At 39.4% G+C, this 72,089-nt stretch overlaps 1 protein-coding gene across 1 annotated transcript; it reads right to left on the bottom strand.

The window, feature by feature from the left end:
* Positions 1-42,167: 42,167 nt before the first annotated feature.
* Positions 42,168-51,170, bottom strand: LOC124143963 (homeobox protein caupolican-like). Its single transcript, XM_046513528.2, has 6 exons — positions 50,897-51,170; positions 49,387-49,596; positions 47,059-47,165; positions 46,262-46,560; positions 43,267-43,932; positions 42,168-42,874 (listed from the first exon to the last, which is right to left on the bottom strand). Exons 1-6 carry the CDS (start codon positions 50,969-50,971, stop codon positions 42,858-42,860), a joined length of 1,374 nt encoding a protein of 457 aa, XP_046369484.2. The 5' UTR covers positions 50,972-51,170; the 3' UTR covers positions 42,168-42,857.
* Positions 51,171-72,089: the final 20,919 nt, after the last annotated feature.

The following is a 72,089-nucleotide window of genomic DNA, read 5'->3' as shown; positions in this document are numbered from 1 at the left end:
ATAAAATCTAGGCTGGTTATCTTCTTGCATTGATAATTTATATTTAGAAACGTTATCGCTGAACAGCAGTGAAAACAGTCGCTGAAAACAGTGTTCAAAACACAACAAGATACCCGTATCAAATACATCTAATAACCATTTCTGGGGCGGTCGGGTAGCCTGGTGGTTAAAGCGTTCGCTCGTCACGCCGAAGACCCGGGCTCGATTCCCGACATGGGTACAATGTGTGAAGCCCATCGTGATATTGCTGGAATATTGCTTAAAGCGGCGTAAAACCATACTCACTCACTAAGAGCCATTTCTAGTTTGTTTCATGTTTAGCCACCATTGAACACTTTTGCCAGCAGTTTATGTCTGTCTGTCAATGTGTCTGTTATTGATCAGTAGCTCACCTGTACAGATTCGATTATTTTCATATCGCGCTTATGTGGGTTGGACAAACACACGCAAAGACATCTACATCATATACTGAATACATCTGTGTTCAACATCTTAAAAACATGAACCATTATTGGTTTTATTCTTTCACAATTACAAGGGGGCTCGGGTGGCCCAGTCGTCTAAGGCGCCGCGATTCGCTGTGCAGTGTTGCGTCCCTTGGGCATCCTATCATCGTGGGTTCCAATCCCGGTTCGCCCCGATTTATGTTTCTAGGTTTGTCAGCACCATACCCGTGCTCGTGGGTTTCACCGAAGTGGTAAACGTCCAAGACCTGCATCACTTCGGGCTTTCCTCCAACACCAAGCTGACATGCCGTGATATAACTGGAACACTGTTAAAAGCGACGTTAAACCCAAATCACTCACTCACTCACAATTACAATAAGAGGATATTGAAAGTTCATCCACCGCTTCAGTACTACTGTGAGTCCTTAAACAATAAAAAGTTGCTAAAATGTTTTAAGACGCCCCCTCCTCGCCTCCCATCTTTGGTATCCGTCTCTCGTCTCCCTGCCGCGCCACTCCGCCCATACATCAGAGAGCTCCCCGACCCCCAGACCTCGTCACCCGACACCCGTAATTTGGGGTCCCCGCACCGTCTGGGGTAGCGGGGGTCCCAAGACCTGATGGGGGACGGGCGGCGAGCGACTGGCTACAGCGGGTAGACAATTCGGCGATATATTGGTTCCGACTTGTCAAGTCGAATTAGGGATGAAAGACCGTTAGTGTAAGAGATATCATGTTGAGGTCTGAAGTGTAAACAATTATCTGAAACATATGTGGCCCCCCATTATCAAGTGGTGATGTGTTTGTGATGACAAGAGGGATTAAATGCTCTTTGTAAATCGCCACCGCTATTGTTGAGTGGCAGTGTGAGATACGTATTGTAGATATAGCTGGGAAGTAGTTTTGGTAGTAGTAGTAGTGGTGGTGGCGGTGGTGGGAATAGAAGCAGTAGTGGTAGAAGTGGCTGTGGTCCAGTAGTAGTAGTAGTAGTAGTAGTAGTAGTAGTAGTAGTAGTAGTAGTGGTGGTGGTAGTGGTGGTTGTGGTAGGAGAAGCTGTAGTAATAGTGGTAGTTGGGTAGAAGTAGTAGTAGTAGTTGTTGTTATTGTAGTAGTGGTTGTGGTAGTAGAAGCTGTAGTAATAGTGGTAGTTGGGTAGCAGCAGTAGTAGTAGTAGTAGTGGTACAAGTAGTAACAGTTGTTGTTATTGTAGTAGTGGTAGTAGTAGTAGTTGTTGTTGTTGTTGTTGTTGTTATTGTAGTAGTAGTAGTAGTAGTCGTAGTAGTAGTCGTAGTAGTAGTAGTAGTAGTAGTAGTAGTAGTAGTAGTAGTAGTAGAAGGAGGAGGAGTAGTAGTAGTAGTAGTAGTAGTAGTTTTTGAATCTTCAGCAGAGGTTTAAACCCATTTCATCTCACCTCATCTTTCCGCTGAAAAAATATCGTACACTATTGCAAGCAGCCAGCAAGTGCAATGATCGTTAAACGCGACGTTAAACCCCATGTCACTTCACCGCAACAAATGAAGATGATTTTCAGCATCCATGCACAATGTCCATGTGAGGATCCGGGGTAGAATAGGTCGTCAGCAACCAATGCTTACCGTAAGAGGCGACTATGCTTGTCGTAGGAGGCGACTAACGGGATCGGGTGGTCAGGCTCACTGACTTGGTTGATGCATGTCATCGTATCCCAGTTGCATAAACCAATGCTCATGATATCAACCACTGGATTATTCGCCGTCACATAGCTGGAATATTGCAGAGTGCGGCGTTAAACAACAAACAAAACAAAGACAGTAGTGAAGGTTGTAGTAGTAGCAATAGTAGAGGCTGTTGTGGTAGTTGTGGTAATGGTGGTTGTAGTAGTTGTTTTGTGGTAGTAGTAACAGTAGCAGTAGTGGTGGTGGTGATAACGATAGTAGTAGTAGTAGTAATAGTAGCAGTAGTAGTAGTAGTAGTAGAAGAAGAAGTAGTAGCAGTAGTAGTAGTAGTAGCAGCAGCAGCAGTAGAAGTAGTAGTGGTAGTAGTAGTAGCAGTAGTAGTAGTAGTAGAAGAAGAAGTAGTAGCAGTAGTAGTAGTAGTAGTAGTAGAAGAAGAAGTAGTAGCAGTAGTAGTAGTAGTAGTTATTGTTGTTATTGTATTAGTTGTTGTTGCTGTTGTTATTGTAGTAGCGGTAGTGGTAGTAGTAGAAGCAGAAGTAGTAGCAGTAGTAGTAGTTGTTGTTGTTATTGTAGTAGTGATAGTAGTAGTAGTCGCAGTGGTAGTAGTAGTAGTAGTAGTTGTTCTTATTGTAGTGGTGTTAGTAGTAGGTGTATCTCTAGCAGAATTAGTACGGCTAGTTGTTCAATGAACAAAACATATACAGGAGAAATTCTAACTCTAATTGAGAAGTCGAATTAGGTTTAGTGTCAATGTGGTCTGTATTTAGCCATCAATGAAATAAAGTTGTAGAATCATACAAATCATCCCCACATGTCATTCTAACCACCACGTGGCAGGGTGTCTACATACATCACAAGCTAATGTCCGCGCACCCTTCCTCAGGAAGCTCCCCAATATCAAAGACAAGTCCACCCAAACAGATCAACGTGTCACGTCCCAAATAAGTCACTTCATAACGTCACACCGATATTGTCCAGTGGTCATCTCATCTGTGCCAATTAGGGACTTAGGGGCCAGGTAGGTCAACCTTCAAGGGACACTTATGACCCACAAGAAGCACAGAATAAGCAAATTAGGGGATACTCAATGGCAAATGGCTTAGTTTAATTTCAGTGAGCATTACCATTAGCAATGCATGGGTTGTTTGACAAGTCACGCTTCGGAATGGCTGGAGAGGTATCGGAATTCTTGCGCTGGCCAGACCTTGCCATAATCCGCTAATAGTCTCTGATTAGCGTTCATACCACGAAAGGAAATGGAAAATTAGTATTGGAGACAAGGTGTTCGTTTTATGACAGAAGGACAAAAGGTGAACAGCAATCATGATTAGAAGTTAGTCAAAGGTATGTGGGTCCATTGTCGACAGATGAGCATAAATCGTGCCGTTGACACCCTCGACCTCAGACAGTTGGCACTGTGGGAAGATTGGGAGATTATTATAGTTGTATCTTTAACTAAGATTTTCATTTGGAAAGTTTACAAGAATTTAACAGTTGTTCAATTTCAATCATTTACAAATCTGCTGTGTGAAGGAAATGGTTTCCGTATGTTTGAAACTGAAGTAATAACGCTAGATCCTTGTTGATGGGGTTCCATGCTAGACTACTCTATTAACTGTTCATCACAGTGTTTTTGTACATGGATAAAAACATTCATTTCAGGGGCGGTCGGGTAGCCTAGTGGTTAAAGCGTTCGCTCGTCACGCCGAAGACCCGGGTTCGATTCCCGACATGGGTACAATGTGTGAAGCCCATTTCTTGTGTCCCCCGCCGTGATATTGCTGGAATATTGCTAAAATCAAACTCACTCACTCCCTTTCATTTCACTCAAATACGTTGACGGAATGTTTCAGATGCTTATTACAATATATTTGCAGGTATACAATTGAAAGCGATTTTAGCATTATTTAATTCCTTAAATTGCTATGCTTTTCTTTCATGACTTTGGAAACTCTATATCACAACAAAAATATTATTTGATCTTAAGTTTGGCAAAACGTTACTAGTCCGAAAACAGTCGCGGAAACACTGCAAACTTAAGGTCCAAAAGCATAACTGTGATGCCCGCATCATATACATCACCATGGAATAACCATTTCCGGTTTGTTTCATTTTTAGCCACCATTAAACATGGGGGTCTACTTTCATTTGCCCGGAAGATTATTTGCTTGTATCCGACCTGGGGCATAGCATAGCCATTGCACTCTCTCTTTCCAGATACCTGCTCCGCGCTTGGGAGGTTGGCCTGTTACATCAATACCGCTGTAGGAGCATGTGACAAATGTACAAAAAATCATATTGCGCGAGCGTCGTTCATCCAAAAAATCAATGCTTGTCTCATGTGAGACTGTCATAAGAATATAATGTCTATTATTCACCATCTGCTCGATAATACATTATTGATCCAATATAGCGAGAACGGGTGGCAAATTCGTTTAAGGCGACAGTCAATTGCACCAGGATCCGCTAATCGTAGGTTGAAACGCAAATCCGTACTGATGATAATCCGTGGTTTGTCAGCTCGAAACCCGTGCCCGTGGATTTTATCAAATCCAGCGTCCTTCCACATTAAGCTGGCATGTCAAGATTTTATTTTTCAAAGTGGCTTAAAATTCAACTCACTCACTTATATACTTATTTTACCTCGTCAGGTGATACCCTGCCTTTCTTTTTCAGACAAAGACTGGCAGGAAATACCCATCAGGTGCCCATGAGACAAATTGTGTTTTCGATCTAAACAATGTTAGTTTTCGTTCTTTCGTAATTGTTCCACACCCCTATAGAAAGGAAGGAAACATATAAACTGTCAGTGAACAGAAAGTATATACACATGTGTGATAGTGGCTAAATGAAACAAGAAATGGTTATTCGATGGTGATGTATTTGATGCGGGTATCATAGTTGTGTTTTGGACCTTTAGTTTGAAGTGTTTCGGCGACTAATTTCAGCCAAGTAACATTTTGATAACGTTTGTAATTGTTTGGTTAAATCCAATTTTCTAGTGTTTTCTTTGTGTTTGTTTTAGTATACCGTGTTGCAATATAGAGTTACTGTACCAACATGCAGCTTGACCATGACACCACTACTTGCAAGGGAAAACAACATGTAATCATACGTTTTAACAAATGATACCTACGTGTTTGTTTAAAACATTCAAATCACATTGCAGTATATTGTCAAGTTTCAATTAAATTCACTCAGACCACCTGTTGCCAAGGTGAAGGTCAACGGGCCCATGTCACTATTATTCCCGAGTTAGTGTCCTCCCCGAGATCAGTGTTAAAGGATACATTTAATATCTCCGTGAGATATCCTCGTGTCATTAAAATGTTGGAGGTAGGTTTTATGCCTATGTAATGAGTGACTCCTTATATCGCTAAGAAAATAATTGGCGGCCATAATGGCTTTCGCTTTGGTTCCTTTGAACTCGGTGTCCGAGATAAGTCTGGTAGGATAAGGGGTCCGTTTAACTGCACGGAGAGTCAGCAGTGTGCGGGAAGCCTTTAAACGCATTTCATAAATCCGACATGTAAGATTAAACAAAGCAAAACCGTTAATCACAAATGGCCGTGGGTTAGCGTTGACGTCGATATAAACGTTGTTTCGTTACGTTAACGTCCCCAGATCGTAACATTCCGAGTGTCATACACACGCAGGAGTTCTCGGTTCTCGAAACAGGAAGTTATACACGGAGCTGGTGTGAATCAAACATGGTTATTTTATTTTACCTTTTAATTTTATGTAATCATTTCGTGGGTAGTCGATTTAATATTATGCTTTTTGTACATGTAGAAGAGGGGAGGAAGGAAAGAAGGAGTGGAGAGAAACGAGAAAAGAAGACGAAAAGATAACTAATTTCGGTGTCTGAGTGATCACACAATAATATTGCTGAATTAATATTTGAAATTTTGAGCTTTTTTCAATCAAAGATGTGGTTGAATATTGTTGTTCTAATGAATTAACCAAATCAATAGTTATTAACATATATATAATTATTTAGATTTTGCCTTTAGATATAATCATAGTGGTGGATCTGTAAAGGACAATTTAGTTTCTCTTATTCACAAACTGTTTATCCCATGATTGTGGGTTTTTTTGCGCCGATCTTTTCAAAAAAGGGAACCGCAATTGATCTATATGAAGATTCAAACCTGGACTGGCTACAACACGAGCGAGGACAGTATCTATTCACCCACCCTAACATTAAGTGTGTTATCCCAAGGCAATTCATGTAGGTTCTCATCGTTATCCTCATCTCTGTGTTCATCATCCCTATACTCATCATCCTCATCTCTGTGATCATCATCCCTATACTCCTCATCCTCATCTCTGTGCTCATCATCCCTATACTCATCATCCTCATCTCTGTGCTCATCATCCATATACTCATCACCAGAAGAATCAGATGGGCGGAACAAAAGTTAGAAATATAAAAAATATCAAACTTTTCCGTTTGTTGAGAACACAACTGGTAAATTATCTGTTACGCGCAAATGTGATTCCAAAGTCTTGACATCAATGGTTCTGAATTCGAAAGCACCAGTGCTTATACTGCATTTGCTTTCTGTTATTTTCGTAGCGCAACATTTTGAGTATTTTAAAGACGGAAATAGCGGAGAGCAATAAAAGCGATTGTAGAGTTACTTCCCTTTTGCGAATATCCCCACAATGAAATACAGCGCGGGTTCTCTTTAATGAAACAGAACATTATCATTCTTCTAGTGCCCAGTGATATGCCATTCAAGATGGGCAAAGATTGGTATAAAACTATGAAAAAATCTCTTATATATATGATAATCTGGGTCCAGCGAGAAAAATACATAACTAAAGACGGCCGATGAATGGGGGATAACTTTATCAGACACTGACACAAGTCTTGACTTATTCGGTTCTTTAACATAATAGTGTATACAATCGTGGAGGCAAATGTGTTCAACTATCACATTTGCGTTGTCCTCAAAATTATCCGTGTCCATACTTGACGAAATATGGGCTTTCATCTTCACACATGGCTTGCTGGGGGTATACAGCGAGAGTTACATGTTTGCACGTGAAAATCCAAACGTTTATGCGTGGCAATAAGGCCGTGATTTTCATTATCCATGACAGCGGAATAGCACAAACGTAACGAGCTTGAACTATTGATAAGATACATATTATAATTTAAATGTTAGGAAATCAAAATCTTAAAAATACATATCAGCGTTAGATCTCTTTAAGGCTGACGAATAATACCTGCAACCACGCCACGAATGATTGCGAGAGAAAAACGTTCTCAATAGAGGCTCCAGTCAAGACAAGGCGCGTGCGCATGGGGAGCGACGGAGCAGAAAATCCGCCATTTATAACACCTCCGATACACATCGCCCGTGGATGACGAGGACACTTCAGACTAGGTGTCGTATTTATCAGATACCAGAGACAATTTAGCCGTTGTTTTTAGTAAGACGAACAAAGCCAGAACATTGCCCGAGTCTCCACCTGCCGGGAAGGACAGAGGTCACGGTGATCCGATAGCCTAACATCGGCTCGTTCCGGTATAAATCATCCGTACGCATAAAGGACGGACGGTAGATGGTGGTTATGGCCCTTCCTTTCTAATCCCGTGCTTGGAATAGATTCTCACTTCCATATTGTCACGTGACGAAGCTTAACTTGTTCATGTAGGCACTTTTATTCGGGTGTCATTGGAAACAATGATGCAGCTTAAGATCTATATGTTCAATATGGCTGTGACGGGTACACAGTCCGCGATAGCTTCCAATGAAAGGACAGGGATAGGGGCGTGACTCGACGGGGATAAATATCGTGACATGAAATGAACACATGGCCTGTCCATCATGCTTGCAATGAACAAGCTGGTAATGCGCGTGTTAAGCATTTACATTGTGGCAATGTCAATCAAAACGTATGTTTATTTTCCGTGTTAAGTTCGTTTAAAGGAAGTTGTTTATGACGTTCATTGTACTCAAATAATGAGGCTTAAATAAATTATTTTATTTAATTGGGTGGGATTTTATCAAGTAACAATTTGTGCTCGTGTCCTATCTGCAAATCAATATGTGCCAAAGGAACATTCGTCTGGTAGCAGAGGACGGCACGTGGAACAATTTATGTTACGTTTACACTATATAGAGGAGCTGTCATTGTATACAAAAATTAGAAAAGCGTTTTCGTGCATAATTATAATTCATGTGCATGCCGTGTGCATAGAGATAATCCTCCCAGTCGCAATGCGTTTACTGATAAGATGGTTTAAATCAAACATGCGCACAACGGCTGAGGGACCAAGCTGTTAAAACATGCATTAATTATACGTTACATTCATCGTTTTTAAGTTTCTTGTTCACGACAACCATCATACCGACAAAGACGCTGAAACTCAAGAAATTCAAGAAATACACCCGCAATGGGGACTAAAACAGTTTGACGTCAAACCCCTTTTATTTAAACAGTAATTGAGTTCAGGTAGGTCGTGGTGTTATGCATATAATCATAGAGCGCTTAATACGTCGCGTCTTTGTGTCACTGTTGTACTTTTTTTCTCACATTTGATCAAGCAGTGGGACTGGTTTAATATTTCTGTTGAAATTCACTCTTTAAAAACACATTATGCTGTTCGGCGTCCTTACCACGGAGTGGAACAAATTACATTTTATGTTATTCTAAATGTTTATGATATCATTTACATCAACGTTAGGCTGCCGCTGCGCTGGCCTGTTCAAATACACGCAACCCGCCGCGTCTTTTAAAATTAATTCACCCTATGTAATATATGTTATCAATGTCAATGTATGTAAAAGATAGGGACCAAGTGAAAAGGAAAGTGCCATAAAACCCGAGATTCGCATAATAGACATAAATTTTCCTGTCGTGTCAAGAAAATTCAATTTGTGATATCATCTTATGTGGCTTGAAATGTTTTGAAAAATTGCATAGATACTACTTAACGATTCAAGTCTCGCGTCATAGCGTTCAGTATCGGTAGGAGCGAGACCTTAGTTCCTCGTATCAACCTCTGTCGCTCACACCCCTATAAAATGTCGCCTATATCATGTGAAAACATCTTGTCCATATCATTCTCGGACAAAGAGTTTATAGGGTTGAATGGCGGGGTGTAATTGATAACATTATAAAACACTTGTAATTGGATCCCGGTATCCATGGGCCGCCTCAACCGCAGATAATCACATGCGGAACACGGTAATCGGACCCGTCTGGGGCACAAGCGACACGGAAGTTGATTCCCACGCATGCGCTTAACTAGTTTTTGAGCACCTGATCGCACGCTTACCCAGCCTCGCACTGTGTCCGGTTGAGGTAAAACGGGTTATGTGACAACGATAAAACACGATCTCTTAGACTTTAGCCAATAAAACACAATGTATTCTCACCCTCTGTTTAATAGGACACTCTCCGGGATCTGAACTCAGTAGTTTGACTGTCTTAGGTGACAAAATTAGAGTGTTATCATTGTAACCGAGTCCGAGGTTGATGCTGTTGTAGCCATAATGTTACTCTTGACATCGGCGACGGAGACAGACGGCGCCGGGTAAGGACATAAAAGGGTGATAGGTTTTCGTGTTAGTTCTCAAACCGACGTCTCCGAGTGTGTGTTACTTACTAAAAGCGACACTTTATGGCATGGCCTACCCCCCATGTTCTGTGTCGTCAGACTAATGCGGCTTCTCACGTTCAAGCATCAACTTGGACAACTTGTGAAAAAATGTCCAATATATCTGTAACATTGCGGATAAAGCACAATACAAAAATGAAAATACATGCAGTGATGTTTTATTTGGTTTTGTTTGTTTGTTTGTTGTTTAACGCTGCACACAGCAATATTCCAGCTATATGACGGCGGTCTGTAAAAAATCGAGTCCGGACCAGACAGTCCAGTGATTGCCAACTTGCGCGTCGATCCACGCAATTGGGATAGCATGACATGCATCAACCAAGTCAACTAGCCTGACCACCGATCCCGTTAGTCGCCTCTTACGATAAGCATGGGTTGCTGAAGATGTAAAACAAATGCAAAACGATAGATTGTGGGACTGAATCCCAAATCCGTCCGTGTAATGATGACGTGTTTGTTTCACCATCCTCGTTGGTTTCAAATCACTGAGGTTTACAATTGGGTCTACATTCGTCCATCACGTCTAAAGGAACCAGGCTTGATCCCATTGGCACTTGTTGATCTCAAGACATTCAAAAGCCTGCTTGTTCGTTTCTAAGATTTGATTATTATTGCTTGCAATTAATAATCACCCTAATTACACAGATGTAATGTCTCATTTCACACAGGAGAATCATTACGTGTCGATGTGGAGACATGGTATCGGACAGTTCATCATGGCCTCCTTAAACTGACCGTCGTCTTGATAGGAACCTAGTTTTCCATTAAAGCGATGTTAAAGTTATGCCACTCACATTCAAGAAGAAAATCTACCAAACATAACCACTTTAGTAGACGCCACATCCGATCGGCAGAGTAGAGAGCTGCTGAAGAGCTCCCTTTGGTTGGGTGTGAGAAAGTCTGAGAGGGGGTCTTCGTTTACCCCTCCCGCCCACTACCAGCCATTACCAAAACGTTGAAATTAGTCCTATGTGTAAAGCGAACAAAACATTTCCATGCCCTGAGAACATTTATTTGTATATGTGTATAAAACAGATAATAATTTCAGGAGCAAGCTTTTTGTTTTAAATCCCAGATTCGTCTGAATCTTGTTGATGGTGTCCTTAGACAAGTAAACGTCAATGATTTGCCTTTTCTCCCACATTAAGTGGACACCCCATCATAAAATTGAAACATTGAAAAGCGTGAAGACCATCTCACTCAGTCACTTACAGTTTGTATATTTCGAACTGTCGAACTACCATAAAAATGTCATTTACATAAAAATGAAACTAGTTTGATCTTTTTGTATGGAAGTGGCATTCGGCAGAATTTCTGCGAAAACATTTTTAAGAATGCAAATCTATCACAAAGTTTGATGTACACTATGAGCACAGCAAGAGAAAGTAATGTGGGTAAAACGTCAAAGAAAGTGCTATGTTGGCGTAACAGGAGCCATGATGATATATTTGTATTTTGTGACTCGTACCGGGTAGCCGCACAAAAACAATGCACAACCCTTTTTCAATGACATGCAGAATGTACAAAGCAATCGGCGTTTTGTTTCAAAACATTGGGGTTTCCCAGTATTTTTTGGAACATATTATTTGTTTTAAATTATTTTATTATTATTAACATACAGTATAAAATATCTGAGCCTTGTGATTTTTTAGACGATTCTGAAACCAAATTTTACCGAATATTGGTTTCTTTATTATTTTAAAAAAAACACAAGAGAAATAAATAACAATGTTTGACTGTGTAAATTTCAGGTGTCAAACGTCCCAACTCAATTTCAAAAACAGTTGAAAATGTAACAATTTCGTAATCGATTACTTAAAACGGTCAAAGCAAAATACAAACATCTTGAAAATGAATGCTGGTGCCTTTAACACAGTTCAAGTCCATGCAATCTTAGAGAGGACAACGAAAATGCAAAGGCAAGCGGACGCAGCACCATGAAATAGGCGCTAATTGATTTTCTGTCCAGGTGAGCTGAAACATGCAGTGACAACTTTGGAACATGATGTATCTAGTGATCTTTACAGCAGCTTATTTAGTAGTCCAGGTAAGTGTTCCTAAAGCCCAAAGGTCAGACAAGATCGCGATATGTCAAGGGTCAGACATTCCTGCCTTGTGGTCAGACAGAGGCCCAGAAACAATGTAGGAGTTGGTTGTCCGAACAACCCAACCCCCTACGGCCCTCAGCCCTACACGGAGTTCCTTATCGCCAATTTTAATCGTTTGTCAAACTTGTAGATCTCAGTTGGGCAAACATGGACCAAAACAAGTCAAAAAGTTACACCAATTTATCACGGACAAGTGCGATCGCATACGCCGAGTGTCGCAAAGGAAGTTTTTAAGTAGTGCATGTAAACAACATTGTTGGTCGAGCAAACGGGCCAGATGGTTGCCCACTGCAGCATGTTAGAAACATGTTGTTCCTTTACATAGTTCGGGCTGAAGGCTGAAAGTTTCAGCCCAGAGTGTGGATTTGTTACACGTTTGTGACGTAAATAGTAAATTAGAATATTTGGTTGAGACTTGGGCTTCACACGATTTCTTGAGAATATCTGTGAAATTAATTCCAGGTCTGTGAAAAGTGATTAGTGCGTTACGTTGTTTGGTCAGTCTGACAAATGTGTTTACGTCCCCTGTGTACGGATATTGTAATTGATTGTATTGTTTGGGAGTTAACGGTATTCTCGTTGTTTTTTGTGAGACTTTGAACATAAATCTAAACGTCATTCATCCAACGCCTTATTGTGTCCGCCTCCACAACCCAACCCCCCCCCCCCCCCTTCACCAACACACAAGCACACAGACGTATACACACGCACGCACACACAGCCACACGCACACACAAACACAGAGACGTTCACACACGCACGCACGCACGCACACTCAGACACACGCACACACAAACACCATGTCCACCTAAAAATGCCCTCTATCTACTTTGAGCTTTCTATTTCTCTATCTAACGAGAGCTTTCTAATGCTCTATCTACATTGCGATCTTTATCTATATCTACCTAGCGCTTTCTAGTGCTCTATCTTCATTGCGTTCTTTATCTCTTTATACCTAGAGCTTTCTAGTGCTTCATCTTCATTGCGTTCTTTATCTCTTTATACCTAGAGCTTTCTAGTGCTTCATCTTCATTGCGTTCTTTATCTCTTTATACCTAGAGCTTTCTAGTGCTTCATCTTCATTGCGTTCTTTATCTCTATCTACCTAGAGCTTTCTAGTGCTTCATCTTCATTGCGTTCTTTATCTCTATCTACCTAGAGCTTTCTAGTGCTCTATCTTCATTGCGTTCTTTATCTCTATCTACCTAGAGCTTTCTAGTGCTCTATCTTCATTGCGTTCTTTATCTCTATCTACCTAGAGCTTTCTAGTGCTCTATCTTCATTGCTTTCTTTATCTCTATCTACCTTGAGCTTTCTAATGCTCTATCTTCATTGCGTTCTTTATCTCTATCTACCTAGAGCTTTCTAGTGCTCTATCTTCATTGCGTTCTTTATCTCTATCTACCTAGAGCTTTCTAATTATCTTCAGCGACCTCTCTCTCTCTCTCTCTCTGTCTCTCTCTGTCTCTCTCTCTCTCTCTCTCTCTCTCTCTCTCTCTCTCTCCTGCTCTATCTATGCCTACTTTTCAAACCGTGGGGTTATCGTTATATATACAAGTCGGTTGTGGGGTTGACTGGAGGTCGTCACGCCAAGTCACGTCAAGTCCCATTTTCGGCTCCCCGCACTTGGGCAAGAAGGCTTCTCCATGGGCACTAATTGTGCTCCCCTTCTTGTTGATCTGTTTTTCTATGCATATCAACCGCAATTACTGCTCGGATTGGCAGGCGAAAAAAAAGGTTATTTGGCAAAGAAGTTTAACTTCTGGTTTATCGATGATCTGATATCGTTCGATAACCATCAAATAACCAATTCTTTTCCAATGATTTACCAACTTGAACTAGAAATAAAGGCAACCAGAGAGGCCGCTTCATCTGTTTAATATGTAGATCTATGCACAAGGATTCAGAGTGACAGGACACTCTCAACAAGACTGTTTCCTTGACATTGACTTGAAACGTTTTGAAAAATTGGATAGATACTACTTAACGATTCAAGTCTCGCGTCATAGCGTTTAGTGTCGGTAGGAGCGAGACCATAACATGTTCCCGTGTTGTTGTTTTTAGGTGAACAATTGCCTTGCCTTTGTATGTGCTTGTGAGGGTGCCATTGGTGGGGTAGGATGCCCTCACCTTTTCGCGAACACGAACGTACCTCAACTTTTTTGAAAAAAAACACTGTTCTTGTATCCTGACCAAGGTGAAAATTCTACCTCTGCAAACTATAACAAAAACACTTTCCTCACACTCATCTCTTTTCTCTCTTTCCCACTGAACCTTGGTCAAAAAATCGCCTACTTACTTACTTAATTAACTGAAGACGGTGTAAAACAACACTTTCACTCACTGTCTCAATCATTCTCCTCTCGCTGCCTCAGTCGCCTTTTTTACCATCGCTTTACCCTCTATCTCTCTGGTATATTACCATCTCTTTAATACCCTTTCTATTGCATCCTCTCTCACCTTCTTCTCAAAATACAGCTTCTTCTTTTTACTTTGGCCTTGAAATATATATCTTTTCTTCTCGGTCGCTAGGGTACGTTGATATTTTTAAAAATTGAAAGTAAATTATCGTGTTTTCACTTAGCATACGCTTGCGAACACAGGCGTCACGTTGATATCATCTGTCTGGAATTGGGTGCTTATTTTTTTTATCTAAATTAAAGGCATAAAATTAATTGACTATTCAGGTTTCAGATTTAAATATGAAAGAAATTTAAATATTTTTAGCTTGTCACTTCTGTGCGGTCCCATAACATGGTAGCGATGATCGGCAAACCCCGTAATTATCCGTCAACACTCGGAGTATCCGGGTCACGTATAACGCCATATTATGTGTGGTCTTGAACAGCTCAAGCCTCGTTGTGACGATAGGAAATTTTTGTTCTCATCGTATCATATGTCAAGCAATTTGAACAGTGAATCCCTCTTTTCTAGAGATGTCTGTCCCGCCTCCACCCCCTCCCCTGTGATGTCTGCAGATAACCGCGATTTGGCAGAGCGGCCATATTTGAACAGGTGATAATTGCTAAAATCGTTACCGGAGATAAAAACGAAACGAAATATTCCTATCTAATAATCATTGCAGTGTGTGTTAAGTTTCAGAAACACTGGGATCTCCGGTTGCCTTCAGCGCCATCTACTGCTCCCTGTCTCGAACTGAGCTGAAAAACATGGGGATTAACCAATGAACGGCCTTTACGCGTAACTCGATATAAGTCCTCCCCGTCAACATCTGGTATTCTGTTTAAGTTAAAAAAGGACTCTAAATTTTATGACTGCAATCTGGTCTTGTGGGAGCCATTGGCGTGCCTCCAAAGGAATTTCACTTGGATACAATTTCTCTCTTTGGGATTATATTTTCGTTTTAACACGAGAAGGGAAATAGGTGTTAGACAACACGGTATCATTGCTGCGATAATCCTCGACATCTCACGACTAATCCAGGCCTATAATAGAGCATCGTAATGCACTGGATTCACGCTACTCCGATACCACCACCTTAATGGTGTATGCTTCCTGGGTTCGTATCTCGTTAAACGCGATTGTAAAGATGCGGACGTAGTATAACAAATTTGAAACACCTTGTAACGATATTCTCACCGACACATTTTCTTTCATTGTCCCGACAAATGAACAAAGTGCCGTTTTCTTTATAGTGGGTTGCTGATGTGGAACTCTCTCATTATGCCAGTTTTGTATTCTAACTGCTTGAATCATAAAGAAGAGTAAAGGTAATAAATTGTATATCTGGGTCGTTTCATGTACATGTAGTTGCTGAATGTGCGATGTCCATAGCTTTTTCTAAAATGTTGACATATATTTACTAAACATGACTGAATCTACTTCACCAAACCCAGTAAACCGAGGAGCAAATGATACCATACCTCTAATATGTTTGATTTTCAATTGATAATATCTTAAGTTCGCGCTATTATATCTAAAACATGAACTGTACTGGCGCTAAGTCAGCAATCAAAGAATACTTCTACGTGGTTTTCCGTTCAAAAATATAATTTGATTTTAAATCTTTTAAAACTTTTAAAAGTAAAAAATAATGCTGGTGGGTATCATAGTAATTTTATCTTTGAAAATCAATCAGTTTGGGTTTTGTCGGCACACATTTAAAAGATTTCATATATGGTAAGGTCATGTGGTTTCAAATTCGTGTCTTACCCAGTCTTCATTGAGCCTGTTTGTCTTACACAAAGTTACCCATCCACAGCTTACCTTTTACAAATGGTTGCAGGAATAAGTTATGGTTAAATATACATTATCAAATTAAACAAAACTTCTTTCAAGTTTTATTTACAATGTACACTGAAACAAACTCGGTATGCTTTCTTTTGCTCCACAGTTTATTTGTGTCGTAACCTGTAATCGCTGAATGTGATTTTCAAAGCCTTTTCTAGAAAGATTACATGTATTCCCTAACCATTGTATTGAATGTACTTTCCAAAGAAGAGTATTTTTTATAAGAATGTTATACTTTATGCTATGTTTAGAACGTGTTCTTTTTGTACAGGCAAATATTAAAAACAGAGGACACTCTATTAATCAAGTTTCTTTAATCCGGTATTCACTCAAACCAGGGTCAAAGTTTAAGACACATCTCCTGACAACTTCTTTGCAAAGTTCCTTCGAAATGATCACTGTCTATTCCGACATTTTCGACCCGCAAAACCGTTACACAAATGATACCACTCAGTCGGCATATACATTCAATCTGGACTAGCAAATCGTTTCAAGTATACAGACTAACATCCTTTAACCAGCGGAAACTGATTTGGATGCCAAGTTTCGGAGTAGCATTGCTATGGGAAGGTTAAATGGAGATGCTATTTTGAATTTAATCTCCCGTTAACTGTGGGTGTTTCTTGGAATTGGGGGTTTAAGACTGATCACACAAGAACTATTTCGATCATTTTGCAATTTACTGTTATCTGCTGACAATACATCGATTTCTGTTTCACACATCAATATTTGACATCGGTACTGCGATTAACTTTTGATAAGCGATAAACAAATATAAGATGATAATGAAATTACAGTTCAATAACATTGCAACCAACGATTAAGGAACTATCGCGAGGAGCAGGTCAGTGTGACTGAAACTGGGTTGTCTACATTGTGAAGAGGTATCTGTATTCACCATATCATCGCAATACCGTTGCAATTCCGGTATGCTCATTACAGAAATACTTGTTACCAAAGCAGGTCACTCTGAGATTTGTTATTTCTGTATCTGTCGAAAGTGTTTTAACTAAACTGCCGGGTACTTGAAACTGAATTGGGGCACGGGTGGCCCAGTCGTCTAAGGCGCCGCGATTCGCTGTGCAGAGTTGCGTCCCTTGGGCACACCAGAAACCTATGATTGTGGGTTCGAATCCCGGTTCGCCCCGATTATGTTTCTAGGTTTGTCAGCACCATACCCGTGCTCGTGGGTTTCACTGAAGTGGTAAACGTCGGAGACCTGCATCACTTCGGGCTTTCCTCCCACATTAAGCTGACACGACGCGATATAACTGGAATACTGTTAAAAGCGGCGTTTAACCCAACTCACTCACTGACTCACTGACACTGAATTTCACCAAACAATTACAAACGTTATCAAAACGTTACGAGGTTTAAAACACTCCAAACTTAAGGTCACACAGCTATGTATCCGTATCAAATACATCACAATCGAATAACCGTTTCTTTTTTGTTTAATTTTTAGCCACAATTAAACATTGGTCTATATTTGTGTTTGCTCAGCAGTTTTTAATGACGTTATTGCAAACATTAACATACAGGCATAGCTACTGCTACTTGGAATAGTCAAACACGTATCTCATGTTTGCATTGTCTTGCACTTTATTGTTTAAATGCACTTTTCACCTTTACATCCCGGCTGGTATAGCTAATATCCTGTCCGTGTTTTTGTAACACCAGTGCGCCTATGACCTTACACCGTGCATTTTACGACACCTTAAATCTCCATCATTAAATCAACACTTACGACCATTGTATTTTCCATCAAACATCGCGTCTATACCCCACTGATACAAATTTGAGATCAGATGGGAAAAGTAATAACAAAAAACTAACCAATTTTCCGTCGTAAAAGTTCACCCCACGGGGAGGTCATGTAAAATCATTTTTTAAATTTGTAAACAACTGTCCAGCCAACGCTCATCAACTGGACGGCGATAATCATCAGCATTTAAACTGTCATGAAAATCTTATCTACCAACAACTTGTAGCTGCATTGTGAGACTGTATGTCTGTATGTATGAAAATGATACGGTGTATTATTTGCTTTTTAGTTGTCGGACATGTCCACGAAGAGGAGGATGATCTATTGAGGCTCACCCATGCTTGTCCGCGTACATGAGTCGGGTAACCCGACACTTCCAGGCCGGGTAAAGGGGATAGCTGTCGACTGAAGGCATGGGCCTGGAAAGTCAGACTTTGAACGGCGCTGCGAAACAATATACGAAGCTGAACCAAGAATGATAGATTGGGAAATTCAAGAATAGTGGCAAACCAGATGTTTTTTTGGCCCGTTAAAAAGAATAATGAACTCCAAATTTGAATAACTTAGTTTATCGACGGCAGCGTGGCGATATTATATCAGTTTATCGGGAAATTATATAAGGAGTCTGAAGTGAATATTAATATCTTTTCTGTGTATGGATGGGTTGAATACTCAGTAAGAGTTTTTGAATATTAAAGAACGCGACACAAACATGTATATCGAAATATATATAGGGGAGGCTGCATACAAGGTTGGGGTTTGGGCCTTTAATTTTTTACTTATTCTTAACTTCAACTCCGTTGTGTCGAGTTTAGCTGATGATTTTAAAGAATGGGGATCGAATGAAGTAATGTTTTGTTTAAAGGCAAGACCTCGTTGAAGACGCTCTTATATTGGCTCACATGCAGTTTCATTTTTATCTGCGCTAAAGGGCGCTTTTGAAATACCGGGTATACGTGATTTTGACAATTAAATCAGATCTGGAAGAATTACAAATCTCTAATGTCCCTAAAATGTATGATTTTTATAATGATTTCTGTCCAAAATGTATTGCCTTGCATATTTCGAATATTCTTGAAACTCGACATGTGGTGATGATATTTTTATTATTTACAGATTAAAATAAAAAATGCAGCAAAGAGGGTTTGGGTGATCCTGGCACAGTCAGGCATGTTAGGCTCATCATCAGCTCGGGGCCTTTGTCCCCTCTACACGCAGTCCAGACAGCGAATGGGACTTCTCCCAGAAAGCACTGCCTACTCAAACCCAACCAGAACATTTCGGAGAATGTGAAGACTCCCCAACACTGCAGCCTTCTGCATTGCCCAGATCATCAGAATGGCTGTATTCCTGGTAGCAAACCCGGGTACTCTCCCAATGTCAGTCAACAGATTGGGAAGTACCAAACCTAAGTCGGACAATTTGGTTCTTGGGATGCAAGCATGACATATTCCGGGTAGTACCATGGGTGGACCTCTCTGTCTGGCCTCTCTGGCGAAGGCGGTAATAAAATGATCGAGTTACACCATCATGTCGTTTAAGATACTGTGTTTGTGCCAAAGCTGGGCATCCACTCACAATGTGTTGGACGGTCTCATTCAATTCATTACATAATCTACATTTCATATTTACATTTTGATGCAAAATCACACATTGACGGGCTCGAGTAGGAAGTGACTGGTCCTGAGCAGCAAACAGAAAGCCTTCAGTTTCACTCTTCAGGCCAGCCGACTTCATCCAAGCGAAGGACTCTGCAGGATTGCTGATCTTCTCAACACACTGCACATAAACTCGATGCAGTGGTCGTTCAGAAAGCCTCTCCTTGAAAAACTGAGTCTGGGACGACTTGATATGGCACTTTGCTTGGTTGACACTCACTTCTGTACCGTCCAGCAGTACAGAACCATCAACAAAATCAACACCGACATTGAGATTATGTCCTACATCCTTGGCTCGTTTTAGAAAACTGTGGAATGCCTTGTTTTCATCATGAATCTTGACATGCTTCACAAGAGGATCATCAGACAAATAAATGTGTGCAAAAGTGCACAAAACAATTCTATTATGAAGAGCCCCAACGTTAATCAAACCACGTCCTCCCATTATGATTGGTAAATATAAGCGATTGAGGGAAGAGCGAGGGTGATGGGATCTATTGTCTGACATGATGTCAATACCTTGAATGTCGTGTTTCGTCCAATCAACAACACCAAAAGAATATGAAAGGACGGGTACAGCATAAGTATTTGTGGCGTTGACTTTATTGCGAGCGTTGAGCTCTGAACTCCAGATTTCTTAAGTCTACATTTGTATTCTGCCCGAAGGTTTTTCCTTGATATGGGCATTCTGGAGTTTGTCCCTTATCTGCATCCCCAAGTACGTATAGGCCTAACCTTCCACACGATTGTCAATAACTCCTCCTCCAAGTAAACCGACTGATCCTCCCTCTTCCACCTTGCCACGTTTCAGATGAAGAATGTTGCATTTGTCGAATCCAAAGGACATGCCGATATCATTAGAAGAGGACTCGACATGGAGAATTTGTTTTTTTAGTGTGGATCCTCCATTGGCAATAAGTTCAAGGTCATCCATGTAAAGGAGATGAGTAAGGGGTGTTGGGGATCTGTGCTTTGGAGGTCCAGGATGATAACGTTCCTCTTTCCTAAGCAAAAAGCTTAAAGGATTTAATGACAAACAGAAAAGCAAAGGACGATGATGATGATGATGATGATGATTATTATGATGATGATGATGATGATGATGATGATGATGATTATTATTATTATTATTATTATTATTATTATTATTATTATTATTATTATTACTTCTGTGTAAAACATGCTATTTTAATAAGAGGCATGCCATAGCAATCTCTGTCTGACCAGTAAGAATGAAATCTTCACCCAGGCCCTGTTAGAATTTAGTTTGGCTTGTACAACAAAACGATGTTGTCATCCACAAAGCCTTTGACCATGAGTGAAAATTATATGCGCGGGTATATTTTCGGGCCATCTCTAGTTTGACCTCGACCTTCGCCCACGATGTGCGCCCGTGATACAGGTAGGTCAGGATATGTTCACATGTTGTCCAGCAAATAAATCTTCAATGTCATAAATGTCTAAATTGTGTGACTAAAATACCATAACAACTTTGAAAAGTGAACATAAAACATCAATGTATTTTTCCTCATAAAATACGAGATAAATAGTCTGTTGGTTTTGTTTAGTGTTATATCAACGGAACAAAAGCTTACGTAACTTTAAATGAACACCATGCCTATATTCATGTATATAGTCCACATGAATTTACAATTTATATTGACATTGTCATAACTTGCTTTACTGGTATTAGCTGTCGTGTTGTGGGAGAGTTAAAGAGTGCGTCGTTTACTCTGTTTATTAAAAACTCCTTGTGACATGATATCATGTTTACCAGCTTTCCAAAGATGTCATAAACACACCATTGAAACCGGACAACACTTCGTTAAGCAGATATAGCAACAGGCGCAACACAACTCGTCAGTGCGAGAATATCTACATACCTTGAGTATGCTAGAAACCAATCAATGCTAACACTTGTTGTACAAGGCTTTTATCACCTGCGACTTGCATCGCGAAGCATCAAACACCACTTTACCTTCACAAACATACAAATGTCATCATTATATCGGTGGCGAAATTCCTCAACAAGTGAAGTAAATGGAAAAACATGAAAAAATTATAAACAGGTAGGGGCTGAGGGCATCACCCTGTCGAACCCCACCGCCGGTTCGTGCGACAATCACTCCAAACTATGGGACTGTACGCCAAACCTGTTGTCGTTGACTTTTCCTAGAGACAAACTTCATTAGGGGGAATTTGCTGATAGATCTAGATCAAGGGGAAGTTTGAAATGTAGACTATCATATTCATTACAAACGCTTTCAAGTGATTCGCAGTAATTTGTTCAGGACAAACTGTAGTAGAGATTTTGAAGAAATATTCTGATATGACCAAAGTTTTACTGGTAATCGAGTAGTATAAGACAATACAGGACAATGTAAGTTATTTACCATTTCAGCAATATTGAATACCCTTATCTCACACGTGTTACCTTCCCTAACTTTATCTCAATAATGATTACTATTTAAATATTACATTTAATACTATTTTCTAAAAATTGTATTACTTTTAATCCTCTGATCTTAACGATATATTACTTTCAATACTCTCATCTCAACAATGTATTACTTTCAATACTCTGATCTCAACCATGTATTACTTTCAATACTCTGATCTCAACAATGTATTACTTTCAATACTCTCACCTCAACAATGATTTACTTTCAATACTCTCATCTCAACAATGTATTACTTCCAATACTCTCATCTCAACAATGTATTACTTTCAATACTCTGATCTCAACAATGTATTACTTTCAATACTCTCATCTCAACAATGTATTACTTTCAATACTCTCATCTCAACAATGTATTACTTTCAATACTCTCATCTCAACAATGTATTACTTTCAATACTCTCACCTCAACAATGATTTACTTTCAATACTCTCATCTCAACCATGTATTACTTCCAATACTCTCATCTCAACCATGTATTACTTTCAATAGTCTCATCTCAAAATTGTATTTCTTTTAATCCTCTAATCTTAACGATATATTACTTTAAATACTCTCATCTCAGCACTGTATTACTTTCAATACTCTCATCTCAACAATGTATTACTTTCAATACTCTCATCTCAACAATGTATTACTTTCAATACTCTCACCTCAACAATGATTTACTTTCAATACTCTCATCTCAACAATGTATTACTTCCAATACTCTCATCTCAACAATGTATTACTTTCAATACTCTGATCTCAACAATGTATTACTTTCAATACTCTCATCTCAACAATGTATTACTTTCAATACTCTCATCTCAACAATGTATTACTTTCAATACTCTCATCTCAACAATGTATTACTTTCAATACTCTCATCTCAACAATGTATTACTTTCAATACTCTCATCTCAACAATGTATTACTTTCAATACTCTCACCTCAACAATGTATTGCTTTCAATACTCTCATCTCAACAATGTATTACTTTCAATAGTCTCATCTCAAAATTGTATTACTTCTAATCCTCTGATCTTAACGATATATCACTTTAAATACTCTCATCTCAACAATGTATTACTTTCAATACTCTCATCTCAACAATGTATTACTTTCAATACTCTGATCTCAACAATGTATTGCTTTCAATACTCTCATCTCAACAATGTATTGCTTTCAATACTCTCATCTAAACAACGTATTACTTTCAATACTCTGATCTCAACAATGTACTACTTTCAATACTCTCATCTCAACAATGTACCCAAGTCAAGATCGTTAACTGACTATATAAGTCTAGTTTCCACCCTTGTCGAACTCGGCTGGAAGTCCGGAGTTTTGGCTGGACTAACGAGTATATGCGTAGTCCAATCAAAATCGCTTCTCGAACTAGATATCCGGCTTGTAAACAACAAGGTTTTCAACGTGTAGGTTTCGGTCGACTGCAGGATTTGCAAAGCATGTGTTTAGCCAACTGGGAGTCTACAGATATTTTGCAATCAAGCTACTCAAGTAATTTGATGAACTTCGCGGGGTAAAGCCCGTTTTATTACAATATTGATCTTGATTATCGATCAGATCGTATTGACTGGGCGCCGCCATTTTGTTTGAAGCAAATGCAAGTGACATGACGGATGGAATCTGATTGGTCAATAGGATTGACATAGAAGGGACATAACTCGCAATAGCCACTGGTGGCGCTACGATCGAGCCTAGAAATTCCAGCCTAGTTCGGCCAGGGTGGAAACTGTACATTTATAGTCAGTTGACGCCCTTGCCTCGGAAAGATGAACAATGTATTACTTTCAATTCTCCCATTTCAACAATGTATTACTTTAAATACTCCCATTTCAACAATGTATTACTTTAAATACTCCCATTTCAACAATGTATTACTTTAAATACTCCCCCGCCAACCTAGACCTGTCGTAAGAGGCGACTGAATGGATCCTTGATTGCATGTCATTGTATCACAAATGCGTGGATCGATGCTTATTATATCAATCACTGAATTATATGGTCCAGATTATTACTTTCAATGCTCTCTTATCTACATTATTTTGTAATACATTCTCGTATCCATCATCAGTTATATCCTGTACATATTGGCCACTATAGCTTCGCTCTTGGGCAGGCCCTATTGACGCAAAGCTAAAAGAAAGTGCCAATCAACTTACTCATGAATTTAATTAAAACTCAGGAAAACATCTTTTCCACTCAAAACGTCCTTTCGATTTGATATACGAGAGCTGGTTCGTACGAGAGCTCAATTACGAATGTAGATCTATACCGATCTCAGATGAGTTTGATTGCATGGTTTCAAGGTCAGGTGCGAGAGAACTTTTGTGCTAGGTTAGTGATGAGCTGTATGGGGCTGCTGAATTGACCACTGGTATATCGTAGAATGGAGACATAATGCACTTGATAATCGAGGGTGAGTGAGTGAGTATGGTTTTACGTCGCTTTTAGCAATATTCCAGCAATATCACGGCGGGGGACACCAGAAATGGGCTTCACACATTGTACCCATGTCGGGAATCGAACCCGGGTCTTCGGCGTGACGAGCGAGCGCTTTAACCACTAGGCTACCCGACCGCCCCTAATCGAGGGTGACAGGGACCCCAACACTATGTGGCATCCAGTTTCTCAATGATACGTTTTGGACTCAGCGAATTGCCACATGCCATGCTCACTTCTCACCATCTAATGTTCTCATCTTAAAAATATGTGACATTTAATAATCTTATTGCAGCTGTATGTAACATTCAACACGATCTTTACAATACTCTGAAACATTCAACACCATCGTCAACACAGTAGTAATATTCTGTTAAATACTCTCATCTCAACCAAATGTAACATTCAATATTCACATCTCACCATTTAGTTGTCCGTACCAAAAGAAACATGTTATACTTTAATTTCAGTTAAGAATTAACCTTGGCATAAGAATGATTTGATATAAATGTATGAACACATCATAGCATAATAATGTAGACATGTAATAATCTTCCTTTTAAAAATATTGATATGGTAGACATAAAACTCTTAATGTAAATATCTCCGTCTCCATTAAGACAACCCCTCTTTTGTACTTGGGGCGGTCGGGTAGCCTAGTGGTTAAAGCGTTCGCTCGTCACGCCGAAGACTCGGGTTCGATTCCCGACATCGGTACAATGTGTGAAGCCAATTTCTGGTGTCCCCCGCCGTGATATTGCTGGAATATTGCTAAAAGCGGCGTTAAACCAAACTCACTCACTCACTCTTTTGCTCTTGTACCTGATTACAAGTGCACATGACAGCGATGCATGCCTACCGAATACATCTCTCTTGGTGTACTCGTGCAATAATGTAGATGTACACAACAGTCTCTGTTTAACACATCACTATTACAACAATATATCTCTCGACTCAGATTTACAATTTTGAAAACATTATTGTGATCAATTCGCACCATTGTCAATCATAGGTTTTTACCTCTATAGCTAATAGTCCCTCTCATTCAGGCCACGGAACCAGATATCATGCTTAAATTCCTCTTACAGATACATAAGCTGGTCTGCGGACTCGTTGTCCCAGACAATATCGTATTCCCCGCCTTTATAGTCTGTCACACTTCGGTTTAAGCTTAACTCGACACTCTTGTCAAATCGCTGCCCTTTTAGCTACAACCGTCAACTACAAGTATATCACTGTTTCCACACCCATGAAAAACAATACGTCCTAAAAAACCAAAATTGGCCCAAACCTGCAGCATGATACCATACGATGTTATCCAGCGTTCTTTCTTTACCGTTATCTTGTCAAAGAATGGCGCCAGACCTTGCACAAAAGCATAAGGCCCCTCACCTAAACATCTACCCCGATGTTATCGGAACATGATTGCGCAAGGCTACACCGTCAGGTCGGTGTGAGACGTCCTCGCCATTGTATCCTTGAGCGCGGTGATTTATTGAGAACTTGTTAGATATGGATCAAATTGGGTAGACACCGGTTTAGATTTTGAAAGACGGTTATCAATTTGACTGTTGGGCTATTATTTTGCCATTTGAATTTTAATGACTATTTTCATGCTATAGTGACTTTACCTATATGCTAGAACGTTAAGATGGTTAGATAGCATGTGCATTTGGTTTTGTTACGAGATGTAAATCAAAGCTGGTGCATGTGAAATGCAAAGATATAAAAAAACTGTGTGATATGAAAGTGGATGGCTGATGATAACAATTTGTTATATTTTTACTCGCTGCACATTATAAATTACTCTATCTAAAGTAATAATCATTTAGCTAATAATGCGTCGCATGACGGAAGATGTGATAGATAGAAACTATGTCGTAGATATTATTTACTATGGAAATGGAAGCTTTATCACCTGCAAGAACTTTGAACTTTAATAAATTGTCACAAATCGCTAGGTAAAGGTTGTTTGAAACTACATACCATGCAGCCCCCTTTGCGAGTATAGGCACAAATGGGCACAGTACCCATGCTTGTCGTAGAAACTCAGTGAAACTAAAATCTGGTGGTCATATTGCGTGAATTGGTCGATTGCGTGCCGGCCCAAACCGACTGCGTGAATGTTTACTCATGCTGTAAACAACTTGTAAACACTTGACTGGATTTTTTTTTTTTTTTTTTTTGTATAGTTAGAAATGTACTGAGAGCATTCACTCACTCATTCACTTGTGAAGTCCTGGCCATTCAATTGCGTAATAGCGTGACTTTATCATAATGGTAAAACTGTTCGAGAATATTATTGTCAGTGGGACTACGGAAAGAAAGCAATGGCCATTAATGAACCAATAACGGATTCTAGCACGGCAAACCGTTTAGACTGGAACGGGTATGCTCTTGAGGGTGGTTAATGACACCTGCAGGTGTAAGTGAAAAATTACGGTATATTCTAGTTTGGACCAGTGGTGGCCAGGCGCTAGTCACTATTCAGGGACCGACAATTATGTACTAGTATTCTGGGATTGGGATAAGGCTTTCATCATTATTAATTTTTTATGTATTTTTTTATTTTATCTTATTTTTTTTTTTTTTTTTTTTTATATTTTTTTTCCAATTATTTGTACCAGAAAATACTTAAAACATTATCTTGTCTGGATGTTGTATGTTGTCAAAAATGTTATCGGTTTCTCTCCTTTCAGAGAAAACTAGTTGTCTTAAAGCAGTGAAAAAATAACCACCACGCCACTCCCAATGGCAATGGGCGTAGTTTTGCTAAAACTAGAACGAAGAACATAATAGCGAATATGACCAGCTGATTCGTTGACATACGTTGATAGGCACAATGGGCAATCAACAAGGGACTATATTCAAATCACAGCTCCAAAGGCTTCATATTTCATATGGAAACCAATGAGATTACGACTATTGGCGGTCGCAGAGCAGGCGCGTGTGGGATATTCCACGAACAACGCTACACCCACACAAAGGCCGGTGTCTCTAGCGACGTGGGAGACGTATCAATCATACAGTGGTTGTTTGAGTTGTGTTCAGTGGTTGTTTGTGTGAGGTTCAGTGGTTGTTTGAGTGAGGTTCAGTGGTTGTGCGTGGTGTTCTGTCCTTGAGCGGGGTTCAGTGGTTGTGGAGGTGGTGTTTTGTGGTGGTTTTGGTTAGGTTCAGTAGTTATTTGAGTGAGGTTAAATGGTTGTGTGGATGGGGCTCAGTGGTTGGTCGTGGGGTTCAGGGGTTTAATTTGGGTTCAGAGGATGTGTGCATGGGGTTCGGGGGTGGTTTGGGTGAGGTTAAGTGGTTATTTGGGTGGGGGTTTTGTGTTTGTGTGGCAGTACGTGGTCCTGTGCACAGCGCACTGGTCACAAATCAGGTAAAGTTAAACAACGTTGGTCGCGGGGAGACCTTTAGTAAAGCAACGTTGGACAGGTGACGGTTGTGTGGGAGTTTCTAGGGCTTTGGTTCTTGCCCCACACTGAAGCACATGCAACACATGTGGTGTCTCCCTGTTCAAAATGTGTCTCTGTTCACCCAACAGTGAATGGGTACCCGGTAGGATGGGATGGCAATGTTGTTGTTAACCTTTTAGCGCCTAGTTTGGGTTGCATATTTCCAAGCGAACTGAGAATGATGGTGAGTGCACACTGATCCATTGACTGGGGTAATAATAGTGTAGCGCTTTGATAATGCCCCTGTGGTGTGGATATATCGCAATATAAATAGGCCTATTGTGTGCTTGGGGTGCAGTGGTGGTCTGGGTGGAATTCAGTGTTTGAGTGAGGATCAGTGGTGGTCTGGATGGGGTTCATGGTGGTCTGGGTGGGGTTCAGTGGTTGTGTGAGTGGGGTTCACTAGTGGTCTGGGTGGGGTTTAGTGGTTGTGTGAGTGGGGTTCAGTGGTGGTCTGGGTGGTGTTCAGGGGCTTTGTGAGTGGGGTTCAGTGGTTGTGTGAGTGGGGTTCAGTGGTTGTGTGCGTGGGGTTCAGTGGTGGTCTGGGTGCGGTTCAGTGGTGGTCTGGGTGGGGTTCAGTGGTGGTCTGGGTGGCGTTCAGTGGTTGTGTGAGTGGGTTCAGTGGTTGTGTGAGTGGGGTTTAGTGGTTGTGCGAGTGAGGTTCAGTGGTTGTGTGAGTGGGGTTCAGTGGTTGTCTGGGTGGGGTTCAGTGGTGGTCTGGGTAGGGTTCAGTGGTTGTGTGAGTGGGTTCAGTGGTTGTGTGAGTGGGGGTAAGTGGTGGTCTGGGTGGGGTTCATTTGCTGTGTGAGTGTGGTTCAGTGGTTGTGTGCGTTGGGTTCAGTGGTGGTCTGGGTGGGGTTCAGTGGCTGTGTGAGTGGGGTTCAGTGGGTGTGTGCGTGGGGTTTAGTGGTGGTCTAGGTGGGGTTCAGTGGTGGTCTGGGTGGGGTTCAGTGGCTGTGTGAGTGGGGTTCAGTGGTTGTGTGCGTGGGGTTCAGTGGTGGTCTAGGTGGGGTTCAGGGCTGTGTGCGTGGGGTTCAGTGGTTGTGTGCGTGGGGTTCAGTGGTAGTCTGGTGGGGTTCAGTGGTTGTTTGGGTAGGGTTTAGTGTTTGAATGCAGTTCAGTGTTGGAATGGGGTTCAATGGTTGTGTGCATGGGGTTCAGTGGTTGTGTGAGTGGGTTCAGTGGTTGTGTGAGTGGGGGTAAGTGGTGGTCTGGGTAGGGTTCATTTGCTGTGTGAGTGTGGTTCAGTGGTTGTGTGCGTTGGGTTCAGTGGTGGTCTGGGTGGGGTTCAGTGGCTGTGTGAGTGGGGTTCAGTGGGTGTGTGCGTGGGGTTTAGTGGTGGTCTAGGTGGGGTTCAGTGGTGGTCTGGGTGGGGTTCAGTGGCTGTGTGAGTGGGGTTCAGTGGTTGTGTGCGTGGGGTTCAGTGGTGGTCTAGGTGGGGTTCAGGGCTGTGTGCGTGGGGTTCAGTGGTTGTGTGCGTGGGGTTTAGTGGTGGTCTGGTGGGGTTCAGTGGTTGTTTGGGTAGGGTTTAGTGTTTGAATGCAGTTCAGTGTTGGAATGGGGTTCAATGGTTGTGTGCGTTGGGTTCAGTTGTTGTTTGAGTGAGGTTCAGTGGTTCTTTGGGTAGAGTTTAGTGTTTGAGTGCAGTTCAGTGTTTTAGTGGGGTACAGTGGTTACTGCTGTCACTTTTTGTTGAAACTGAGATGTTACTGACGAACATAAAATAATTGGTGAATGAGTGAGAATACCCCCAAAATGACGCATGTCGTAGACGTGTTCAGCTTCACAGTGATACCCACGAGGGCGGGCATCATGGATTACAATCGGGGCGAGACAATAACAATAACAGGGTTAAAAAACCTGTCTGAAATCAGATATCAAATATTAACAAATCTATGTAAAACTATACACCGCATCGGATCCAGATGTCCCTGCTCCTCCTAACACTGTATACAGAGCTGATGACCCACACGGTTGAATTTCAAATATTCGTAAAATTGTCACGGTTCCTGTCAAAGAGATAAAATTAGCATTTCAATCTTCTCTAACGTGGTAACGATATATACAATAGCGATCAACAACAGTGTCATTATATATACCCCAAGTTCAGAATATTTCCGTGAGTGCCACGCATACCTACAACCGACCCTACCACGTGGTATTTTATATCAGACAATGTCTTTGTCCGTTCTTCCGCACGTTATTCAATCACAAACACAACGCTAACATCTTTATCAAAAAACCCATCTTACCAAACGGGACACAATAACACACATTGACAATGTTACAGCTTCGCGTGTCTTTTGATCGCATATTAGCAACATAGAATAGTTCAGAGATCTCATTAATATCAAACCCCCCTGAGATCAAATCGTAACTTGATCGACCCATGGTGGGTTTAAGAACATATAAAATAACATGTTAACACATCTGTGATACAAACAACCTACCCGTACGCTACAATCAAAACGACTGGTACACAGCGGGGTCTAAAGGGACAAGGTTTACTGGCTCACATACCCGCTGGGACCGTTTCATTGGGGTTGGGATCCCTCAGTTGTTAATAAATTAAGCGGTAAAATGTTGACACTGTAAATTGGTTTGATCACAAACCCGTTTCGTCATGTTGAATTCGGAATAACGTTCTGAAAACAATGCATTGGCGTTGGACAGATATGTTTATGCCATAGAATTTGATACTTCCGTTTATTTTGAAATACGTTTTTTTATAAATCTAAATTACTGTAGCTTTAAATGAACGAAATTCAACCATATAGCCATCATTTGGACACAATGAAGTAACACGAGGCTTTTGTAATTATACAAAAGTTGTTCTACTACTTGAAAATACGACGATGACACATAATTGAGATCATTTCAAAATCTTCTGAAATATAGAATCCGTACGCTGGCTTTTAGATCCTCTCTCCAGCTGAACCGATTACTTCCATGGCATTCCGGAGCAGAATAATCCCCACGGTAAGGCAAAACATCCTTACGTTTATCGCAAACACCTGGTGAGTTTCAGTGATCCATTCATATAATTTTCACCGCTATTTGGTCTCTTTAGCCTAATGGAATTTGTCTCGGTAGATAATCGAGACTGTTTTTTCTCTGGGGTCGACATTTTATATTTTCACAAGCGACCTTAGTGAGGATCGGGAGGAAGCATTGGCGATGTTTATATTTTCACAAGCGACCTTAGTGAGGATCGGGAGGCAGCATTGGCGATGTTTATATTTTCACAAGCGACCTTAGTGAGTATCGGGAGGCAGCATTGGCGATGTTTATATTTTCACAAGCGACCTTAGTGAGGATCGGGAGGCAGCATTGGCGATGTTCATATGTCACCGTGCCTCAGATGCGTGGATGAAGCTCACACAGTCGACCACTGGTGTATCTACTCCGTGTCTATAGTGATGACGGTGAGACCGGTCTAACTGTAACGGAAAATATATGACGTCAACGTTTAACGCTAGAGAATAATCAGTCCGGTTTATATGCCGAAACAGATTCTATTGGACGTAAAATGCAAACCATTAAAAAAATTACATTAATGGGCAAGCATGCCCTGCACCCGCCACTCACATATCCTGCATGGAGAAAACACTAGTGCTAAAAGAAACTTTACCACTTTAAAAATGAAATTGCAACAATTTAAAAACACACGTTCAAACTAAATCAATGCAAAGCACACCGGCCGAACACAACAATGCTTTATGCAGAAAGTGATTCACGTCCACAGTACGGGTTTTTTGGAGAAAATGCGTTCGACCACATCCTCCAGTCAACCAACAAGAATAGATCCAGTCCATCCAAGAAGAATGGCGACGTATCCCCCGTGACGTCATCAGACGACTGACTGTTTCTGTGCGCCGGAGAGTTTTTGCGTGTCTTGTAGCAGGGGGTGGTCATACATGATATTAATGGGACGTGCCATTAATGTGACGAACTTTAGCGATGTTTATATGTGTGTGCACTTTGTCCATTTCGTTGAAAGCTTGTTTTTGCTTACCCAACTCAATTCGGCCATCTGCCATGCCAATATCGGATGCTGTATGATTGACATTTTAAATGTTGATTTCGTTAAGATATTTATCTTTTCAATACATTTCACGTCATGCGTCTAACTTTTGTGGTGTTAAACTAGAGTGATTTAAAACTACATTTTTAACATTTTACATTTACATTTTGTACATGTATTTGATAACAATCTTCGGAAAATGTTATGAATTTAATGCTATAAAAAGAATGTTATAAATTGTTATCAATTGAATGATCACTGCTAATACAAATCAATGCTGCAATTACGTGTATTGTGTTTTGTCTTATCCAAGATGGCGGACGTTTCCGAGCGAAAACGTGTGTAACGAACAACGGATATAACAAACTGATTTCTCTGGTCCCTTGTAGTTCGTTATATCCGTGTTCTGCTGTATAGTAACGTTTATGTAAAACCACTTTACCCAATGTCCTTTCCACACAACGACTGTTGATTGTGGTAACCTTATCCTTGATTTAGTCAGTGTAACGCATTGCACTATACAATAAGCTAAGTGATTGTGGTAAAATATCTTGTAATATTTAATGCCAGGTGTCATTATGAAGCTGTAGTACGAAAGGAAACAGGGTTGACTTAAGGAGTTCAGTTTCTATATTGTTATCTCTTCTGGGGGCACGGGTGGTCCAGTCGTCTAAGGCGCCGCGATTTGCTGTGCAGAGTTGCGTCCCTTGGGCACGCCAGAAACCTATGATTGTGGGTTCGAATCCCGGTTCACCCCGATTATGTTTCTAGGTTTGTCAGCACCATACCCGTGCTGGTGGGTTTCACCGAAGTGATAAACGTCTGAGACCTGCATCACTTCGGGCTTTCCTCCCACATTAAGCTGACACGCCGCGATATAACTGTAATACTGTTAAAAGCGGCGTTAAACACAACTCTCTCACTCACTCACTCACTCATTGTTATCTATTCTAGGATTCTATTCGACACATCCCAGTATTTGCTTGACTAGATTCTAGCAGCAGCAGTAAAAAGTCTCATCACTTGTTTGACAAAGATTACCAGCATCGATACCCACTCGTCGCATTGAAAGAATAAAGATGTTATAATCCACAAAGCTAACCTGACTTCATCGAAATATTTTGTTCTGTAAAAGAATTTCTCACCATGATTTGTGAATGAATGAGTGAGTGAGTTGGGTTGAACGACGCTTTGAACACATGCACATGTTTACCACTTGGGTTAAAGCCTCGAGAACGGGTATGGTGTTGACACAAATGAAAAATATTCGGGGAGGACCAGGATTGGAAACGACAATCATTGGTTTCTAGCCTGCCCAAGGGACGCAACATTGCAGAGAGTATTGCGGCGCCTAAGACGTGTGGGTCACCTGAGCCACCATTACCATATGTAGAGGACAAGGACACTAACATACTCCTATATTCTAGCAAAGACATGTTCCCCCCGATTATGTTTCTAGATTTACCAGCACCATACCCGTGCTCGTGGGTTTCACCGAAGTGGTAAACGTCTGAGACCTGCATCACTTCGGGCTTTCCTAAGCTGACACGCCATGATATAACTGGAATACTGTTAAGAGCGGCGTTAAAGCCAACTCACTCACTCACTCACTATTAAGCTTGAATATGAAGCTTTGTAACTTGTTTCTGTGATGTTTGGGGCATTGAGACGATAATGAACATCATGCTGATTTCTTCATTGTTATGTATCTTACTGCTTTTGAACACTTTTTAAGAGTAACATTTAGCCCCAGATAATTTGATTAAAATCCAAATGGAGCCCAGAACAATGCTTAATTTCAATAGCTGAGGCAATCTCGATTTGCCAGATCATTCCAGACTTGAATTTATTTTATTTGTTCTCTTGGGCCTGGGCCTTGGGCCTGGGCCTTGGGCCTGGGAGACTATAAATGACTATGACCTGGTACATCTTACACTTAATGACGTGTATAGTGATAGGCTAAAACAAAAACATGCTGCGTAGTTTAAAAAATAGAAAACTTTCAATAGAGACTTTAAAACCAGAAGTACATACAAACGTTTCCTATAGTACAGGTCTCCCTTTGAAGTTGCAGGGTCATTAACAACGGCCCATGTTAATTTGAAAGCGAAATTGCATGATCCTGTTTCTTCAAATACAACTTAAATGACGTTGCGTGAAGCTTTAAAACTGTTCCATTTCACCTATGGGTGAATTACCGTTCATCCCTGTGTGATATGCCGCGTCTAATGTTGCAAGCAAACACGCATACAAGACAAGCAAAGTTTTCCCAAGATCATCACGTTCTGAGACAGTCACGTGATTCAGGGACATCACGCGCGTGTCGTGTTCTCGCGGAGTCTCGCCATACGTTTGGGTTTGCAGTATTTCACTATTTGTACGGTCGAAAATAAACAAAAGATGAACATAAATATAAAATAACAGCTGGTGTTGTTAAAACGACGTAACACGTTCGTTTGGTCGCGAAACAGCGTTAAGCTGAACAAGTTTTGTTTCTCTAACACGTAAAATTAGGAAACACGAACTGGGACCTCATGTAATGCTACCGTGGGCGCGTTTAGGTTTTATTTACATTTGTACTTTCTTTTTCCTGTCCTCTCACATGTGTACGTTTGAATAGGTTAAATATATATATTTTTATTTTTGGGGTTACAAAAACAATCATGTTTAATTTAACTATTCGTTGCTGTTTTATTTGTTTTTGTTCTTTTGGAATCCAACAAATTTGATACCAATACATGTATTTATCATGACTAGTTGTTGCACCTAACCTTACAATTGATATTGTTGTGTTTTTAATATTATCGGGAACTACACGACTGAAGCGTGAACTATGTCATTTTAAGTCAGCACCCCATGTGAAATGGCATCTCACCCAAAGCCTTCAGTAACAATTCTCCATCTGATTCAAACATATCTCGCCAGTGACGCCACAGATTATATAGCTGCACAAAGGTGCTTCTTGTATAGAGAAAATATATACCTTGACCTCTACTTGCAACAATAACAGTCATGTGATCATCAAAATGTCAAAGAAATGGACGCTTAATTAAAGTCCATTAGCGATGTTAAGTTGTGTTTTGTCATATAGTTTATGGATATGTCTAAGACTTTATGGTATTTAATATGTATTTTTAATCAAATGACTTTTTTATGTAGGACATGTTAAAAAATGTAATTATGACATGCATGGTAGGCTAGGATCCGCGATTGGTGTCATGCGTGACTACAGATGACTACAAGATCTCTATACAGAATAACTTCGTTGATTAACAAACCGGTATTTTATCACACTTGCCAGGAATATCAGTTGCTCGAGACTGATGGATCATTAAGATGATGTTTTGTTGAATGTGAGGTTTTGTAGTGCATGTGGCGAACATCACGCTCAGAATACCACCCATTTTGTGTATTAATATTTATTAATCAGTTTTGTTCATTAATGTGATGTAATTCCATCGTCAACAGACTGCTTCTGTCGCAATGGATTCATTTCAGAATAGTGTGGTTAACAAGTACTTTATTTGTTCCCTCATCAATAATTACACTTAGCTATATTTGCATCCGCAGTTTTCAAAGTGTGCCTTACAATGCTGATACTTGATACTGAAGCCTCAAAGGCATCAAAGAAGTCCCTATATATGTTTAATTCCTAAAGAGGCGCATTAATAATTTTCAAACAATTGTGTGTCAATAACATCATTGTATACTAAATTGATTGACAATACGCTGAAACGGAGATAAGCGTAATAAAGAGATAAGTTGTTTGCGATGGTTGCTTGGAGGATATGTCACGACACTGACATGGCCACATATTGGTTGCTGTGCTACCTAAAGTGGCTTACTTAATAGTCGGGGGTAGATAAAGAACTGATACAAGGAAATCAAGGTTTAGCTTGTTGGTTAAGGTTGATATACACATATTTATTTCTTAGGTAATGTTTTGTTGTTTATATTCCAGCTATATGACGGCGGTCTGTAAAATAATCGAGTCTGGACCAGACAATCCAGTGATTGACATCATGAGCATCGATCCACGCAATTGGGATCGATGACATGCATCAACCAAATCAGCGAGCCTGACCACCCGATCCCGTTAGTCGCCTTTTACGACAAGCATAGTCGCCTTTTACGGCAAGTATGGGTTGCTGAAGACCTATTCTACCCCGGAATCTTCACGGGTCTCTTAGGTAATGTTGTATTATATCTCAGACGCGGCTAACTCAAAGTCGTTTTATTTCAATTACAAAAATAGGTGTCCTTTTGTCTGTTGGAACATAATTTATCTCCATGTATAGTTACCATATCGATAACACAAGTGTAGGTGCAGACAACTCAGTCTGACTAGAACATCACACTCTCGAAGTGAGTATATGTAAATAATAGAAAAAGACTTTCCATAATCATAAGACGTCTATGCTAAAAGCAAAGTCTATTTACGGTTCTGATTAGACCAGGGGCGGTCGGGTAGCCTAGTGGTTAAAGCGTTCGATTCCCGAGATGGGTACAATGTTTGAAACCCATTTCTGGTGTCCCTCGCCGTGATATTACTGGAATATTGCTAAAAGCGACGTAAAACCATACTCACTCACTCACTTACTCTGACTAGAATACAAGTTACCGAAAACCTTCTGTCCCCACCATACCACAATATAACTCTAGCATTGTTTATCTCGAACAAAACAAAACATATATTCTGATAGATATGATTTCATGATATGTCTTCGGCGGATAATCGAGACTCGTTAATATCCGGCGTTGGTGTGTTGTATTTACTTGAACCTGAACCGAGTTTCATCATAAACTCAGCATTTATCAATAACGCTGAGTCAACTATAAAAGAAATGTTTGGACCGAGACATTAAAATATACCCCCACTCTTACAAAACGAACATATTTTAACGTTGTTTCACTTACAGACAGCAGAACTTTGCACTTGTACACAACAGACGGAATTTAAAATTAACATATCGTTTTTAGATTCGACAAATTCAGTGGATGTGCTTTCGTGGATTTTTTGGTCCATCGATCACTTGATTGTCTGGTTTCTTTACAGCCATGGCAGGAGTACTGCTGTGTGGCATCAGGCAACAATTACAATTGTTTATGCAGGCTGTGTGAGTGGCGGGCGCTACCAGTAGGGCAGGACATGCTTGCCCTTTTCGCGAACACCTGGTGTCATCCACTGATTTTCAATGATCTGTTCGTTTAATTTCCACGGCTATCTTGCCTTTTACGCCAAATGGAATCTATTTCGGCGCATAGTCGAGACTTAATCGTTTCTGGCGTTGACGATATGTATGTATTTGCATATTCAGTTTATTTTTTAGTCCGTGATTTTATTTCTCTACGATTCCGAATATTCATATTCTATTCTTTGAAATTCCGGATAACGTACATGAGTGTAATGAAACAGAAAATGGATTAAATATTTCATTGCATTATAATATGGAATTCAAAATATATTCTATTGAAATATTTCATTTATAGATTGTATAATTAATAGAAATACTCCAAGCAGTTAGTAGTTTAGCAACACAATCCGTGGTAATCGAAATTAATCGAAGTTTCATAAGTAGTTCTGAAGCAAAAATCATTTTGTAATTATCGGATCAGTACTCGTGGAACTCTTTGATCGTACTTCGTTTGCACTGATTGTACTTTGACTAGAATGATTGTACTTAGTTAACAATAATTGTACCTAGACTACAATGATTGTACTTAGTTTACAGTGATATTACTTCGACTACACTGATTGTACCTAGTTTACAATAATTGTACCTAGACTACAATGATTGTAACTAGTTTACAATAATTGTACCCAGAATACAATGATTGTACTAAGTTTGCAGTGATTGTATTTAGACTACAATGATCGTAAATAGTTTAAAGAGTTGTACCCAGAATACAATAATTGTACTTAGTTTACAGTGATTGTATTTAGACTACAATGATTTTACTTAGACTAGAAGGATAGTACTTAGTTTACAATAATATCACTTAGACTACAACGATTGTACTTAATTTACAGTGATTGTATTTAGACTACAATGATTATACTCAGTTCACAATTATTTTACTTAGACTAGAATGATTATACTTAGTGTACAATAATTGCACTTAGACTATAATGGTTGTACTTACTTTACAAGGATTTACTTCGACTACAATCATTGTACTTGGTTGACAATGATTGTCCTTAGACTACAATGATTGTACTTAGTTTACAATGAAAGTATTACTTCGTAAATATTTCAGGTTTAGTTTCCCCATTGCTAACACGTGTAGGGAATACAATAATTCTTGTAAAATACATCAACGTACGTTGGTCATAGGTGCGACGCATCATGAACGTCAGACAAAGTCACAGGGCCAAGACTTACGGAGGCTCGGTTATACAAGTTACATATCACCCGTGAAAAACATCTTAATGTTTGATATCGGAGACTTCCCAAGTCTTAAACAAACACGATTGAGCGTACATGTACATGTCATTTCATTTGTCCATGCGCACAGAACATTATCCACACTATATTTTATCTCGCATATTTCAAAATGCTTCGCGTAACGTATTGTTGGGAATGCGTCGGTTAAACCTGCTCATGAATTATTCATATACATGTGACAATGTAGTCCGATACCAATCTGGCAATCTTTGTCTCCAAAATACCACCCACGGATATACATACACAGTTTATAATGATAAGTTTGTCACATCAGAGGAGCATGTGTTCGTATCAGAAACTATACAAAACACATGGCTTATCGGAGAGCAACATTTCGAATCTACTTTTAGAATATGACTGCAGTCAATAACGTTTTATTTCCATAGCTATGACGGGAACAATAGCATGTACACTTTTTCGGTTCATAGCTGCTTTATATTAATTTGTTTCTAAGTGTACCAAACAGTATATTTTCTTCTGCAATGAGAATACTACACACAATGGTGTACTTTATGGTAACTTGTCATCCTGGAGCGTGGGTGTACATGGCGTGTATGACGCATGTGGTTTATCTTGGCTTAATATTTCACAGGGAACAAATATATCTGCAATTGGCTGAAGCAAAATACGTACACCAAACAATATATTTATTCTGCAATGAGAATACTTCACAGAATGTTTTATTTTATGGTTACAAACTTGTCATCCTGGAGATGTTGTGATTAGCGTGGGTGTACATGGCGTGTATGACGCTTGTGGTTTATCTTGGCTTAATATTTCACAGGGAACAAATATATCTGCAATTGGCTGAAACAAAATACGTACACCAAACAATATATTTATTCTGCAATGAGAATACTTCACAGAATGTTTTATTTTATGGTTACAAACTTGTAATCCTGGAGATGTTGTAATTAGCGTGAGTGTGTATGGCGTTCGTGGTGTTAATGGTTTTTCTTGACCTAACATTTCACAGGAACAGACATATCAGTCATGAAGCAACTGGCTTATAATGCATCTTAGGTTATGTATCACCTTTTGAAACGAGTAAGAAATCTTGACTTACCACTGGGTTGTCTTTGGAAAGAGTTTGATATCATGGTTTGCCCTATCCCTATATATAAGGGGCGGTCGGGTAGCCTAGTGGTTAAAGCGTTCGCTCGTCACGCCGAAGACCCGAGTTCGATTCCCGACATGGATACAATATGTGTGACGCCCATTTCTGGTGACCCCCGCCGTGATATTGCTGGAATATTGCTAAAAGCGGCGTAAAACCATACTCACTCACTCACTATCATTTTATATGAGTCTGGGATCTGGGGTTACCAAAACACTGATTTCATAGACAAAGTACATCTTAAATTTTTGGAAATGACAATCAGAATTCGAAATTCGACCCAAATTGTTTTCGTATATGAACTTTACAGAGAACCTTTAAGTATCAAAATCTCAAAAAGGAATGATGACATTTTGGCATAAGACCTCAACGAGAGCAGAAACCCTTAGATTATCAAATGCAGTGCTCAATTTGATCTCATTAGATAGAAGAATCAGCAACATTTTGTGTGACTGGCTTAATAAGGTTGAAAATATACTTGATCGCTTTGGATTAAGTGAAGTGTTCCATAAACCCCAGGACTTTAACACTTCATGGGTCACATCAAGGATAGAAATAACAATGAAAGATCACGTCTTCCAAACATGGAATAGTCGTTTATGGTCAAGCTCTAAGGAGCACTAACTCTTCTTTTAAATATGTTGCCTTCTCTCGAAAATTATTTATTTCTCTAAAACATTTTTTTTTACATCCACTACTTAAATGTAAACCATCAAATCATAATGTACTTTCAGAATCTAGCAGCTGGCATGGTCTATTCCGGGGGGAGAAAACGTGCCATCTCGGCAATTCACCAGCTGTTGGAGACGAATTTCATTTTCTGTTTAAATGCAACACCCTCGTGAATGAAAGATCAATATGTTTATATAAATTTTATTATTTATGGCCAACTTTATGTAAATATAAACAACTCTTGTGTTAACAGAATTTAAAGTTACTGAAAAATATGTCCAAATTTATAAAATTGATATTTAATACTGTAAACACGAAATGATTCAACCTGTCTACCTTCATGCCATCTTGTCATGTTTTTTATGTAATTAATATCATATTAATACATCAATGATAAATAAAATATGCTCTTGTACCACTGTGGACGGTTCCTAAGAGAACCAAGGTTGATTGATTGTTATCTGCAACACTTGCCCAGCCAATCACAGCGAAGAAGCCAAGACTTGACTTGACATGTTGGAAATCGAACCCTGGACCTCTACGACCACTTGCCTACTTCATGTACCCTTATGATTTAAATCAAAACATTGGAATTCAAGTGACGCTTTAAGTATTAAGGAGAGTAGGTATTTTAAACAGGAATACAAATGAGTTTCACCTAGTACACCCATAGAATCGAACCTGGGTTTTCTGCGTGAGGAACCGGAGCTTTAACCACTAGGCTACCCTACTACCCCTTCGTATGACAAGTGAGGTGAAATTGGGTTTAACGTCGCGTCCAAAATTATGGAACTTATATAGCGGCTGCTTGTACTAGTCCGGACTGATGCCAATTTATAGTGCTAGCTCACTGAGATACCATGCCGCAGTTTAACATGAATACCCCACTCAGACACAGTATACTGACTCCGAGCCTACCAGTCCTTGTTTTAGTCCCTTAATGCCAAGCACCAGACAGGGTAACAACAAGTACCATCTTTTAACGCCCTTTGGTATGACGCGGCCGGGGATCGAACCCCGGACCTTCCGCTCTTCGGGCGGACGTTCTACCACTAGACCACGGAGGCGGTCTCGTATGACAGACAGTGGTGATGCCTGTATGCCAGTGTTGAAATACACAACAAACAGGTTTGTACATTTCAATTCCCATGTACACATGTTACTTACATTGCATTATACATTATGTCCTTTTTAGTTGCTCTGTATTATAAACTATATTCTACATAGTGTGTACTATTAGTATACGTTGTGTACTATTGAACCAAAGAGCAAATGCATAGTTTATCAAATTTTAAATGAGGTAAATATGAATACTAAACCAGAACTATAAATCATATACGCCTAATTTATAACTATCGAAATGAAGTTTCATGTTACGAAGCTTCGGATGTACCAAAGTACAACGATGAAAATTAACGTCATCGTTCTGAATAATGAGTGAGTGAGTGAGTATGGTTTTACGCCGCTTTTAGCAATATTCCAGCAATATCACGGCAGGGGACACCAGAAACGGGCTTCACACATTGTACCCATGTCGGGAATCGAACCCAGGTCTACGGTGTGACGAGCGAACGCTTTAACAACTAGGCTACCCGACCGCCCTTCTGAATAATGAACTTCGTATGTAAGTATCTAAGAGTGAGTGAGTGAGTGAGTGAGTGAGTGAGTGAGTGTAACATGACTACGTGTCAGCTTGATATCGTGTGAAAGCCCTAAGTGATGCAAGCATCAGACATGTACCACTTTGGTGAAACCCACGAGCACGGAAATGATGCTGACAAACCTAGAAACATATTAATTAAGGTGAACCGGGATTCGAGCCCACGAGCATAAGTTTCTGGTACGTCATTGGCCTTTAATAATGTTATTGTACCGCGTGTTTACTGCACATGCTAGTATCAAGCTCAAAGCACGTGCTGAACAGCGTGTGTGCTTATATGTTAGATCCTGTTATGCTATTGTAAAACGTATCTAGAAGGTAGTATTAAATGAAAAAAGCATCACATCCTTGAATAATAATAAAAGATTTTTTTCTGAAAATATATTTATTGCTTCTCATGAGAACACAATCGGTCATTGATGAGTGATTTACATAAATTATGTATGTACACCGCTAAGTACTAGCCGCTATCAACAAATAGCAACAACAGCCTGTTGTATATTTCACAACGCGGCGCTAAAATTGATCAAACAATCAATCAACTGATATTGACATCAGTTCTAATAAATTACGACGGAATACCTGATAAATTAAGGTTGTAACGCACTTTTAGTAAAGATGGATTTGATTAGATCCTCACATCAATGTCTATGAACAAAACACAAATAATGCTTTGCCTCGAATTCGCGACATGTACACATGATGCACAATACACTTCATAAAACGTCTTTAGCACGGCGAAGTTAAAATTCACATATAAACCTCGGATGTAATTCAACTTTCTGGTTAAGGTTATCGCCCCTTTTCTCGATCTCTCTCGAAGCACCGTACACTTCTTGTTACATGACGTCACAGTGGATGTGACGTTTTAACAGAAAAGAAGTCCCTCGTATCGCGTAAGCAGAAGTCGTGAAGCGGTTGACCTTTGATCTGGTGGTGCTGTTGTTGCATCGTCTGACTCACATGGCGCTGAGTAATTAGATGCCCGGGGCAGAGGTCACCAGACAGGAAGTGACTATCACAGAATCTGTCTTTTCAGAGCTGGTGCTGGTTTTTTCATGTTCTGGGAGATTCTGGAATGATGAAAATTGAAAAATTAAGAACTAGAAAATATACGTATTTTAGTTTCAACAAGCTTCACGCATTGTCCAACCAATAAAGGTATTTTAAGCTAAAATATTTCATCACTGTTCTTCAAATATATGTTTTACCTCATTACATTCAAATACAGTAAACTACGGTTATAACGAACTCAAAGGGACTACTAATTTTAGTTCGTTATAACCGTAATTCGTTATAAGCATATATACAGCATAACTACAGCATATAGTCGGGACTAAAAAGTTAGTTCGTTATATCCGTTAGTTCGTTATAAGCGTGTTCGTTATAACCGTAGTTTACTGTAGTACAAAACCTAATATTAGGAATTATCTTCTAATTTATTCGTGACCTTGAGAATACTGACCTTGTCTCCTCTCTGTTTTAAGGTTCAGAGCCTCGTATTCGTAGCTCCTTTGTTCCTTGAAATAAGCAACAGTTTGTTGGTGGTTATCAAAGGGTGGTGTATCTGGGGGAGTGTCCAGTGGGGGTCGGGGATGCTGACCGTTCGGACTCTGCTTCTGGGGGGAGGGGGTCTTTTCCTGAACGCTCTCGTAGAAGTGGTAGCGTGGGGACCCCGTTGGTGCAGGAAACACAGCCGACTTGCTACTAGACTGCTCGCTCAACAGATTTGAAGAAAGTTCGTGATTACTGAGTCGTGATGACGTCATATCAACACGAGATGACGAGAGTTCGTGAGAGTTTTCTGCGGAGTCACTATCACTCTGGGACGATGTCTCTTTTGGCTCAAGAATATGGGAAATTGACCAGATTTTAGGTTTTGGGGCACTGTTGGTGCGATTCAGAACACAGATGTTTGCTGATTGGTTATCGCGCAGGACTGGGGGGTGGGGGAGACTGTAGTCCTTTGGCACGTGCGTCTCGTGGTGCACGGGGGTATGCATTGCACGTGGATCAGGTTGAAGCCGAGCTGCCACATTGTGTGTATTGTCTTCAGCGTCACTGATGTCGGACAACTGAACTTCGCTATCGTCATCATCTGATTTCACTGAAGGTGCACTGGCTTCGGTTTCTGAAACAAGAATACGAAAATAAACGTGTGAACTTTCAAATCTTGGTTAACTGTCGTATAAAACAATCTTAACCAAAATCTGGATTATATCGCTGTCGTCCAAACATCCGGGCAAGTGAAGTCCGGCTTCATACACCACCTTCCAAACATAAACATACACCCGTCCTTAGCCCTCTACAAAACGTGGGTAGGAGTGCTTCGCTATCGCACTATCTCTTGTCGTATCACTACACCCATGGCGGTGTCATATATGATTGACGTGTTTGTGTTTCGGCGGCAAATATTTTGATCAATGCGTGCACACAATTTCACAAAACTTATCGCAGTACTAACTTGAGCGACCAAACACGGCGATTTGGGAGAGGGCATGATTTTATCATAACACAGACACACTTATGTGTCATATTCAAGAAGTGAGGCTGGGAAGGGCTCTTGATAGCGTCCATATAACATATGTTAGACCCACACATGTGATTAGAAGATAGCTTTAACACCATAACAACTAATATTTCATAATTACAAAGTTTTGATTCTGCAAAGACATGTCAATGTCGACATAAAGGACCCATGAACTCATTATGGTGAAATCGGCATATGCACTACGTGAGGTGGTTATTTTCAAATATCATCATTTCAAGATATAACTGCAGGACACCCTATATTCTGCCCAATCATTCCCATTGTCAGTATGCATAAAATACACTATTCAATTTAATCAAAATCTTTTATGAAATAATTAAATTTTTCGCTTGTCCTCGTATTACTTCATAGAAGGTATGCGTTAGGAGACCCGTTGACTGACATTGTGACCACACAGAAATCGACAGATGTACATTTCATCAATGCATAACGCCCCTGCTGCGGTTATAGGAAGCCGCAATGTTTCCATGCAATTAGTCAGTGAAGGATGGTGTCAATTTCTAAAGATCGTCCTGTCGCGAAATAACCATGAAACCTTGATCAGATGGAATCCTTTAATCTCATTTAATAAATAATCCACTTCTAGGAGTACCATAATTTCATTTCAAGAGCGCATATCCATTTTAAATGCCAAACTTTGGAATTAATGTTTCGATTTCGACAACAACTACACAGTGAACCTACGACATCATGTCGAAATCTTTTCTGCAAAGTAAAGATGTGACAATGGGCCATAACAAAACCCGAAATTCATCTTAAGCGTTTTCAAACGGTGCGTGAAATTTATGGTTAATTCCTGCACAGTTGTGTTGTCGATTTTCCTAATAAACCTTTCGAACACAATGTTTAAATGATAGGTTGGTAATGGTTTGCAAGGAGTTCCCTTTCGCGCCTCTTAGAGTCCATTGTTGACAAGCATAGTGCATCACGACCCATTACTATTTGTAATAAATCTTTTGAGGGACAAAACGACAATGTTGTATCCCTACCTCCCCTGCTGTTAACAATATTAAAAACATATTACAAACTCTGGCATCCACTCGCGACAAACTTGGTCTTTGATTAAACACACAAATACACGCACCGAGAGGCGTTTAACCCAAAATAACCGGTCAAAAGACTGAAATTAATTGTGGTTGAGGTAGAGGATAAATCACGACTTTAAAGTCAAGTGAGTTGAATGAAAAGATGGTGGAGGGTATTTGTTGATAGTCTTTAAGCACGGTAAGATGATCTTGCAACTTGTTTAAAAATGTTAACCCAATGTGCATAATATTTAGCTGTATCATCGGGCTAGAGATCGTCATGTCAATTTCACTTCACTCGGTGTCTGTTTCACCTATTCGCTCGTGTCTCTCTATCCCCTATGGTAGTGATATCACCTGTATTTCACGTCGTTTGCCATCGTCTGAACAAATACTAATATTTACACTGATCGGCTAAGATTCCCTCGAGTTATTTTATTCCAACAATGCTGATCCTCTTTATCAGATGAGATAAACAGATTAAAGGATTATCGTTCACGCGTGAAGCGATAATCCATTGCCGTATAAATGACGCATGAGTTTAGAACAATAGACCCCTGTTCGCGGTGTTGCTATTATTCACAGGCGGATAAACCAATCATGCTATTGTTTCTCAATAATCTAGTTTAGACTGGCATGGATCTATTGATTCTAGAACTTAGCTGACAATGGATCAGCGAACTTACAATGACTGACAATGATTTGTTTGAAAATAGAGTCCTGAAGAAATTAGTCTAATCGAGACTAAATTAGCTGGTTGATCACTATGAAACTTAACCAGGTGCCTTGTCTCTTAATCCCGATGTCGTTATGTGTTGAAATGAGAAAAAGAACATTTTCGTATAAAATATAATTATTTGAATCGATTTATATTTTGTAATTACCTGATTTATCAGCCTGTGAATCTTTTTCGTTGAGATCATCTTTGTCATCCTCGTCATCGTCGCGGTCAGTGCCATCCCAGCACATCTTATTCTCCTTCTTAAGGCGTCGTCTAGCGTTGGCAAACCACGTGGATACTTGTGTCATTGTCATTTTCGTGATGATCGCCAGCATGATCTTCTCCGCCTTGGTGGGATAGGGATTTTTCCTGTGTTCGTTCAGCCAAGCTTTTAGTGGACTTGTCGTTTCGCGAGTCGCGGCCTTCCTTCGTGCGGCGCTATTCAGGTCCAAGCCTGCGTAACTGAAAACGAAAGGCATAATAGAATTAGCCATCTTATTTCGCCATTTCATTACGAACCTGGCTGCACTTCCTTTTGAAGGCGAGGGCGTCAATGCGAAGCTTTATAATAGGGTTTCAGGCCTACTGGCCAGGCGAGAAACTTTCGTGTTGGCTTTTTAACCCCCACTTACTGCAACAATGCCGAAATCAAGCGCTCGTTTCACTCAACATCGTTTAAATACAAGAGCACCGTAAATGAAATTAATGAAATACAAGGACGATGGGAGAGAGCTCATCGGATGAAAGGAATCTGGGGGTCCCGGTGCATTGTGGGATGAATGCAATCTCAATTCCAACCCCTAGCAAATAATATCGCTTTAATAGTTCCCCTAGAAACCATTTGCTGTTCTAAACGCACCCCATGAACCCCGAACAATCGTTGATTCCGTGTGGGGATTTTCTACATAGATATGCTAAGCGACGTCCACTAGAGTGAGGGGTCGGATTGTTAGTACTTACAAAGTGCTGTAGGGGTGGAGAGCCAGGGAAGGGTCGTAGTGGTGGGCGAGGGTGGGGGCGATCGCCTTCCAGGATTCTCTCTCGGGTCTCAGTCCGGTAGCACATGTCTGAAATATACATCATATTCACTGAAATTGACATCTCAATAAAAGTGATTGTTACGTTCGTTTCCTGATATCTTAATGAAATATACACCATCTTACTTGAAATTGACACAGACTAAGGCGTTGTTTGAAAATGCTTTCTCTATGGAACTGATGTCGAAGTGTTGACATACACAGAAGCTTGAGTACATATAGCCATGTGTTCAAAAGGCGTTCACTAGTATTATATTAAATAAATATTCTAAAAGTATTCATAAGAAGTATAATTGAGCATTAAATATTCATTCACGTTCTACGTGTGACATATTTTGAGAACTCCCCTTTGATAAATACCAGTATCTAAATCCATTTGCAAAAACACATTAGAATGTTTGCCAGCATTCTTTCATGCAAGAACTTCCTTGGATTCGTGTAAGTTTAAATAAATATCGAACAAATTCAGATTACATAATTATAGGATATCCACACCAAAGTTGCAGGCCTTAAGTTAACAGTCGAGAGACAGCCATGCCCCCTTAACGCCGTTTATGAAACTGTAATCTATAGCTGAATTAATCGACTTGAACGGATCCATCTGTGAATATGTTCTATTATGTGTTATCAATCTAGATTTATAATAGATGTTTTATCGACATCAAGGATCTCTGTAATCATCAGTAATTATATTTCCGGTTTTTCAGGCTTATTTTGAATAGAATAATAAACAGCCGTTTTGTAAAATAACATCGATTTTTGTCATCACATTGTATCACTTGGTTAATAACTGCCCATATTGGATCAACGGGGATTGTTGAAAACGTACACACATCACTGTCGTGTAAATAAAATGTAATAGTAATCCGTTTGTCTTAAATTACCGACAACCCTATGAGGAGAGTTATGCACACGAAGCTCAAATTAAAAGCAGTGTTTAATTTGAGCTGCATATTATGTGTGAATGTAACCATTGTTGTGCGAAAACGGTCGTTAATTATTGAAGACGCAACAGACAAGTGTCTAAAATGAAACTGATCAGCTCTTCGCCATAATTCATCACACAAAAATACAAGAGGACGTGAAATTGAACGACTCAATTTTGAAATAAAGTATTATGCGAGAACGCTTAGTTGTTGTGATTTTGTGTCCACGAATTGTCCTGGCATATAAAACTTCACTTCCATAAACCACAAAAATCAGATAAAGTGTCATTAAAATCTTCTAATGAGCCCTTATTGCGATAAAGTGCACAAACAGCTTGTTATTTTGCAGCAACGGGATGCACGTGTACGGCTGCTGTTTGAAATGGATAGGCAATTTAAATAATCGGATAATTTCTGGAATCATGAACCGAGAGAAAACGGAAAGCTGGAGTCTGTTCACTGTGTCGTAGCCCGCATCTCCCGACTTGGTCAATTAATAGCGATTAGTCTGTTCAGAGACAATTGTAACATATTTCCTGTCTGAAATTCCTAGTGGTTGATATTGGATTTGATGCACGACATTCACGTGTCTATTTAGAGTGTTCATTTCATGGATATTTCCTTTACAGACGCGTTTGTTGAGGTTCAACCTCGAAGCAAATTATTAAGTATGTCGAGGCATATTTTTTTAGAAAATGCATTTTAAACATTTTATTTGAAATGTAATATCAAATTTTGTTTCAAATTTGAATTAAGAACCATCTATTGACTAGGGCTATTTCACTATGCATTAAAAGGAATTATTCATACGTCAGCTGAATAACAGACTGTTGCGATTTATTAGGATATCCAGTTTCAATGCTTTGGTTCGACAAAATGTCAATTTTTGCTAAATAAATACCTCAGCTGTCTTAAATAAATCAATTATGTATGTGAAACTGGATCCACTGATTACTTAACAAGAGAATCGCGTTCTTCGAATAGATTGATTGCGTCGTGTATTTTTTGTTATCCGTGCTCTTGAAATTAGTGGAAATTTAATTCATTCAAATGCATTTTTATTGGGATGATTGTCGCATTAACTATTCAGACATTGTCATCACGGAACAGATTGAAAACGGCGATGGACCTGCGCGCGCTTTTACGCTTGAAATTAGATATGTTGATCTTGAATTTTTAATTCTTAAAACAGGGACGACAATACATAAAATTAAATTGCAAAGTTCATGAAAATTTCATTTTACAGTTTTGTTTGATTGTCCTTGCATGTTTGTTGCGCGCTCGTCACTCTAACAGTTAGAGTTGTAGGTATGAAATCAACTTACCAAGGGGGATCTGAAGGCCGAGGGTTCGCCTGACCCCGGGGAATGGCCTAAGGCACGGAGACCGTCTGGAGACCCAAGACTGGCATGGTAGGAGAGACCCTCAGTGCCAATTTGACAGAGACAAACAGCTTGCCCTGTGCATGGGTCTGTCACGAAGGGACGGCCATTCTCACACACAGGTCCTGAGGGAGTCATTCTCGCTTGAGTGTGCTGGGAAATAAAAAGAAATTATGATATTTTTATAAATGTTATCAGGATATATTAACTCGACATTAACTTTATAATTCTTGTATGATCTGTTTTCGATGGTATTTTTTAACTGTTGCGCTTGTTATTATAACGATATGCAGTGTTTAATTACTGACATGGTTTGATGACGAAAAGGATCAATGGTGTAAATTGTAACATTGTCTAAAAGTTTATACACGTGTCACTTATGGTTAGAAATATCTCAGATAGAACATCTCCCTTTTTAACAACTTGTGTTATTTAAGACATAACATTTCATGACATCATAGAATTTACTTACTGTATGTATATATGTATATTTCTTTCTGAATATTACGTTTAAAAATATAGTATTACATTTTTCAGTTCCTCGTGAATATAACTGACATTATAAGACCAACGACTGAACAAAATAATACTATTCTTCCACTATTTAAAGCTCTAAACATTTAAACTAAACCAACAAGAAAAGCTAAAAAAACAAAATGAATAAAATGTTTCAATACCCCCTATATATATATATATATTGCATGATGAAATCAGATTCTCAACACGCATCAGCTTGTCAATAACCAGTTCAGAGTAGGTTAAACGGTTGATTCACATGTTAATTTCAAGCATGACATTAACAGACAAGTGTGACGGATAATTGCTGGATATGTAGCGCTCGGGTATTTACATAAACTGTACTTATCAGTGCTATAGACAGCCGCATCACAAGCAACTAGGTGTGTATATAGCCCGAAACCCACACTGGTCAACCTCTTCCAATATAGACAATTTTTCTAGTCAAATTTGATCATAAAGCGAGGGTGTCAACAAACACGTGAAATTAGCACTTGAGTTTCCAGATGTTGTTATGGTGTATATATTATTCATTTCACGTCTTGAGATTATTTGCGAAGAAACAGTACATTTTCAACCAGGTAGAACGTTCTTAAGGTAATATGCCATAGGGCAATGAAATATCAAAAACATAATGTTTAACTGCAAGATTTAAAGCTAGTTATTGAATGGTGAGAATGTCTCGTTCCCATCACACATTTTAAAAAATTATATAAGTTAACACAGCTGCAAATAAAAACCGAAGGAGGGTAGTGGAGCAATAAACATGGTTTTTTTCAAAATAGTGTTTATTACCCAATCATAACATCTACTCTGTCAGACATAAACATAGGTACAACTGGCAAACGCGTCTTAAATAATAACATGTGAATAAGAGTAATATCAATCATAATAATGACTATCATAACTGGTAATAAACCTCAAAGAATTCACCTACCTGTGAAATGGTGGAGGTAGTATCAGTGATAGCGCTTGGGAACGCTGCAGCGAGGGCAAAGGGCGAACGGTACATCCTGAAATCGTTTGACACACACAGTCCAATTTAAAGGTATGGTCCGAGATCGGAGCGAAGTCCGATGGAATCAACAGTATACAAGTCAAATTTGTTCCAAAGTGGACAAAATTCGCCCGGTACAGCGCACGTTCAGTATTCCGCTAACATGAGATCTTGTATTTGCTTGGAGAGAGGACACTGAGCAATAGACGATGATCCCTCGGCAGGCCTGGGTAATAAGGCCACCCGTTGTCGCTGATTGGCCGAGCGCACACAATGACACGAGACTCGTCACGCTGATTGGTGCGTGATTGATAGCTGGCTCCGCCCATTATTTACAATACATCACTCTGTCTTTCCTACGCTAAAGCAAGGGAGGTTTCCGCAAATATGGGGAATTTTACACTTAGTGAGCAGATAAAACTCTTTCGTTTTGTTGTCACGGAGCTTGCCCGAGCGCCATTTTGCTGCATACCAGAAAACTCACGCAAATTTCTTGTAGCAAATTAAATTTGATTAGCGTATGGTGTCTCCCTTACACTAATTGTTTGTAGTGTGATGTTAATTGTAGTGAAATATGAATTAAATTTGAACTATAATGTTTTTGCATTCTGAAATCACGGGGAAGTGTGTTTAAATCTCTTGTGTATAACATATTTTGGTGTTTGGAATATGTTTTTAAAAATTGAAATGAAAATTGTTCTTCAAGTATCAAAGCCTCTGATAAAGTTATCATGTACCATCCTTGATGTCAAAATTGTTTTTTCCAAAGATATTCACACCGTTTAAAGTTGGTCAGTTTGCTTTGTCGATAATGGGAAAATAATGATTCAAATAAAACGCATCTTAAACTAGCGTCTTAATTTTTATATATGATATGATACGTGATTCATCATAATTATTTTGTGTTTGTTTGTATTCCTTAGCGTGTTATTGGATTTTTTAACACAAATACCAAACATGTCTTAACACAATTATGCATTGGATATACATTTGTACGTCCATCAATGTTACTCTTTGATAACGACATACTTTAGTGTAATCTTGTTTCTTCAAAAATACTAAAATATTTTAACCGATATATGTAAAAAAAACCATTTTTTTCATTGGTATGCAAAATGTAGGTAAATGAATTAATACATGTAGGGTTTTCGTCAATATTTAACTGGTCCATGTTTATTGGCACATAAAGTATTTTACCGGGACTCGTTAAAGTGTTACAATATATCTACATCATGTTTGGGATCGAGTCTATTTCGCATGGTGCAATGGGCGACGTAAACAAGTCAGTGCTAAACAGCTACCATTGTCCATATCACTGACACTGATTACGGATCATTATAATTGTCTTTCCGTAGAGATCGATTCCCTTGCGTGCTCTAAAAGTCACATTGACGTCATAAAACGTAAACAATTACCACCATGTCAGCAGTAATTGTTAAAAAAATAAAACATTGGAAATCAGTGAACGGCTGTGTAATTGGCTGTGGCTACCGTGGCGATACGTCCTTGTCGACAGGTAACACGCATCGGACGCACAGGTGTGAAATTGATTACAATTGACAATGCGTGATGTCCATGGCATGTTTATTTCAGTAGTTAACTTGCTGATCACTATCGATTGCAGTGAAAACGTACGTTTTTAAATTGTTGATGGCACAAACTAGATGTGAATACCCGTTCTTCACTGACCGTTTTATTTCAATTGACAGTAATTAATCCCTCTGTTAAGCGATCACTGATCGCTGACAGTGAAATTGATAACACCGGCTGAGATTTTATGTAAATAGAGTGTCTTGGAAGTGTTATAAAGTTTGTTCAGTATTTGTTTTTTGTTTATGTTTGATGTTATGGATGTGCTGACAGTTTTATGTATACCGTCTAACCAAATGTTTACTTTTAAAACATATACATGTACTTAAAACGATTAAACTATTAAGTAAGTTAAGGTTATTTATCAAATGTCATATGTCAGCGATGCAAGTGATCCAATTTGTTCACCTACATTTATATGAGATTTACAGATCTGGTTTAGGTAACGTAATTTGTTTTGATAATCTCATTTCAACAGTTTCAAAGAATACATCATCATCCATAGATGTAAAAAAATATATCTGAGCTATTTCAACTCATAATGCACAAGTGAACCAACGACACTGTGTTGCAGTTATACTTGTACTAATGTAATTGAAGTACAATTGAATCTTACATTAATCTACTCATATTTATTAATTCTGTTTTATGTTAAATGTATAAAAAGGGACAAAATTCATGATTACATGTATTTGTCAATACTGATGCTTTTCTTCATCAATCTATCGAAAATCTCTTCATCTGTAAAATGAGGCCGATGTGCCTTTATTTTGCGACTATCGATGTTCAAACAATTAATTACATTTCACAAAGCGAGACACACTCTCTCAAACTTAATGCTACGGCAATACACAGCTGTGAGATACCAGTGGCCCATCAATATTCAGCGCTTTACTGCTGAAATAGAGTTCTCGATTTGCCAACACACAGATAAATATTTAATCAGAAACAGGAAAACAAGATTTCTTTTTGCAATGAACTATGAGACCAAACAGTCGTATCCAATCAAACAATATTTTAGACTTGAAGCCAGTTAAACTTGTGTAATTAGTTCAAATTCGATATTCGTCTTGTTTTGCGCCTGTTCTGTGTTAAATGAGTGATCCAAAAACTGCTCGTCATCTTCTTGTGAATGAAATCTACAACCCACCGGAAATTGACAAGTAATTAATGTGCACGTGCACGCCCGCCTATCATCAAGCGATGTAGGTTTCACGTGGTGCATGCTTTTAACCACGCGACAGAACGTTGAAAACGGGATTTGAATTCAAGTTGTTGATTTCTCGGCTTTCATTCATACATCTCGCACCTCAGGTTGGCATGAAGTCCAAACGTTGTTGTGTAAAAACCTGATTTTCATGTAATGAAACAATTGAAACGTGTTAAGACATGACTGTGAAATAGCTACCAAGAACCCCATGACGACTGATTATGCAAATGAGGACCCCAGTGTCGAAATCTGTGTCGGTTGTTTATTTCGCACGTACACAGTTGGACAGCACCTACATCTCATCAAACATCTTTCGTTTTCCCTTAAAACGATTATGATTTTATCTAAATATGAAGTTGTTCGTATTAAATAAGGAAAAACAAATTAAATTTCATATATTGTTTTTCATGTAGTCGTTTGTATACAACGAAAGCGTTCCCTGATTTTTGAATGGTATGCCTCAGATTAATCATCTTTTTTACATGAGCGCACAAAATAAAATGTCTGTCGATGATACACACACCGAATATGATATATTAATACTAACTCATAATTGTTGACATATTACCCATATTGAAAGTTCGAGGGAGGTACTTGTCAATGGATAAACTTGCTTTTATCCGTTAAATTCGATGTTTATTATTTAAGACAGTACTTTGATATTTATTGCTTGTTTAAATCGATGAGTAATTGTTTTAACATTTTCAGTGTCTGTGTGTTGTGCAACGTTTAGTTTTATGTATACTTGAAATGATTAATTTATTATTTTGAACGATAAGTCAAAATGACCAAAAAACGCTTTCAATTTGCAGGCACCTGCGCTCATTGGTATGTATCTGGCGTTGTATTTGTGTTGATCTAGACTCATTTCTGGCGAGGTCACCCTTTATCAACTTTTAATGAAAACTTAAAAAGCTATTAAAACTGAATTAATTGGAGATTAAAATCCTGCGATGTTATTGACATGCTTAGTCTATTGTTAAAATCCGTAACAGTGACCTTTAACACTGTAAACAGCAAACGTCCTTGTCAGTGAAAATTGCATGCACATTGCAACTGTCAACTTGAAACTGACTAGACCTCACAGCGAACATAACCGTATTCAAAGATGTGTACATTGCAGATACATTTGATGCATAGCCCCTGTTATCATTGATGTAGATAAACCCTTAAATCATATGCGGATAGATCAAATCTCAAGATTTCACGCATTTAAAACCAAACTTTCTCATTATTCAAACCACCCATTAATCTTGAACCAGGTGAAGGTTGTAGATTTCAGAGTATCAAATTAAACATTGTATCAACACATGTGCATATCTAGATCTAGATCAGGTTACCTGAACAATTTTTATACAAAAGTAATAAATTTCACAACCAACCCAAACAAATGACATTCACGTACCCTTGCCTACCCTCGCCCCATCTGTCTGAAATTTTGACTCGCGCCTGCTACAACTGACAACCTCTATACGCTAGGCTACCCGATACCGTTACGGTCTGAAATGTACAAGACGTCATCAATCAAGGTGTTATCGACCAGCTCATCGTAGCTGTTGTCGTTTCGTTGCTGTTAACAGGCATCGCTCGCGTCGATTGCCCTCTATCAGATCATCTGCCATAGCAAAGATCCTATGACTGCTGTGCTTTTGAAAAACAAGCCTTAAAAAACTTTCCGGAACTTTATTTCGAATATAACAATAATTGGGCAGGCTTTCCAACAGGATTGTGGTTGATTGATACGAAAGATCGGATCGTTTATAACGAAAAATCGGTTACTATGTACAATGGTTAGATTTCGTGGTGTCGGGTATCTAATTGGTTTCTAGTGATACTTGATACTTTGTATTGTCAATGTCATCGTCAATTTAACATTAACTGTTTCTGGTTCAATCACCAAGCAGAATTTCTGCCATTGTGTATATCGCTATTTATTTCACCTTTGATTAAAGGGCAATCATGAAAAAATAAATCTGCTACTATTGTATCGATATTTTGAAAACCTTTTTAAAATATGACCTTTTGAATAAAATTTGAATTATAATTTATCAAAACTGACAGTTTTCATTTCTTACCGTTTATGAGTTTTCATAATATCGTCTTCATCATCGTTATGGTTTCACGAAGTAAAAGACAAAGAATGCCAAAGTCTTTCATACTTAAGAAATATCATATTACCTCAATATTTATGTAAATATCCAATTCAAGAAAAAATGTTTTCCTGATGAAATGTACTTACATAAATAAATTGTCAATGCAAGCCAGTCACTTATGACAATACCAGCTAAATATATCAGTGGATTATGTATATACTTGTATATCACCGTACTGTTTAGTCATGTATTTTGTAAATGACTTATCAGGCATCAGCTGCATATAAGAGCTGTATGTTCTCTGAATCACTGTTTGTGATTCATGAGAATAAACTTCATCTTCTTCTTCTTCTTGCTTCTTAGCCTAATTAAAATTCAACACGTGTCTCTGTGTTTGGCGTGGTATTCACCCCTTAACACTGACAAAAACAATCATTCACGTGACACTACCACTCAAGGCGACATTACTTCTGCTTAACCAAGTCAGTGTTCGAGCAATAAAACAAAGGTATTCTAAAATATACCACACTTCAAACAAACATGGCCAGGGGTATGGTGGGACCTGATAGATAACGCCTTATCAGCATGTCATTAAAACTCGGACACTAATCTGACTGGTTCTATTGTTCAACAATTTGACAGCAATTGACAACGATAAGTAAATTTCCCCCAGAAATATCTCCGTGGAACACGTGATTACCGTAAACGCCCCGACCAGTTTATGCCATCAGACGTTTCAGATGAGTCGAGATAGGACCTACCCACCTAAATGCTGGCGAATGCATGTGCTGTCCTGCTATTCACATGACCATATCATGATGGGTTTTAGTAATGGATTATTGTGAACATTTGTTTACGAACGAAATAAATCTTTATTTTGTGTCATTGAAGAAGGTGTTATAATAATGACATTATTGCATAACTATGAACACGTTTTTAGCACATTAAGCTAAGAGATGTAAATGAATTACATTTTTATGTTCGAAAGAACTAAATATAATTATTTTTACAAAATGGATTATTTTTGTTAACCTTTATGTTCAATGATCCGTTAAAAGCTGATGTGATTAATCTGAATACTGTTGTCATATTTTTTACCATTGATTTTTTAAAACACAAAACTTAAATCAAATGTCCTTTTTAAATAACTCAAATGAATAACTATAATTGAACGGAAGCTATAAACTGTAAACACAATTTACAAAATTATCGGATTCCGATAGAAGCGCCCCTTAAGAAGCGTACGGTAATTTCGAAAACTGTTATCAAAGAAATCATGACAATTGCCCGAAGGAGGGGAAAATAACGAGATTCGCCACAGAACGAGGAAAAGAGAGATTATGAGAGTAGAAATGACATATATAGTAGGTTATCTCTCGGCTTCATCAGGGCTGAGGCAGGAAGAGCCTGGAATTATTGGATCAACGCGCATTCATCGGAAGACGGGGACCAGATCGACTCCTCCCAAAGCGACGCCGCGGGGAGATAGACGACTGGGCTTTACCGTAGCTTGTTGTCAGAGTATGGAGTAGATTAGGGTAAATTTTGTTTTTCTGGCACTGTTCAAATGTTTGTGGGTTCGCCGTGGAAAACACGTGCACGCCATGTACATGGCGCTTTGTCGCCATCACACCCAGGCGTGGGAATCATGGGAAGATGGAATCACGAAATGTTGAAATGAGAAACGAACGAAACGAAGGATATCTTATTTCTATGATGGCTTGTCATTATCGTATAGAGATGATAGTGTTTTGAGTGCGATGACATCTCATCTTAACCTAATTCTTTTAGTTGTTTATGATTTTATGTTATCGTTTTCTTTTTATTTCCAAAGGTATTTACTGATCTCTTTGAATCCAACCCTTTTCCATTATTTGCTTTTAAGTATACATTTGTTGTTTTTAAGCTCGTGTTATCTATTTCGTTTTCTTGGCTGTTTTTCTCATTTGATTTCATTTTTAAATTATTCAAAATAACGCGAAAATCAATTAAAATTCAACACGTATTTGTTTTGTTTTTGTCATAAATAATTGTTTCTATATAATCTTCTTAGTCATCCTCTTTTTTATAAAAATAGATAGCTTCTCACAACATGCCTTTATAAAGGTTTAATGGAATATCTTAAAAATAAAAATAAAAATTTTTGTTGGCACAATAGTCTGTTGTTTGTTGTGATTATTATGATATATTTAAAGGCATTTGAGTCTTTGACAATCCTTTACGAACCCTCATTTGAGTCCGAACTCTACACACAGTCGTCCTCAGACTTCTGACAACACAACCATCTTCCGACGTGTCTTTGCAATATCAATCGCGACAGCATCTACGATTTCACAGAATTCCAGTACAACCTTGTATGCGACAAAAGTGGACGTCAAACAAAAGCGGAACGAGGATCGTAGAAGACATGCCATGTTAATATTTGTATATTTCGTCTCTTCTTTGTTAGGGCGATCGCTTATATTGTCAGTATCGATTGTCCGTTTCACCGCTACGTGCCTTATGAGAAATTTACACGTGAGATATTCTTTGATATATACCTAAGAGGAGAAACACATTGTGAAATAAACATGCTGATGGATTAGAATTTAGGCGATCCGATGAAACATGTTTATTTCATATAGATTGACAAGAGATCAATTTCATCATACAATGCTCCTGGATCGTGAAATTAATACGGACTCATTATTTGTATGTGTCCTTTTGTGAAAACACATGCATTATTGAGCATAATCATTTTATTTCCAGCAATTGTTACGACGCTTCTTTAATTCTTGTAATTCAAGCAAATGAATTTGAAATTGAAAAATGGTTTGAAATGTACAACACGTGCAGAGATGAAAGGAGATCCCCGAATGTGTACCTCCTTTGTTAATTCTTTCTTTTGTCAGTTTAAGAGTTGCATTAACAGAAACATTTGCAGCGTAAACGTCATTTCTTGGAGTATAAACATCACTTCTTGGAGTATAAACATCACTTCAAGGAGAATAAAGCGGCAGAAAATTAGCGTACAATTAGCCCGCCTGAACGTCTTATATCACGTGACAAATTCAATGGCCGTCAAATAAATTCCCGCATCTCGTGCAAATGCTATAGCCGAAACCATCACCTTTTAATTTATTCTTATTTTACAATCACTTCAATCTGATAAATTTCACACGCAACCTGTCCGGTTTACTATAAAACTGTTAAATTGCTAGATAAAACGGACGAAGAAAACGTAAATATTCCCGTCATCAAACGTTACCGACATTTTACACACCGTTAAACTGTTCCCCGTTAAACTGATCACGCTCGCGATCTACAGGCGGTCTGGTCAAGGCAAGACGCCAACCGTAAGAAACACATTAATCCAGCGATTTGATTAGCCAGTCCATTTTCCACCGATTACGCCAAGTGACCATTCCAATCTCTTCGATCCTCTCTCTGTGGATAATTGGGTGTTCCTTTCAAGCTCTCATCAGTGCACAACCTGTTGTGACGTAACCAGGCCCCACATGCTGTACCCGTATCCCTGTCCCCACCCCCAAACTGCCAGATGATCAAAGCAAATCCTTACTCCACCCCAGAGGTAAATCCACCTGTCCCCACCTCACGGTTGTAATGTGAGCTGGCGCCGTCAGATGCAATGTCGGCGAGTCCCGTCACGCATTCAGTAGATCCACCCAACTGTTTTCTGAATACATACGTGAGATTCGTGTCATTGTATTGCTATAGTCGGAATCGTATAATGGACTCTGCTTTTAGTAGAGATGTCTTATGATTATGGAAATGGTTTTGTCGCTTTTATTACATGTTAGGAATGTTCATCGTTAATGCGTACATAGCGTGATCTAGCATCGACGAAGATTAACCCTATATAAATATCATTTTATCAAAGGGAGTTTAAATAGGAGCAGGAACATAATCGATATGTCAAGTATTCATGAACCTGACATTTAATTGAACACTAAAAAACTGTTAAAATATTTTAACATTAATAGTTGAAACTCTTCTTTGACAAACCAATCTATTGGCAACTATTCTGGCAGACGAATCATTCTTATTAAATTAATAGTTACGTACAGCGGTTAATTCAATTACATCTAACACCCAATCAGCATTGAGGCCATGGGTAGCTCAGTGGGTAAAGTCGTTCGTTGATCACTCCAAGACCCGGGTTCAATTCCCAAAATGGTTAAAATGTATGAAGCCCGAGATTGTCCCTTGCCATAATGGTGCATGAATATTGCTGAGAGTGATTTATAACAACACCCACTCAATCACTCAAACATGATTGACTTTCACATATAGATATGATCAGTCAAATATTTCTATATCATATATACATCAACACCTGCAATATGGATTCATTCAAATAGTAATATTGCAAAATCAAAACGACATCACAACTTTGAACTTTCTTTTATTAATACAACCTAGTTAATCCAACCCTATGTCGATGTTCGTCACGACCTTCTATTGCCAGAGCGCAAGACTCAATTCTGTTACATCTATACACACGTCACCAAGTTATGCTTTGTTACCGATTGAATATGATCATACCTATCGACCCACGATCATGTATTGATATTATGAAAGTCCCTACTATCCTAACAACTATATTATAAGCAGCGTATTATGTTTCTACCAAGCACAACCACTTGACGACCCTCCTTTGAAATACATGAAATAAATGTATATCATTCGATCACACGTCCATATTCTACCAAAACCATTTATCATATCTAACGAATAGACTTTACATGATTCCTTTCACCAACGCTGCACAATTTAGACAAAAACGTGGGAGATGACATGTGACCCCTTATCCCAAAGCGTTAAATTCCTGAATAGTAATTGTCATTCCCACCCGTCCCGAGCCACATGTCGCTAGCCTCTGCCAAGCATTCCGTGATCACGAGATGGTTTAGTTCCAACGTACACCTACTGGATATATAGTACATTAATATTTCCCTGCAATCCCCTAGTCCTCCGTGACAATCTAACGTTCTTCGACGATCCTTCGTGTCTGCTATGATACTAAATATGTATGTTGGCTAAACTGTAACTAATACATGCACAGTCGGAGGGGGACAAAGAATTTGCTGCCATTGTTGGTGTCACTTTGTTGTCTGTTTCTATTAGACAGGTTCACACGGTTCAATCTTTAACAGACAGCCTTGGTCTGCTGTGGTCAGTGTGAATGCTGGATATTTTTGTTCGCGTGAAAAGGATCTTTGGACAGGTGGTTAGATTCGAGTGCTGGAAATTTGCAGATTAAGGATTTCAAGTGTCCTTATGAATTATCTTCCGTCGCATTATTATAGTCGGGAAAAAGGTTTTTTTCAATAATGAGTGACAGTGCAAATTACACTATACGACAATAGATGAGGATCGGATTTCTATGAAGATATCTCAGAATTAGGGAGTAAGTGAATGTGTTTTAACGCCAGTCAGTATCATTCCACTTATATCACGGTGGCCTGTGAATAATTGAATCTGAACCAGATAAACCAGTGATTGAAGGCATGAACACCGATCTACGCGTCCGACGCTTGGTAACACACGCAACCATTCCCTAGCCTGACCACCCACTTTACTCGGTCCATGGGGTACATCAATCTGTCCTGGAATGCACACTCAGCAAGGTCTTACATTGTCACCATCCGATTACTAGTATCATTTTGTTGACCCTCTGTTCAAGGGAGAATATTTACTTGACTGTGCCAATGCTGGTGATTTGCTGAATCGACATATTCTAAGTAGGACTGCAAAACTGATCGATATAAAGAAACACAAGCGTGCCAGACTAACGAGTTAACCCTTAGACGTAAACTGTTTACCCTGTTAATCCGAATCCCGTTAATCTGTACATCCTGCCTTCCTGGTTACTGTTGAGAAAGTAGGTATATCATAAAGGGACTACATTACCACAACCTCCGTGGTCTAGTGGATAGAGTGCCTGCCTAGAGAGCGGAAGGACGGTGGTTCGATCCCGGCAGCGTCATACCAATGGCACTTGTTGTTTCCCTGATTAACGCTCGACAATAAGAGGCTACACAAGGATGGTCGGTTCGGAGTGCGTATACCTTGTGGGGAATCTATGTTAAACTGCCTCAACATCACCTCACCTCACCTCACCTCACCTCACCTCACCTCACCTCACCTCACCTCACCTCACCTACTACGTTAACGTGAGTCGCTTCATTCGGAACGGTACCGTCTTGATTAGCGGGGTTTCACTATACACACGTTCTGAAATTTGATTGCGTTACATTCATAACCTTCTGCACAATGGGTCTCAATTTCCACACCTCACGAAACCTGATTTATCTCTTATCATTCAAACGCATCACCAGCAGGCATTAAATCCTTCCAATTATTCCGTAAAACATCCCTTCATAAAACAGTGTTAATCAATGCAAATAACAACAATGCTGTACATAACTACAGTTTCAGGAAATCGGCGTATGCCATATTTCTTTCAAGTTTACAACTCGCAAAGATATCTATCAAATAACACTAAGCCATTAACTCTGAACCACATTAACCCAGCACGTGACGGAGACAGAGGTCTCCATGTTTACTGTTAGTCCAGTTGATTAAAGTTGGACCTCTCCAGTAGCGCTTATACAGCATTCATCATCCCACTCATGCATATTACAATGTTTATGACTTTATTACACGTCCATGTCCACAGAAGGCCGTAAATGTTTAAACAGATTGGATGAAACACTGGATGGGCCAAGGTTCCATGCTGAGACTACGTCATTTAGTACGTTGTAACGGTTTCCAAGAAATGAATGTGTGGCTTGTAACAGTGTATTTGTAGCATTATGATGACAGTCGTGTAATATGTTACAGGTTGAAATGTAGTTAGTTTACAGCGATTTAACCTATTAGTTGCATTGGCACAATTACACGTTACACGTTTGAGATGAAGTGATATAATGTTTTATAAAGTTAAATTATTCCTGTCTTGTCTTATACAGTTTTAGGACTTAAAGTTTGTCTTGAAAAAAACTTGTATTAAATTGATAAAATATAGCAAACAAAATATTTCGTGAAAACACTGTCACCGGAGCGCCAAGTAAAAACGAGGTATTTCATAGAACTCGATTGAGAATAGCTAGCAGATGAGTAATGGCAATAGTTAACATACACTCACTAAAAAAGAAATAGGAAAAATGTTTTCTCAAAGTTATGTTGCGTTGGTACACTGGCGGCTCGGTTATTAATGTTGAAATACAGTTGTAGAAGATATGTAAGTATTGGATGTAGTCACTGTCGCGGTATTTTCTAACCTTGAGCTATTGAAAAGTCTATTATCACAATAACTTAAACAGTGATCGGACCGATATCGCAGATAGTAATGACATTCAGGAGGATTAATGTACCGTGTTATGCACTGACTCATACACAACGCCAACGTTACAGATGTAACAGATAGCGCTGACGACATTTCATTGTTGTTCCTTGTAGACAAAACGAAATATGTGTATAATGATGATCGTAATAATTGATCCTCATCTCCATCACCATTATCATCACTACATCGCCACCACCACCACCACCATCATCATCATCATCACCACCACCATCATCATCATCACTACCACCACAACCATCATCATCGTCATCATCATCATCATCATCGTCGTCGTCGTCGTCGTTGTTGTCGTCGTCGTCATCATCATCACCATCATCACCGCAAACTAATATTAATGGTCATCATCAGTATGCTCATAGCCATCAGAATCTGTTATGCCATTTTGTAGCGTCAAAGAAATATACCTCTACACCTTAATAGTAGAAGAGGCCGTTCTACAGTAACATTATGAGCAATAGTAGTAGCAGTAGAATCAGCAATAATAGTAGCAGTAGAAACAACAGCTACAGGAGCATCCAACGATCTTATATTGACCGTCACATTAAACCAGAATGCAAGGTAAATGCTTATAAATAGAAAATAACTACTCGGGAAAACCAACGCAATGTACTTATTACTCTTATGATGATGACAGATACTATTTATGTCACTATTTCCTGTTCATATTTGCCCAATTATCAGATGAGCTGTGAAACACAAATAATGATTTAACGCTACACCTGAACGTGTAATCTTAAACACATGCAGGTTAGGGGTGGATTTGCATAATGACAAGGAAGTGACTCAGTTATTGCTGTAACAGTAGGAGATGTCGCTGTGTATAGGCCTATAAGGTAAACGCAAAGTAACTGTAAGATTCCTTTAATCAAGTCATCACATTAACACATAATCTTGCACAAAGCAATAAAACCACAAAGTTAATACGTCACACCCTGTTGAGAAACTTTATCGCGCTGTCACTTTCTTTAATCACCGACCCTCAATGCGGTGTTGTTTATTTCAATTTTATGTGCAAACATCATTTATTTGTCGAACTATATCCTTTCATTCAGATTACACATAAACACAGATATTTCTATACAATAATAAAATAGTCATTTTATTCTGAAGAATCCCTACAGAGAGTGATGGGGTTTAATTCGAGTGAGCGCGGTCTCTAATTAACTGACCTCTGCCCGTGCTGTGGTCAGTGTCCATCGCTTCAGGGCAGGATGACCTGACGGACATAAATCCGGGTGATATTGTGGTATATTACCCTACTATTGCCACCGTAACTCACCGTGGGCGTGAGCCGGTCGGGTGCAAATTAAGATGGAATTGAGATAGGCGTTTGTTAGCGCCTGATGGGTGTGACATGAGTGACAGCTATTGACATGCCATGGAACATCGATGTTATCGCAACACGATGGAATTCTAGTCTAACCCTGTTTGACTACGACATGTTTGTGTCACACACGGTTGTTGTTTTGCGCCGCAGGAACATTTCAGCTACATCACTTTTGCAATAAGTTGGGTGAGATATGCCTGTGGTTGATATTATGAGTATTGTTGGGATGAAAGGTAATCAACCAAGTCTCTGAACATGATCACCCGACCCAATTCAGTCGCCTCTTTCGACCAATAAATCTAGGGACCTGTGTTATCACATGTATGGTGTTGGTGCCAGTTGTTATGGTGAACGTACACAATGATATTTCATTTACAGATATATTACATCATGGTGTTTCACGAGTTAAAAAATGTGGTCGAACTGTTAATAATTAAACAGAGGACATAAACAGAGAGTGGGATGGAGTGATTTTATCGAAAAAAATAAATTGTTCCCGAAATTTCTTGAAAAGACTATTGATGCTTCAGACTGATGTAAAAAATAGCAGAACATGAACATCTTACGGACACAAAGCATACCATAACAGAGTGAGTGAGTGAGTTTGGTTTTATGCCGCTTTTAGCACTATTCCAGCAATATCACGGCGGGGGACACCAGAAATGGGCTTCACACATTGTACCCATGTCGGGATATGATATACCATAACAGAACATCACCGAACATCATGACAGAAGTCTCGTGTCACCATGAAACAGAACGGTGGGGTAGCTCGGTGGATAAAGCGTTCGCTCATCGCACAGGAGGCCCGGGTTCCATTCCAGTGTTTGAAGCCCATTTCTGGTGTCCCCCGTCGTGATATTGCTGGAATATTGCAAAAAGCGGCGTAAAACCATACTCACTTCACAATGAACTACATGTCCAAACTGACGCCAAACATTTAAAAGACAATAAGGAATCTGAAACGATAATTGATAGTCGTCTGTGTGAACGTCTTATGAAGGATCTACAGCGTTATAATAAAAGTATTTCAAAGGATACGTCAACAGTTTTTTTTCGGTTTTGTCCCCAAAATTTGCCACTCCAGAATATAAAGCCTCTTTCACAGACGTTTTCACTCATTTAATCGTCGTGTTGAATATAGAGGTCGGCAATGTAATGTAAATTATCAGACCCGGTAATCCAGGTTTTAATAGCGGGGTTTAAAAGCACATAAATAAAACACGCGCTTATCTCGGAACACGGGTAACTTTTTCACGGCATCCCAGTCTGATAGAAAGTTACAAAAAATGTCATTCATCAAAAACAACACTATAGTCAGACACATCGCTCGCTTCACCGCTTCTGATGTCAAAACAGAAAATAAACTTCTCCTCACTAGACGATTATAATCTTCGTCGCCCTTCTCGATACCCCTGTGAAACCTAAAACTTATTCTCTGGGGCTCCAGATGGGTGCCACAGCTTTGGCTGTATATTTCAGATTTGAGGCTCAATACGCATGGGTCTAGGTATCCGGTTACGTTTTTCGGGAGTGAGTATGGTTTGGCGTTGCTTTCAGCAATATTCCAGCAATATCACGGCGGAGGACACAAGTAACGGGATTCACATATTGTACCCATGATGGGAATCGAACCCGTACCACAAGGAACCACAAGGAAACCACACCGCCCAACGTTATTCAGGCGATATCTGTTTTCTGTTAATATGTCGTTATGTTTGAATGGAATTTATTCAAAAGAAACCCACTGTCACTGGGGCCTGAGTTAAGGTTATGATTATGTTGTTCAAGCATGCTTATATTCTCCATACTAAACACCGTAACCTTTAGAACTGGGCCCGTGAACATACAGGGTAGAATAGGTCTTCAGCAACCCATGCTTGCCGTAAAAGGCGACTTTGCTTGTCGTAAGAGGCGACTAACGGGATCGGGTGGTCAGGCTCGCTGACTTGGTTGATGCATGTCATCGATCCAAATTGCGTGGATCGATGCTCATGTTGTCAATCACTGGATTGTCTGGTCCATACTCGAATATTTACAGACCGCCGGCATTAAACAACAAACAAACTTTACAACTGCGTCTTTACCATCCAATGTATCCCTCACACTTCCCCGTTTCCCCTACCCACAGCCTCATGAAACATCCAGTCGTTTTACTTAACCCCACCCAGCACACAACCACCCACAGCTACCCCCCCCCACCCCCCCTCCCACCCACCCCCCCACCCCCGACACTACCCTTCTCTTCGCATAGCATTCAGCCGTTACACACCAAACCATACACACAATTACCCACAGCTACCCTCACACACCACCCTACACACAGCCACCCAAAGCTACCCTCACACACCGCCCTAACCTATTCATCGCATAGCATTCAGCCACTTGACACACACCACCCTACACACAGCCACCCACAGCTACCCTCACTCACCGCCCTAACCTATTCATCGCATAGCATTCATCCACTTGACACACACACCCCTACACACAGCCACCCAAAGCTACCCTTACATACCACCCTACTCGTCATCGCATAGCATTCAGCCACTTGACCACACACACCCCTACACACAGCCATCCAAAGCTACCCTTACATACCACCCTACTCGTCATCGCATAGCATTCAGCCACTTGACACACACACCCCTACACACAGCCATCCAAAGCTACCCTCACACACCGCCCTAACCTATTCATCGCATAGCATTCAGCCACTTGACACACACCACCCTACACACAGCCACCCAAAGCTACCCTCACACATCGCCCTAACCTATTCATCGCATAGCATTCAGTCACTTGACACACACCGCGCTACACACAGCCACCCAAGCTACGCTCACATACCACCCTACTCGTCATTGAATAGCGTTCAGCCGCTTGACACACCCCACAACCCGTCTAAACCTACCTACCAAGACCCCACACTCCGACACATACATTCACCGTAGTTCCACCCTCATATTCATCCCACACCACCCAGCCGGTCACACGAACCCCCTCTCCCCTGTCCCGACCCTGGTTACACGTGACGGAGAACCCGAAACCCAGCATTTAGCGGATCCCGCTGTTTCTACCCCCGAAACAAGCCGCGCGAGTCAGTTTCTGAAAGCTACCATCTTGACAACGACCGAGCGACGGTATATTCATTTCAACTAACTCGCAACAGCTGTAGTGAGACTAACGAAAATACGTACAAATACTCGTTAAGGGCTGCACAAATTAATTCCCCTGCCAGTAACATGGATAATATGTAATTTAATTTGGATTGTCGTAAATAAGCCGAGCATATATGATGAATGACCCACGATATAATCACTTAATTAAGCATTCGGATGCTTGGACTTGTTTTACATATCATGAAATAATCATTCTATGTTGAAAATGACGTGCGATTATGCCTTGACATTTTTGTGGAGACAGTTGGTTTTCACGTTCGATTTATTAGAAACCGGAATCTCAAATAACAATCGCCGAATCGGGTGCATTCGTCCCTGAAACAGCTGGTTCGGTTGATCCTATTTTAAAATTGTGAAATTTAACCCGTTTTAGATGTTTTGGGGGATAAGGTTTGAATCAGATTTGGTTCATCCAAAGTTTAAGCACATGGTCTCGACTCAAATATCAAAATGAGAAACACATGCTACTAAGTGTACAGCCTCACATTAACCACCTGAGTTCTTAAACCCCGTTAACACTGGACAATGGATATTAGTTTGTCTGAACCCAACCTGTGCACGTGGATGTCACCAAAGTGGTCAATATCTACTGTGCCACTTTGGGATTTTCTCATTAAACTGACATACAATGCTGACGTGGATTAAAGTTTCTTAGTAAATCATAACATATGCTCATGAATTACATGTAGTCGGAATCATGCAAAAGTCTCTGCTTTTAGCCAATACTTTTCACAAATTATGGAAAGAATTTTGTCGCTTTTATTGTAACTTTACTGATGGGTGTGTCTACAAACAGTAAGAGCACACAGTATCAACCAGAGTGTATAGTTGTTGATATTACTTTCAAACGTTTGGCCAAACCAGAAACAGACTCCACTACTCAGATCAAGTTCCTGAGTCTGAAATTTGAGAACAAGGGCACTGGTGCCCAAAAATACATTCTTAGACAGAAATCAGTTTCCCTTAATGTCCAAAATATTAAAATTTTAGAAACCACCAACAGTATCATTTTCCAATACAAATACCATTTCATGAAAGATGTGCAATTATTGGAACGTGTCGCAGAGAGTGGACTTTGCAGATCATGGAATAAACTCAACAGCTACGTGTGGCTGCCAGGACTAATCTCACTGCAACCAACATGTTGCACATAATCACAGGTGACTTCTCTATAGTTGACAATCACAACCTTCCACAGATTATTAAAATATGGCCCAATATATCGCGAACAGCCTGCTATCACTTGGGATCACAACTTTAAATAATTATTGATGCTGTCGAAGCGTATGCCACAAAATAGGCCAAAGCCTGTCGAATGTCTTTCGGGGTGGGTTAAGTCAGTGCCTGATGTTGTCATTGGTAGAATGTACGAACTGAAAAGGGGAAACAGAATTGGAGTTTACCTGTCATCCAATACAGCTACATGTCTATCTTCAAAGGTTCTCAAACTTGAAAGCAAATGTATGTTTAAGTAAGTTAACTGAGAAAAACAATATGTAAAATGCTGGACTTCCTCACCGATAACATCTACAGTAAACTACGGTTATAACGAACACGTTTATAACGAACTGACGGATATAACGAACTTACTTTTTTGGTCCCGACTATTTGCTGTTGTTATGCTGTATATATGCTTATAACGAACTACGGTTATAACGAACTTAAATTAGCAGCCCCTTTGAGTTCGGTATAACCGTACTTTACTGTATGTGAAATTTTGGGATAGGACAGTTAGGCAAGAAGTAGGCATCCCCATGGGCACCAATTGTGCTCCGTTCCTAGCTTAAGGTCCGACTATTTTATTTTCTATGAAGACTAGATATTTTGCAGCTATTGAGGCAAAACCAGATAATTTTTTAAGTAAAGCTATGAGCCTGAATATTTTTTTAATACAATCATCTTGCAACAATGTGATTTTGGTGTCAGTCAGTTTCTTTATTTTCAACACTCTGAAGCATAATTGGTCCCTGGTGCAAATGATGTGGAATTACTTACCGGATTGGAAAACTCAAAACACGAAAATAAAGCCAAGAAGTTTAACTTAATCTTCAGGGGTATCGATGATCTGATATAGCTCAATAATGGTCAAATAGCCAATTCCCTTCCACAGATTTACCCATCTGAACTAGAAATAACAGACCAGTGAAACTGCCTCATCTGTTTCATATTTAGACCTATGCTTAAAGATTCAGAGTGACAAACAATTATCCACAAGACTGTATGACAAGAGAGATAACTTCAACGTTCCAATAGTCAACTTTCCCTTTATGTCGAGCAATATTCCTGCAGCTCCGGCCCTTGGTGTCTACATGAAACTTTTGAGGTACAATATCTACCACGATTTTATAGAGCATCATGTGACCCTTGCTCAAAAGTTGTTTGCTTCAAGGCCTTTGTAAAGCTTTCAAAAATAGGTATGGAGGACATTTCCAAATTTGACGCATCAGTGACAAAATGATGTCCGATGCAATTCCCTACATTGACGTGTACCATATGTTTGGTCAGAAGAGCGCTTGATCTGCCTTTGCATGTGTTTGTGACAGGAGCAACTGGTGAGGCAGGATACGCTCACCTTTCCGCCAACACTTGGTATCATCATTACGTGATAGTGATTCATTAACACAGGGGCGGCCGGGTAGCCTAGTGGTTAAAGCGTTCGCTCGTCACGCCGAAGACCCGGGTTATATTCCCGACATGGTTACACTGTGTGAAGCCTATTTCTGGTGTCCCCCGCCGTGATATTGCTGGAATAGTGCTAAAAGCGGCGTTAAACCATACTCGCTCACTCACTCATAAACACATGCTTAAGATATAGTCGGAATCGTACAAAGGACTGTTTTCAGCTTCTGATTATGGAATGGGTTGTGCCGTTTTTATTCTGCGGTCTCATTCCAATTTTTCAGCCATTCCCTGAAATCAAAGTTGCATGTGAAAGATGTATTGTATTTCATGGGATGATGAAAAGGAACATGATGTAGTTGTATTATCCTGAGATCGATGTCAATTTCAAATTGTAAAGCCTACAGCTTACTTATCGCGCTGATTGACAGGTCTTTGTAATGCATAGGATGCATGCATATTGATTTTCGTATCAATTTTTACTAAACCCTAACCCATTTTGTAGCAATAGCATGATAACAAGCGTGTTTTTAAGGATTATTAGAGTAGCGTCGATTTGAAAGTTATCTAACAACTGAGAAAAAAAATTAGGTATTAATCAAGTCATAAATGCGTTTTGGTCGTGAAACGGCCGGTTTCATTTCTGTAATATACCAGTGTGGCTTATAATTATTTCATAGTTGAGAAATATGATATTGATATATTCATTTCATCAATCCCCTGGAAGAGTGTATAAAATGAGCAGCAAAATGTGACAAATGAAATAAACATGACGACACGTTGTTCGAGGCGGACTGACGGATATGATTGCCTAATGTTGTTCTGCATTAATGATGTTGCGGTTTATAACAAAACGATGTTACTTTATGTCATATTTAATTTATGTGTTGTATTTTTACCTGTTTTACGTTTCTACGCCAACGCACTGTTGGCGTTCAAGTTCTCTCTCTCTCGTTATGCAGCACAAGCTGACATCATTTTCGTTATGATAAATGAAGGCGATCAATTGTATTAGATAGTGTTTTGTCGATGAATTATTGATGTCTTCGTGATTGTTTTGAACGACACGTGTCATGTCAACAACAACGCTTTGAGCCTAAACTAACATGTTTTAAGACGCTGTGATATTTGATCATGCACTTTAAATAATTGCGTATATGCATGTTAAAAGTACAAAACCATTTTAAATTGATTTTTTAGAGATAGTTAAAAATGCTTATAAAAGTCACATTACAAATAGTTGTGTAGAGGTATATAAAAAATGCTTTCTTTGATTTCGTTCTAAAATAATTGGCAACTATTCAACATATGTTCGATTTTTTAACATTTTTCTTTTCTGACAAAATGAATAAATTTATTAACATTTTCAATAAACAGATGTTCCTTGTATGGAAACAGTGAAATTGTACATGTGTCTCGTCCCCAATCTCATCTAAACTCACGTATGCTGTATGTGGATGTGAGTGACATCACTATGTCCAACCTCCAGACGAGCCAATTGGTGGCGTGAAATTGACACGCGATGAAATGCAAACACAAACAAATACGTCAGTGCAATGTTTACAAACATACAAAACAGATCACAGCTGTTTACAAGTATGGGGGGAGGGTGATCATTTGTTTTGTTTTACTACACTGTGTAAATATTGAAGCTGGCTGATGGAATAGCCGCCAAGTGTGTTAGCATTTCTTAGTTACGTCTTGTTAATACTGTTTATTTAACTCACATGGTGCTCTTGG

The sequence above is a fragment of the Haliotis rufescens genome, unplaced genomic scaffold (assembly GCF_023055435.1).
Source record: "Haliotis rufescens isolate VD_foot unplaced genomic scaffold, xgHalRufe1.0.p SCAF_17, whole genome shotgun sequence".
In the NCBI taxonomy this organism is placed as follows: domain Eukaryota; kingdom Metazoa; phylum Mollusca; class Gastropoda; order Lepetellida; family Haliotidae; genus Haliotis; species Haliotis rufescens.
The sequence above is the reverse complement of the archived record's forward strand: the minus strand, read 5'-3'. Positions and strand labels throughout refer to the sequence as shown.

Excerpts from the sequence above, each read along its gene's own strand:
- LOC124143963 (XM_046513528.2), bottom strand. The coding sequence starts at position 50,971 with ATGTACCGTTCGCCCTTTGCCCTCGCTGCAGCGTTCCCAAGCGCTATC. Across the intron at positions 46,561-47,058 it reads CTCCACCCCTACAGCACTTT|TTACGCAGGCTTGGACCTGA; the intron begins GTAAGTACTAAC and ends TTTCGTTTTCAG. Across the intron at positions 43,933-46,261 it reads TTCACAGGCTGATAAATCAG|AAACCGAAGCCAGTGCACCT; the intron begins GTAATTACAAAA and ends TTCTTGTTTCAG.